Below are 72,089 nucleotides of genomic sequence, written 5' to 3'. Positions count from 1 at the left end.
ATACAGTAAAACCATACATTTATTCAGTCGCACAAATGCACACCGAGAGATGCCGTACTACTCCGCTCCGGCATATGTGCGTGATGTATGCAGCTTTTTGAATCGTCCTGCATTAGCGGTAATTCTACAGATTGTGGGGAGGAGCGTGGTTACAAGAATGGTTTGACATTTCAGGGAAAACACACTCACTTCATTTCTTGCTATGATTAGATGGCACGATTGATGCCTCTTTTCTAACATAAACATGAAGCTGCTGCTGGGAGACGGTTAGCTTCGCATAGAGGTGGAAAGCTGACGAAAACGGCTAAACTGGCTTTTTCCAAAAGTGTCTAAAGCTTACTAATTAACATTGTATTTGTTTTATCTGTGCAAAAACCAAAGTGCTAAATTACATAGTGTGGTTTCATGCTATGTGTGGGAATATTTCATTAACTGGATGCGGTGACTTGCTGTCATTGTGAGATTGCCAGTTAACCAGCTGGAAAATCACTGCAGCGTGTCGAGAAATAGTCTGGTACATACCTCCCTGTAAAACCACAATTAGTTGTGTTTACATTTCTGTGGATATAGCATATAATTAGTGAGCACTGGGAGTTATTTTAAAGTGGTAAGCTAAGTGTCTGGGCTTAACTAATGCACTACTACATTTTTAATGGATAGATACGAGATAGGTGTCAATCTTTGCATCTAAATAAGCTGTCAAATAACAATATATTTCTAAAAATATCATTTTAAGTGTGTAATATTGTATGTACTAAAGAACATCATGTAGTTAACTTTAAAGTCCCTCTCCCATAGAAACCCTAGGCCCCATTAACACTGTTCCATTGTGCAAAATACATAATAAATAAAAATCTGGTGAAACCTGTGCAACATTGTTGACAGCATCTGCTTTATGTGATGTTTTTTTAGGTAGTTTATGATTCTCTGTTGAAATTTCATGGTTTCATTCATGAAATACTGCATTGTTTACATTCAGATGTCTTGTTAAAAGTCTTTATTCATGCTTTTGCTTGTGCATGTGTCAAGTCATTCATTTAACCCTCAAAAACTCAACACATTTTTTTCTTGAAAGTAATGCCTACCTGTTTTAAAATGGCTTCTGTTACTCTATGATGTTGCGTCTTCTCAAAACTTCTAGCTCTTGTGTAGATTTGTAAAGTCCCTGCCTCTCTCTTCACCTGCCTCTCGTTACTCGCTGCAACTTGAGCACACCAGCTCACCTACAGCTCTGTAAAACTACTATATTACATATACCAGAACTGGAAATCAATTCTGAAGAAGAATATTGATACAGAAAGCCTGCAAGTAGATTAGTAGGACTGGTTCTTTCGGTTTGTTACATATGAAAACCTAAAAGTCTAAATCTATGTTTTTTAGACTGCCATTGGTACACTCTAGTTCAAGGCAGAAATACTCAACCAGAACATGAGCTTATTTCGCTAATGTGTCCTCCGGCAAATGAAAAACACCATATGGATGTGTTAACAACTTGATTTTCGCTGGAGAGAGTTTAATTTCCCTTCATACACTCACTGCAGTTAACCTCCACATGTCCACGCTGTCCCACCGGGTTAATATCATCACAAACACAACACATCCGTCTATATCGCTGCACACTTTCATGCACTGCTACCTCCAAGGGCTCTGCATGTGTCAATGAGCAACGGGAGTGCGTGTGTGTGTTGTACGTCGGTGTGTGCGTGTGCTTCTCGGTGCAAAATGGGTTTTCTATTGCTGATCTGCTCATGCTCAATTACCCAAAGCCTCCTGGGGCTTAGGGAAGGTAAACACACATCAGCTGGGCCTGATTTATTTCGCTGTCCCACAGCAGCCTGGAATTAAGGCATGCATGTTCTCTCGCTAACACGCACGCGCACACACACATACATACACACATATCCCTGCACCGAATTATGCGTAATATATACTGTAGCAATTATTTCCTTGCAGAGATGATTATGATCGTAACTGCTGCTTTGTCAGTTGCAGAATTTTACAGAGACAAAACATCTCAAGTATCCGAGCAAACCTGACGTGAAACCCCCGAGATCAAACATCCGTTATCATCAGGCGGTGACGCTAACGGTGCTTATGCTGCTAAGTTAAGAAAAGTCCTGATGCTGTGACAGATGAGACAGTGCTGGGGCCTTTGTTACCCTGCCAAGGCCCTGCATCCCCCGAAGCCTAAATCATCTGCCATCCTTCCTTCCTTCCTCTCTCTGCCCTCCTTCTCACTTTCCTACTTTAGCCAACAGGTATTTGGTTGTGTGCGCTTCTCACTGCCCTCTAAATCTCATGCATGCTGTATTTATTGATTCTTAAGAATAGACTGTCCATTTAGAGCTTGAGCCTATTGTACCACTATTAGAGTTTATCTAAAGACTGACATGAGACCAGCTCAATGTCGTTGATGAAACATGTCGAGTTGTTCGGAGAAAAACAGAAGAAGCTAAAGACATCCTGGGTACAGACTCTTCTTATCCTATCTCCAAGTATGCTGAAAAGTCATTGACAGTTTCCAACATATTAAGTGGTTTCCCTTTATATATATATATATATATATATATATATATATATATATATATATATATATATATATATATATATATATATATATATATCTACAGCAGATATCCAACCCTGGACATATGGAATTGCCATAAACCTACCTAAAAAAGGATGCAGAGACATATCAGTGCACAATATTTCAGAGGAAGACTGCAGTCAATTATGTAATCTGTGGTTTTTAATGCACACACTCTCTTGTTCTAGTCCTAACTAGTCCTAACCCCGCCTTCAGGACAAACTCAGGGAAGGAATGTCTTTTTCACTGACCTTTTATAACCCATGATATTCATGGCTCACACAAATACAAATATAAAGCAAACACATCACTATGGTTGTAAACTTTGTCAACAAGAAGCAAAATAAAACGGCTGCGTATGCTTACTCTTATGTTTGCTACGAGCCAGAGGAAGATGAATCTCCAGCAGGAGATGATGCAACAAACACAAGCATTTAGTTTCAAAAAGTACAACATTAACAACATTATCCATTATAAATAAAAGTTGTGCATTGAAAGAGTCAGCAAGACACATATAGACTTATCTACACTATCTTTTAATTCAGAAAAATGCCTACATTATGCCCATCTAACAAGAAATCACTTAAATATCCACTGTAGCCAATAAATGTCTGTCAAATCAATAAGAGATTAAGGTCAACTTCAAACATTGTGTTCAGTTCTTCCTCTGCTTCATTTCCACATGGACTGCTGCCTTTCCCGCCTACAGTTTACGCCTTGCTGAACTATACTCAGCCCTGCTGCTGAATGCTGTTACTTGCCTACAGATATTTGGAAGTGAATCAATGCAGATTACGAACTGAAAAGTTTCCTTCCTGTGGGTATGACACAGAAGCTGTTTCTTTTTAGCTACACTAATTGTATAAGGGCAGTGTCAATCCATTGGTCAGTTTACCGTTTTTGTCCAAATTGGAAAAGAGCTATTTGAAAGATTGCCATGACATTCTTTACAAACACTTGTGGTTCCTGGAGGATGAAGTCAACTGACTTTGGTTATTTGAAACGACTGTGAACTTGACATTTTTAGCCTTTAGTAAAATAACTCAAGAAGTTTTGGATTGATTGCTATGGTTTGGTTGAAATATTCTCGGTGCCCAGAGGATAAAGCCTAATGACTTTTCTTCTAGCAACAGGAGGCGAACATTTGACTTTAGGTTTTGAGCAAATATCTGCAAAACACAATCTGCAATCTAACTAAAAAAATCCTCTTGCAAACATCAGCACCAATGGATTGCAAAACAAAATGCTTTAATGTTATGTCATTTAAAGCTCCATTCATAATCAAAGATTGCAATTTTGCCATGTGAATCATTTTTTGTCCAAAATGTTCTCCAGGAAAAATCTCTCCATCATTGTGTGCCATTTATCAGCTCTTTCTACCACTTCACCACCTCCCAGGGGATCCATCTCTGAGCACAAAGGTGATGTTTGCTAGTTTTTGGGATAAAAACTGGAGGTGTGCTTACTGTTAGTAGTCTTTGATGATAAAACTTGTTGCAGTACAAAAATCTTGAGTAAATCAATACAGTAGAAGTTCAAAGCATTGGATGCAGGCCCATCTTGTTCTGTTTGTGAAGCATGTTAACATGGCTCTTTGTCCAACAATCTCATGTAGCACTCATCCTAGCAGTTTTGTGGTGTATTTCATTTTAGTTAAGTCGATCTAGGAGTAGAAATAAGATCCATGTATCCGCAGTCAGTTAGCAGCTGTTCCATATACATGTGGTTCTTTGACTAAGCAGTGGGAATCATCCAGTCTTCCACAAACCAAAACCTCTTACTTTGAGTTACAGCATGAGGGTTGAAGGGCTGCTCCCAAGGCATAATGACTCATGCACATTTAAAAGTTGCAATTTAGCAAAGGGGATAGTCCCAGAATTCTTTAAAGGAAGACGAATGACTGACAAAAAAAGGCAGGATCTCAGCAGAAAAGGAGGAGCTTCAGGTCTGAGCAACCCCACATTCTCCTCCCTTCTTCCTCCTCTCTCCTGCCCATCTGTCCTCCTCCTCTTCTCTGCCACTTTCAAGCTGTCCTGCAAGATTGTTTGTCTTCAGAGCGCCGCTGTCTGCCAGACAGGACTGTAACATCAATGTTAGGAAGCGTTCCTTTCTCTGGTGTAAGGCTGCAATGACAACGTCTGCCATGTTTCACTCTGATCTCTCCATCAGTGTGAATAAGTGTATTGCCACGCTTCCACAGACTGTCACTCACTCCTCTGGGGAGACGCTCGCACACCGCTCCTTATTATCTCTGCAGAGATGGACGCCTTCAAATGGAAATGCTTGCAGATGTAGATACACAGCCGTACACACACAAACATGCACACTTATTGTATATTATATGCATGTGTGTGTGTCGTATAGACACTGAGCAGCCTGCAGAGATAGACATAGACATCAATGCATGCATATGTGAAGCGTACATGTATGCATGCCTAATATGCGCTCTTCCTGCAACACACACAAACATATAGGTGTTTCCATCATTTCAGAGTATATTTTATTGACTTGCATTAATTTCTCGTGAACTTATTCTAACCTGAAGTCTTATCCTAAGCTTACTTACCATAGCGGATGAGAAAGAACTACTTCCTGCCCCGAAATCAACATTGAGCCCCCACATTGAGACTGCATTGACATTTTCAGTTGTTGCTGAATGATTTGAAAACAATAAAGCAAAACTGATTAATTTCCATTAAGTTTAAACTGCATTTACATACATATACAGTATTCATTGCCCCTGCTTATGTGCGTTAGAGGGCTTCTAAAGAGAGATGTGACAGACAAGGTCAGAGTCTGAATTTGTGTGTTTGTGCGACTGAATTTGTGCAACTAGTTTGTAGTGGCTGTGTTTGTGCGTTTCTGTGACCTGTAGTGCAGCCGCACAGCTCTCGCCGACTACCTCTGTTAGATCCGTCTGTCTTTCGTGTCACATCAAAACACCTCATTATCTCCTCCTCTGTCATTGGTATTCAAACTGTTCTTTTTTTACTATTAACCAACTCAATACGCTCTCTCTCCCTCAGTCACACTCTGTTTGTCACCCTGCGTCTGTCGTCAGCTGCTAAGAAAGTGTTGGGGAACAATTTCTCCATTTTTCAGTCGAAACTGTCATTTAAATAACAGATGCCTCGTCAGGCGGAGGACAGGAGAAGAGAGAGGCAAACTCGGACCAATAAATCTTTTTGTAATTTGTCAGGTGAAAAACACCTCCTTTAAATAGTCTTCAGCAGCCAGTGGCAAGAAACATAGTGTTGTGTTGCATCCTAAAGACTGCACACGTCGTCAAGAATAAAAACACTAATTTTATTGTGAAATTAGGGATAAATCATTGTCATGAATAGATGAACTCAAGATGGGACTTCAGTTTAAGCCCAGAAACTCAATCTGAAAACCAGAACTGCATTTTTTTTAGCTTAAGTTGTTCATCATGTTGATGCTTGAATATTTCTCCATCCACATCAACAAACTGCAGTTAGAAATAGAAAAAAATAGAAGCATTTCCAGTCAGCGGTGCTTCACAAGTACCCGGATGAGCCGTTTTCTATCTGTTGCTGGAGGCAATCTCTCAAATCATTTGTTTTGATTTACAGATGGTGATATGTAAAGTCTGGACAGTGCATTTTTCTAACAGAGAGTCCACAGAGGCAACGCAGGCTGCAGTAACCATAGTCGAAGCCCCGGCCTCTTAATTACAGTACAAGTCAAACAGGAAATAAGAATTACTTGAAACAGGAACTTCATATTACTGTGCGAGCCTGGCTGTGTCAGCAGTGATCACTCTCTCCTCATTAGTGTGCTATTTCACCTCATTGAAACATTCACACACACACTGCACCTGTAGGCTATGGGCGCCAGGTGTCCGATGAATGGATCACTTTCTCCATGCCTCATTTCATGTAACGGCTGCATTTAAGAGGAAGTCCATGCAGCGGGGACGTCCTGTTGAAGGATGCATGAGGGTTTCTGTACAAATTCTCATACTGCTGTTGTGTTTGAAACCGCCGACGGTACTGGCAGTAGGTTCTGATTCATTCAAAAGGCAGTATGTAATGGATGGTCTGCAAAAAACACCTTCAGAGAAAATCACCAGCGTGGATCGGACCAGTCTGACGTTTCACAATGCAACTTGGTGGAACGTTCGCAACAAACATGTCAGATGCAGACGCCTCCGAGTGAGTGGTGGAGAAGGAGGGTGCGTTGGAAAATAAAATTATTACGTGCATTTACTCAGCTTTGGTTATAAAATACAAACTGTCTTCACACCTGCACATTCTCTCGGCTTTCAGGGGAAAGATCTTGAGCACTTTTCTGGGTAAGAGTTCAGGGTGAGCTCAAACAGTTTTTTGCAGTTATGAGAAAGATAAGAAATAACAAGCTTGTTACTATCTATGCAGGGGAGGTGTGGGACTGTGCCTCCGCTGGACTTCTAACCAGCAAGTAGAAAAAGTCTTGTATTGTTGTGCTCTATACAGAGGAGATCTCCAACCTTCAAATGATCATTTGCAAATGCTTGAATGAAATACCAGAAAGATATTTTGCTGAATTGTATTGTTTGTATGCAGACTTCTACCACAAGGATAATTAAGTATTTTTAGTACATTTGTTTAATTGCATTTTACATTTAAGCCTTACGCTACCGTATGAGTGGACATAGAGGAGACATTAGATCTGTTTTGTACATGTTTTATTGAACTTTAAGCAATGGAAAATGTTCACAATATGACCAAACCAGCATGTACATTTAAACAGTAATGAAAATACTGTCAAGTCTGTCAGCAAATTTGATTAAAAATCAAACAGTATTAGTAAGAATAACACAAATAGCTGAAGTAGTAGCTTAAACTCTTGTTACATTTGCTGTAAAACTCCAGTGAATTTAGTCCCAACAATATTTTGCATCGTTGCATCTGGTAAATGTTAATCTTTGGAAAAATCAACATCCATATTTTCAACTTTAAACATAATTGGAAGCTACACGTTATCCAATCTGGATCAATTAAAGATGTAAACCATTAGCAATTTATTTCCTACTCAATCAATCAATTAGACTTTATATATATATATATATATATATATATATATATATATATATATATATATATATATATATATATATATATATATATATATATATAAAATCACTTTTTATACAAGCAAAAATGCAACACAGAATGCTTTACAGATAATAGACAAAAAATGCAACAAAACAAGCAAACAAAAAACCCTACCCCATTTCCACCCCAACCCCCAACCCCATAGTGAATTTATCAATAAAGGACTCTAAAACGTGGGGGAAAACGCTGTCCTATTTAATACCTGCAATGAGGAAACACCAAACAAGATAAAATTAAATAAAAAAGGTAAAATAAAAAATAAACAAAATAAAATATTGATTATTAAAATAGAAATAAAATAAATGCATGAAATTGTACGCATATATATATATATATATATATATATATATATATATATATATATATATATATATATATATATATATATATATATATATATATATGGTTGGGCTGCATTTTAGATTTCTACTTATTTGGGATAAGGAATAACTACTAAACATAATAATTGGATAAAATCTAATATGTGAATATATTTTTTATATTCATATTCTATGTAAATTATATTTATATTGTTATTATTATTGCTGTTATTATTGTTATTTTTATTATTGTCATTATTATGAGCAATACGCTCTTTTTGAAAAAAAAAAGGATCCACATATGTGGATGCCAGGTGCTAAGAGGTTTAATAGACTGATATGTAAAGAGGTAAATAAATAGAAACATCAATAAATAAGATTAGTTCTATGAAAAATAATAAATAAAAGCTATCAACTCTTGAGTTTGAAAATATCAACAAGTTAGGGCAGTAAAAAGCCGGATTCCTTCAATGATACTAGCTGTTAAATGCAGTAAAGGGTCAAACATCTGTGTAGAACCGTCAAATATTCAACTGATGCCGTGTCTGTCTGTCTAATCTATCTATCATTTGCTTTTTCCTCCCACTCACACTGTGTTTGATGATGGTTGAAGGGTTACATGTTCTTCCTCCTCCATGCCTTCTCCTCCCTTCGCCCCCATATATGAAAGAGTAGTGTGGTCGAGCACAGGGAAGGTGATAACCCTTTTGTTTAGTCTGAGCTCCCTGGCAGACTCTGTCAAGCCCAACAGGCAGGCAGCCGGAACTGTGACAGGCCCGCTAATCTGACAGCTCCTCCACATCACAAAGCCATCACATCAAAGTGGCGGGAGAGAGGCACCGACGGTGAGAGATTGACGCCACTTCTTTGCTCTGCCATTTTCCGCTGGTATCTTCATAGCGCCTCTGACATGCTGCGCACCAGGAACCTTCAGAGGAAGTATCCACTCGGTAAAAGGGGGGAAACCTGAGTTGTGGGACTCCCCTCTGGCTGAGTGGAGAGTGTGGCTACCCTTCCTGAAGGATGAGCGTGGGATACGTTGAGGGTACATGACAGGCTGTTTAGAGGGATTTGTGTTTATGTGTTGCTGTTTTGAAGGAAGATGGGATGGTGGGGGGGTCACACAGCGGCACGACTTTTCTCTGCGGGGCTTCCAAGACATTAGAAAAGACACTTTGGTAAATGACTGGTTGAATAATGGTAATCAAATCCAGTGTCCTTCTAAGCCATGCTAGATGTTTAACTCATTGTGGACAGATTGTGAACAGGAACAGAGGAATTTTTGAGCAAGTTCTGGACAAATTTCTAATCATTTTGGGCAAATGTGGAGATTTGTTAAAGACTTCTGTATCATTGCCAGATAGCGGCTCGGCATCACTGTAACCATGACAACAAGTGAACACTATGTCAGCTGTCTGCTGATGATCACATGATTGTGATCCTACTACAAATCCACCACTGAGGACTTATCAGGACTTATCCATCAGAAATGATACAAGGAACAATTGGTTAAATTGTGGGGGTGTTTCTGAGTCCCATCAATTCCCGCCGCCTGCTGCATATTTAGATCACGCTATTTGGTATCCATGTGCATAACACACACCTGTGCTCGGTGCAAGATCATTTGGTTTGTGGGTACATCTATATTAAATGGACACATTCTCTGTTGCCATGATTTCTGATCATTAATAAATTCTGCATTCCTACAATAAATATGCTGTATTTCTGACAATGCCATACTGGGAATGAGCAGCCAACTGCAGCTCTTACTGGTGGCAGTGAGGAGCAGCAAGTGCTTTAGAAATTGTTACCTGAGTTTCCATCTATTGTGAATGTCTAGTAGAGATCTAATGGACATGTGGAAAACATTTTTCTCAGGTGTGTCTTTCTGATTTCCTGGATCTGGATTCTGGTTTAAAATAGACTCTATGCAGCTGTGGCACGTTTCTCCTCTACACGTCCACTGCTACTGATATTAAACTGACTCAAAATGCATTTTCTAACAGAATTAAGTAACTTTTGGGGGTTTAGGTGGATTTTTTGAGGCTACAAGTAGTTTTTCACTTTTTGCATATTGAACCATGCAACCACTTCAAAAAATTCAGATAGTTTATCTCAATTAACAGTCATTGTACTCCTCAAATCTTCTACTTCCTTCAGCTTTTGCCGCAGTTATTGTACAACTCCGGGGTGTGTCAAACAGCGGGGTCACACAACAGTTATGTGGGTCACATGTGATCTTCCTCATCCAGATGGTTTGCCAGATGCAAAGCTGCCAGTCGTCTGACAGAACACACACCCTACCTGCATACAAAAACAAACACATTAAAAACTGAGAGCGGCGCACATGAAAAAGTCACATCTGAACTGTCTTTTAATAGAAACTAACTGACTTTGAACAAAACAGTCTGGGATGTTTGAGAGTCCAAACGCCTCACGCTCAGTTTGGCAAAGATTTTCTGCTTAATTTTAAGTAATACACTTAATGTATATGTGAGTTTTGGGACTGCAATGAGGTAATGGTCTTGTAGCGCTCTGAAGTGCCCCGAGTCCATCTAATAATGTAAAACAACACTAATTTGAGAGAGCTGCTTCATCTCTGCATGTTAATCAATAAACTCATTACCTCCGGTGCTTAGTGAAGGATTCCCTGATGCCTGCTCACTGATGTAGACAGAAAAAAAAAGATAGAGGGAAGGGAGATGGAGATGAGGGGGAGAGGGAGAGGTGGAGAGAGAGGTTGATTATAATTACAGATTTTAGCAGCCTGTGCCTAAGCATAACCTGCTCATTACAGTGTGTGTGTGTGTGTGTGTAGGTGTGTGTGTGTCGGCCTCACACTTTTAACACAGCCCTATAGCCACAGCGCTCCCCTTCTGCAGAAAAGCCAAGAACGCCCGACACAAGTGGCCCATTTAGAATATAAACACACAAAAACCTGTTATTTCAATTGACCTTCGTCACATCAAGCTGTCAATGATCTCAGCTCTGTACTCGTCGTCGTTTTCTCCTTCTCTTTCTCCGAGGCAGACTGCATGGTAATGAACATTTGGTTCAGAATAGGTGAGAGTGAGAAGGAGGGAAATGATATGCCAGGGCGTTTAGCCTAGCAGTGTTTCTGGTGTAGGTGAGACAGCCAGCAGCATTTATGGAAATGGACAGAGCTGAGGGAGGCACAGTGGCTGCTGCTATGTTTTCCCCCCAAACTCCCAGCAGCAGGGATGAGGAGAGTACTCTGACAGATTTGGTTTTCCTTTGTTAAAGGTATCGGCAAACTTTCATTTTGCACCTGATTTGCGGCTTTCTTTTGCCATTAAACGCAGGCAATCTCCTATATTTGCTTACTTCTAAAATACGATGCGGGCAAAGCTGCAGAGTTTCAATCTTCTGTCACGTTCGTGGATCTGAGCTCTGGAATGTGTGTGTGTGTGTGTGTGTGTGTGTGTGTGTGTGTTGCAGCTTCTCAGTGGTTGTTGATCATTATGTTTGTCATCGTTGTGCTGTGGTGTATCTAGCAGGCATCCCTGGCCTGCTTCTGGCTTGTGATTATGAGATGAGAGGTGTTTATGATTGACTGAGCCATCCACTGTCACTGTACACATCTATTAGCATAACTCTCCGAGCCGTCACTGTTTATCCACATATTGTAGACGCACGTTATGTGAAAGATAGAAACCAATAATTACGAATAAAAAAAACTCTTCTTCTTGCATTCTATCAGAACTCATGTCACTTATAGCACGGCTGACGTGAGCTCCGGTGTCCAGCTTCATTTTGTGACGGCAGGCGTAACACTGAGTCATTTGGACGTGTGCCTTCACTCTGAATGTCTTCCTGGGGACAGGTAGTGTCACTGAAGTGTTGCTGGCAGAGGCAGTCTTCTGAGAGATTAGGTGATTAGAAAATGTAACGTCACAATCAGTTTTTTTGCAGCAAGAAGCGATGTTTTGTAAAGCTTGCGTGAGGAAAGAGCCGCTGATTTTAAACACTTTGCTTTTTGTTTACCACTGTCAGTGAGTGAATAAAAGGCAAGGTAAATGGAGGTAATGGAATTTATATCTGCACATCAGCCCACTTTGAGGTTTAAATGGTGCTCGGTAGTTTCATTCCAAATCCATTAATATTCTGTTTAATACAGCTAAATGCTGCTAACTGTTTTTAACACTAGGAGACAGTCTCTGGGCTGTCTCTGTTTGTGCTGCCAGCACATCCACAACATCAAGTCGATGGATAGGGAGGCCATAAATGACTGTGACAGCCAGTTTACAGTCAGTTTAGATGCTTCCACTTTTCCATAAAAGCTGCATTACGTCTGCAAACGGCACCATCCAAATCCACTCAACCTAACAGTCCTGCTCAGTTTAGCCAAGTCCAGGAACATAAATTAAGATTTACTATTTCAAAAAAAGATTTGATGCATTGATACAGATTTAACTACGTAAAACTACTCAAATTAGATTCAGCGTCACCTGGATCAGCTAATGATTCAATCATTAAACGTTCTTAAAGTGGCCATTTGTCATACTACTTGTGATAAATGTGGCTATTATTCCTGATATTACTAATGTAATTTCTTATAAAGATGTATTGATCAATGTTTTCATGTGAACAATGGTTCAGAGGACTATGTGTAACTTTTCTAGCCTCTTTCAGGTCATTGTGTTGGTTTTCTTTCCTGAAAATGTACTTTTTTGACTCACCATCATGGCTTTCATTAGCCAGCAACAAGGAACAAACGGTGGTGCAAAAAGACACACCACAAAATTAATCTTAGCTGAGGGTGTAAGGAACTATTTGCAAACATGCTGGCCTTTATAAACCCCTCATATGTCTGTCTTTTGAGTGATTTTTCACCTTGTTAAGTTAGGGTCTGCCCTAATATGAATCGTGCAGAATTGTCTAATATAGTTGAATTACTGGCCATACCTGGCTCAATTTTATGCGTTTTAATTTTACTCACTCTTTTCCTTTCAGTGTAATTCTGTCTTTTCCAATCACCTCCATCCATATTTGATCCTTTGCAGTTAAGTTCAGAGTATTACAGTTTTCTCCACTCATTCTGATATCCATTCCAGTGTTATCTGCTCCATTTATGCCTTTTTGTGGAATTTAATTTGATTCCACTTGGTCCAGCTTCTATCTCCAGTAAACTCAGTGTCCTGTAACTCTGCTACTGGGAACCTTGTCATTGGCACAATCCGACTGGGTGATAATCTGTATTTAGCCGACTTCCTCACTTCTATTGGTGAAGACATTATCACCTAGAGAGATCTGATAAACAAACACACAGAGACGATACGGTAAACAAGGTTTCGCAATGAGATGCTTCACTGTAATGACAGTACACAGAAAAACTTTTGTTGAAGTAGCGAGAAAAAACGCCCCGTCCTTGCCCATGTTTTCTTTCCAGTCTGGGCCCAGTTCAGTGGTTTCTGGGCAGAGGAAGCTGGCACTGTGGGGACATCTGGACACAAGAGGGGAGCGTCCATACAGGCGAACTACAGGGACAGCCGTGCCAGAGAAGCAGGCCCCCAGATCTGACGCCAGTGTTATGTTAATTTGATTTGTTAATTCAGTGGCCCTGTTTGAGGGAAATCTGCCACCAACACCTGCCACCGTTTCCAAAAGCAAGGACGCAGATCCACTGTGACACTGGCTTCATTAAATAAACAAACCAGGTCCCCCATAACAGCATTTGGTGGAAGGCACCATCAATTCTTATACATTTAGATCACAGCGATTAGAGATGACACTGAGGAGCTACTTCCCACTGTTTCACAGACGCACAGGGTGAAGCTTTGCATTCAGGCGAATGCATCTCTGTGTGTTGCGTCTTTCGCCCTTTGTGTGTGCCGTGTTGTTTGCGAACGAGAGCGTGAAAAGGGCGTGCGAGTGCGCCAAGTGTATTTTGATTCTGTCTCCCGGCTTCTCCGCCAGAAATGATGGCGACTGATGTATTTTTCAGACAGAGTTCCACAATCAAAGAGGCTCTTGTGGCCTTTCTGATGCGTCATGTAAATTTCATAAAGTGTGGAGCCGAGGAGAGTCAGAGAGAGCAACTGCAGCTCTGGAAAGCCTAATGTCTGTTTGCCTTTAACTCTGACGGCCTGTCTTTGCTCCTGTCTATCTTACTTCCCCTCCACTTACTCTCTCCTCCGTGGATCAAGGCCGGTCAAGGAGCATCTCACCACAGGGCCCGATGTCAGACAGAATGTGTGGACGTGTGTGGATGTCAGAGCTCAACCGGCTCTCAGGAAATCTTGGGGTGGGGGGTGATGGCGAGCGAGGCGAGGGGAGATATCAAGGCCCAGAGCTGGCTACAAGCACACAACCTAATGTCGGATTTGCATAACGGAAGAATGTCACAGTGCGTGTGAAATGTGTGTTTTAGTGTGTGTCTGCGTCGACGTGTTTGCATGTTTCATCTCAGTAACAGTCTTGGACAGGGAATCCAGGCCCTCACATATTTTCCTCAGCTGCAGTTCTGGCAGGTCTTCAGCCTACTGTGTGCTTTTCTAATGATTCAATTGGCTCAATGAGCATATGCTCTCCACTGCATCATAAACTTCAATTAGATGTGTTGTAATGTGATTTGAGTGTGTCAGAGAGGAGAGAGAAAGGCGAGAAGAGATTCTGTTCAGTCGTTTCACCCGCATGATTCTGTGTATTTAAAAACAAAACATCCAAAATCTGTATATCATTATCTATGTGTGTGTTCATTACTGTGCTATTGAGAAATGCTGATCAGGTGTGTTGGGTTGCACCTGACTTTTCATTACTTACTTTGCATTCACACAACCTGGTTGGTTGACATTTTTGCAGCACACCGACAACAATCTGTCATCTTTGCTGTAGTTTAACCCTCTGACCTGACAGCAGTTTCTGGGTGTTTATTTGCTCATATCACATTTTTACTCAATATGGGCTCATTTTTCACTGTAACATGAAGTCCTGCACCTCTGTGGAAACAACACAACCATGACTAGAAATAGAAAGAACTCCGAAATGCCTTCTGTGCAGTACAACAAGATTATAATGCCAAGAATAATTAAATAAGTAGAATTTCTTTGATTATTTATTTAACAAAAATTAAAAACCTGGAATCATGCCTACTGGATTAACCAATAGTGGAAAAATAATGGCTCTACATACTACAGATATTTGACTTCTTATATGTTTAATTTGTTTCTATACTTGTCTCCTATCTGCTCTGTCTAAACACAGCCTGCAGTTCAAAACTAGTTTGGTCCAAAAATCCCTGAATTTTTGTCACGTTAGCATCAGTCGCCGATAAATCATTTATGGTTTCAATGCTGCACTATTGAGTGCAGAAGTTTTTCTTTTTCACAGAATCTGGTTAGGGCAAAATGTTTCTTTATGTTGAATTTTTAAATGAGATGTTTTGAATAAAGTAATGCTGATGAAAAATCAGAATTTTAAGCTTAGATTTGGATCATTTTGATGGAACAGCATGTCATACATGACTGATAAGTTGTGTAATTTGGGCATTTTGTAAAAGACAGCATGCCTTTCAAACCTGTTGGTGGATTTTGGGGGGGAAAATACAAGCATTACAGCTTTAAATTAGATGGAATGACCTCTTAGAATATTAGTAAATACTGTAAAGTCAGGTAGCAATTTTTTACCTTGCTTTTGCTTGTGCACAAAACCACGATACCCTAAAAAGGTCATAATCAGCCACTTGTTTCTCCAGTTAGAGAAGCTTAACTGCACAAACTAGTAGTTCAAGAGCCATTGGAAAGTTTAACTCCTATGATTCTGTCATGTTTTTACAGTTTTTGGTTGTGATAAATGCTATGATTTTGGCAATTTTTAAAGGACATGTTGCAGCTGCTCCGAGGCACAGAGAGCAAAACGGGGTGAATTGCATCAAAGTCTTTATTTGGCCAACAATGATCAAAATTAGCCTCTCCTTCTGGCCCGTGCCTCCGCTGCAGAGAATCTGCTGCGTCTCCGGTCTAGCTCCACTACAAACTCTGTGAGGCGTTCAGGGGCACTCAGTAAATTACAACACCACAATATTAACATTCACAATAATAACAATGGCACCAAAGACAATACAAAAAAATGTTGTGGGGTGTCTGTGAACCATTTATAATTAATTAACTCTTACTTAAACTGTACATTTGTCTAATTGGAAACTACTAAACCTCAAAATTGTCAAATTCTCTCACACTCTCCCCCACTTAAGAGATGTCGTCCCGACACTTAAATGTACCTGCTCAAGTTTCTATTATAATGAACCAAATAGTATGGAATGGACAGTATTTTAGGTCACTACCCGTTATGAGTAACTCAGACTACCGTGCACTGCAGCTGTGTATACCCCCTGACGCTTGCTCAGATGTTATTACAAGTCCAATACATGTGTAAACATAACCAAACCATTTGACCATTACTTTACATAAGGGTATTGCATCTTTTTCCCATTTCATTCACCAAGAAAAACAATTACCCAAGTACCACAGTCTTAAACCATAAATCGGCCATCAATCCATGAGTACATTTTTTTTTTTTTTTTTTTTTTTTTTTTTTTTTTTTTTTTTTTTTTTTTAACTCATATACCTGGAGGATAAAGTGTGAAGAGTTTCAACAGTCTTATAACATGAATACTTCAGTCTTAACATGTCAACAGTCTTTTTGTTTACCAAGGTCGCCAGTAACCATGAACACTTAAACCTTTAGTTGCAACGGCTCGCTCAGTAAAACTTGGTTGACCCAAAGTATTATAAGTCAGAGTTTGTGGTTTCTTTCTGTCTCGCTTTGGATAAGTACTCATCTGCTGTGTTTCTTCCAAAGATTCAGAATCTGAACCACTGTCCACATCTCTCGCATCCTCAGTCTCCTCAGCGTCCTCTTCTGGCAGTTGAGCTGGGATGGGGTCCTCCTGATCATCATCAGCGATTTGAAAAGTCTCATTTTGTAGAAGCTCATCCCTGTCCAGCAGTGGAATGAACTCTGTCGCAGTGGGGTCCAGTGCAGGTGTCTCGTGAGGCTCAGGAACAGTCCATGTAAAAACAGCATCTGATAAATCTTCATCTGACTCCTCCTCACTTTCCACCTGCTGCGCTTGTCTCATCCGGGTTTTGTCATTTTTGTTTAAAAGTCTTTTCTTTGTTTTTGTTTTATCTCCAGTCTTGTTTGTGTCTGCTGAGACTGGGAGAAAATCACAAGGCAATAACATGTTCCTGTGCATAACTCTTGTCCTGCCTTGGCCGTTTTCTGGCACCAACTCGAACACGGGACTGTCCTCACCCTTCTGGTTTTTGATGACATAAATGTTGTCTTCCCAGTAGGAGCGGATTTTGCCAGGACCTCCCTTCTCAGTCACATTTCTCACCAGGACACGACTGCCGATTTTCAATGGTGGCCCATACACTTTCTTGTCGTACTGTGTTTTACCTCGCTGTGACGATTTGCCTGCATTTCGGGTGGCGATGTTGTAGGCTTCTGTCATCCTTTGCCTCCATTTGTCAACATAGTCCTGATAAGGGCCTGGGCTGTCCTGCTGTTCAATACCAAACAGAAGATCCACAGGAAGCCGTGGTAGCCTACCAAACAGCAAGAAGAATGGAGAGTAGCCCGTAGACTCATTAACAGTACAGTTATATGCATGTATGACTTTGGGAAGGTGGCTTTTCCAGTCTGTTTTCTGTTCTTCTGTTAGTGTCCTTAGCATAGAGAGAAGAGTCCTGTTAAACCGTTCTGTTTGCCCGTTTCCTTGCGGGTGATAAGGAGTTGTGTGTGACCCTTTAATACCTGACAGGTCTTTCAAATGATGCAACAGTTTGTTTTCAAACTCTCTCCCCAAGTCGTGATGCAGTTTCTCCGGGAAGCCAAACCTAAGGCAGAAGTCATTAAACAGTCTTTCTGCTACAGTCTTCGCTGCTTTGTTAGTTGTAGCATATGCTTGAGCAAAGCGAGTATAGTGGTCCATGACTACAAGAATATACTCGCAACCGCCTTTGCATTGTTCAAGATGCAGAAAGTCAATCGACACAATCTGAAATGGATGAGTAGTTTCAATGCTCTGCATGGGGGCACGTGCTTGTCTGTTTGGTTTTCTTTTTTTCAAACACTCACAAACATTCATGACAAAGTGCTCAATGTCCCTTTGCATTTTCGGCCAATAGAAACGGTCTCGAGTTAAGTTTATTGTCCTTTCTGAGCCCAAATGACCCATCTGCTTGTGTAGTTCATTTAAGACAAGGGGGTGGTACACAGCAGGAAGAACCAGTTGCTCTTTGTGTTGCGTTTTTCTGAACAAAGTCCCATCCTCCCTGATACACAGTTTACTCCACTCCCTGGCAAGTGCCTTGAACTCTGAGCTCTCGTTTTGAATCTCATGTGCAGCAGGTTTTCTGTTTTGTTTCACATAACTGTACATTTTACCTATTACAGGGTCTTGTTGCTGAGCTGCACAGATCTCCTCTCTGGGTAAAGGCTGAATAGTGTCCAAAAGTCTCTCTGCTCCTGCCTGTTGCTGAAGAGCATCAAATGAAACCACACTAAACATTGGCGTCTGCTCCGTTTGCTGCACCAGGATGCTCTGCTGTGTAGCTGTTACAGCATCCTGACTGACTGAATGTGTACAGTGTCTCATATAGTCCTCAAAGTCCATGGGCATCCTGGATAACCCATCTGCGTCTGCATTTGTTTTCCCTGGCCTGTACTTTATAGAAAAGTTAAAATCTGCTAACTCTGCCACCCAACGTTGACCTGATGCATTTAGCTTTGCAGTAGTTAAGACATAAGTGAGTGGATTATTATCTGTATAAACCACAAAAGATGGTGCATGAAACAAATAATCCCTGAACCGCTCACAAATAGACCACTTAAGTGCTAAGAACTCCAATTTTCCTGCATGCATATGGTAGTTTTTCTCAGGTGGTGTTAAGGTTCTAGACCCATAAGCTATCACTCTTAGCTTACCATTGCTACGCTGATAAAGTACAGCTCCTAATCCTGCCTGAGAAGCGTCAGTATGTAACACAAAAGGTTGGTTCAGATCTGGATAACCTAGGACAGGCGGATTAGACAGTTTATCAACCAGGTACGACAAAACTTGTTGATGAGTCTCAGTCCATTTGACAGGGGCAGACGAGGGTAGCTGTCCTCGGTTCTGCTTGTTTTTCCCTTTTTTAGTCTTTTTCAATGTCTTTGCATCCTGTGAGTCTTGAACAGATGGACCAGCAAGAAGTTCATACAAGGGCTTGGCTATACGTGAAAAATCTTGTATGTAAGACCTGTAGTATGATAGGAAGCCCAGTATTTGCCTCACTTCACCCACTGTGCTAGGCTGTTTCTCTTTCAGTGCCAGTACAGGAGCGACCTCTGCTGGATCCATACTGTGACCCTCTTTTGATACAATCCTGCCTAAAAATCTCACATTAGGCTTGAACAGTTCACACTTTTTAGCAGTCAATTTTACACCATGTTTTTGATACCTTTGCAACACGGCCCTGACATGTTCAATATGGTCCTGAAATGACTTACTGTGGACCAAATTGTCATCAAGGTAAGGTAAGCAAATGTCATCACGTAAACCCCACAGACACTCCTCCATGCTTCTTTGAAACTCAGCTGGGGCGGAACTTAGTCCGAATGGGATCCTGACCCACTGGTATAAACCCCAGGGTGTAATGAATGCTGTGAGAGGCTGGCTTTCTTCGTCTAAAAAACCCCTGATGATAAGCCTTCCCCTGGTCCAGTACTGTAAACCAAGAGCTACCAGTAAGGCTATCAAGCATGTCTTGTATCCTAGGAATAGGATGTCTATCAGGCACAGATTTACGGTTTAGTTCACGATAGTCCACACAAAGTCTGAGTTCACCTGACTTCTTCCTAACACACACTATAGGAGAAGAATAAGGCGATTTTGATTTTGTAACCCACCCTCTGTTGATTAAGTCCTGCAAATATGCTTTGACTTCCTGGTGTAAAGGTTTGGGTACACTGATGTAAGTCTTTTGAACTGGTGTCTGGTCTTGAAGAGTAATGTGCATTTGGAGGGAGGGAATACAGCCTACATCACTATCATCTTTAGAGAAAGCTTTACACTCCTCCTTTAACATTTCTCTTACTGCTCTTTGTTGTTCTCTAGTTAAATGATCTAAGGCAACAGGGGGATCCCATGCCTCGTTAGAGTCACTTTTTGGAGGTGATGAGACTTTAACGTCTGCATCCGTTGTTACTTTCTCAGTTTGTTCAGTTTTAACTGGTTGGAGGGCGGCTGGATATATTGCTTTAACCCCCTCAATATGTCCCAAAATAACACGTGGACCTAAAGTGATACTATGGCCCGTGGTATTTGTGACTGACACAGGAACTGTGGTAGAGTTGCCCCTTTTTGCTTTAAACAGTACCTCTTGGATATGAAGTCCTTCGGGTAACCCTTGGGTTTCACTTGGGCAAAACAGCATTGCAGTGTCCTCCTCTGCAGAAACACGGGTGCGGCAGCGAAGAGTGGCAACTTCACCTGGACCCAGAGCAACTTTACCTCGTCCTGTTTTAACATGAGTCTCAAGGTCTACCGTTTGGTTGGTGTGCATCAACTGGATAAAAGTCTTAGCAGAAACAGCATCAATGTCAAAAGCATTACTCACAATGCTAGCAGCACAGTCACCGTTTTCAGTACCCCCCTTGTTTCATTTGCTCATTAAGGATTTCCTCTATCACGTTAAATCCTATGATAGGGTCTTGAGCCACATTTGGGTCACTAGAGACTAGGACAGGCACTGGGAGGCTGGAGAAAGAAGCATCTGCACCTACGAGACTAAACTCTACTGGGACCCACCCCATAAAAGGTATCTCTGTGTGATTGGCAGCTAACCCATTTAAAGGTTCTGGTCCTAAGAGTTCTTCTATACCCCTAAGAGTTGTGTGCGGTAAGTGCTCAGCTCTCCATTTGTCATTTATTACAGTAGCCTGTGCACCTGTATCCCACAGTGCTGTAACTGGTACTTTATCAAAAGTGCACCTAACCATTTTGCGTCTACCAATAAGTTTGATAAGTTTTTTCCCTTGCTTGTTTACCATCATGTCAACATTTCCTATGTGTGAGGACCACTTTTGTTCTTTTGTCTCACCCAAATATTGTTCAACCACCCTCACTGCTTTACATGTGTGTTTGTGTTCCTGCCAGTGATGTGTCTGACATGTTTTGGAACAGTAGCTGGCGGATGAGCATCCTGCACATGTGTAGAGCGGGGCGTCGCGTTGCTCCTCCTGTCGACAGTTGCAGCAGTGGCGGGACTCCTGATGAGGCGGTTGGGTCACTGCTGGTCCCGTGGCAGTGGCCCTCCGTCGTTTCCCTGCAGCAGACGTGAAGCACGGCATCCTCTGGAGATGTGACCCGACTGGCCACACTTGAAGCAGTGGGTGCAGCTGTCTCCCTCACCGTTGTTCTGGCAGGTCCTGCAGCCTCTCCTCCTCCGGGCGCGGGCGTCCTCTGGAAGCTTCTTTGGTGGCTGGGACTTGCTTGCATTCAGAGAAGCGAGAACCATCTGCTTCACTTCGGCCACCTCAGCTTTAAGTTCTGATACAAGGGCATGTACTTCTGGGGGAGCCCGAGCAGTCTTTGTGTTCTCTTTGGCTGGGGCTGAAGCTGTGGTGGTTTGTGGGTTGCTGCGAGGCTCATCTGGTGTCTGCAGTTCATTTATCTTTGTAGTTTTATTGTTGTTCCGCTTTAACTTGTTCAGCCTTTCTGTCTCAAGATTGGCCGCTTCATTTAGTCTCTCTATTAAAGCTTCATCAGTCACATCCGGTGTGTCGAGAAGTGGTTTCAGCTGAAACTTGATGTTGTCATTCAAAAGTCCTGTACCAACTGACCTCAAAAATTTCCTCTTGATCAGGTCTGCTCCGTAGTGCTCCGTTTCTTTTCCCTTTGAAGCATACAGCAGCCTATCTTTAAGCTCAATAGCCCTGAAGAGAAAATCTTGTGGGGGACTCTTTGTGATCCTGAGAAATGTTGATCAGCTTTTGATACAAGTCTGATGTATCATCTTCTCTGTAATGTCCTTTCAATATTGTCCTTAGCTGGGTTAGAGTCAAATCAGTTTTTAGTTCAAGCATGTCTCTGAGTTTGAGTCCAGGACTGATGGCTCTAATCACTGCCTCAATCACTTCTGACTCACTGTGGCCTTTGCGGAGTCCGCTTTCCGTTTGGTGGAGCAGGTTAGTGTAAGACAGTTTATCACGCTGCCCGCCTTCACCTATTTGCCCACTGATGCGAAACTCTCTACGAATACTCACTTCAGGGACGCTCCCAAGCTGAGAGCTTTGGGTCGGGACCGCTGCGCCCGCCATTTTGAGCTTCTCCTCTAGCGCTCTGATCTCCTGCTGCAGCTCCTCACATTTTTCTGAAGAGCGGGAAAAGTCGCGCCCCTCACTAGCATCGCCTTTTGGTCCTGTCACCGTTGAACCCAAAGCTGATAAAAGATCCCTCACATACTGGACAGTGTCTTCAGGCTTATAACTTTCCTCCACTTCATCCAGTTTGTGCTCAATCACTTTCATTAGCTCACGACGGTTAGCTTTCTTCAGTGATTCTTCTGTCTCTTCATCAGTATTACATTTCAACAGAAAACTGACCTCCACAAGCCGATCCTTGTTCTGGCGGCACAGGGCAGTAGTAACTTGGTCCCTCAGTTCTTCCAAATCCATTTTTGTACTCACAAGTTGTTTTATTTGATAGTCCGGTTCCAGGTTTGTTGTAGGAGAAGGGGTATCCTCCGGCGCGAGAGCTACCGTTAGCCGCTAACGTTGCTAACAGGCTAACTGAAAAACTTTTTCTCTCGCTCATTAAAAGTCACTTTTTACCCGATCTCCTGGCTGGCTCGCCAAGATGTTGCAGCTGCTCCGAGGCACAGAGAGCAAAACGGGGTGAATTGCATCAAAGTCTTTATTTGGCCAACAATGATCAAAATTAGCCTCTCCTTCTGGCCCGTGCCTCCGCTGCAGAGAATCTGCTGCGTCTCCGGTCTAGCTCCACTACAAACTCTGTGAGGCGTTCAGGGGCACTCAGTAAATTACAACACCACAATATTAACATTCACAATAATAACAATGGCACCAAAGACAATACAAAAAAATGTTGTGGGGTGTCTGTGAACCATTTATAATTAATTAACTCTTACTTAAACTGTACATTTGTCTAATTGGAAACTACTAAACCTCAAAATTGTCAAATTCTCTCACAGACAGCATGCCTTTCTAACCCACTAGTGGTGTTTGGGGAAAACAATTATGGATTGCAGCTTTAAATTAGACAAACTGAGCTATCAGAATATTAGTACATGCTGTAAATTCAGGTAATGTTTTGTGACCTTGCGTATACTTGTGCACAGAATCTCAATTCCACAAAAATGCCACAATTAGCTTTTTGTTTTTTCCATTCAGAGGAGCTGTTTTTTTTAGGATCTACAACTGTTGCATGTGTATGGACAGGAGAAATTTCACAATTTTTGTTTTTTTAGAAATATTTAGTATTTTTTTCAGTGAAAATCAGTACCAAAGCATTTAAAAAACCGGTATATCTGAGACAGCGAGGCGCCTCAGCTGTGTCTGCCGCTGTTTAAGCAGTTAAACTGAAAGTCAACAGTTCATCGCTGCACCACCTCATGCTCTCAGCTGCCACGTCTCTCCGCCTGCCTGGGATGTTTACTGCTAAATATTGATAGACATCTGGAGTGGCATTCATCCACCATCATCAAACTTCAGCATCCCAGTGAAGCAGGCCCAGCTCTCTCCTCAGTGTGTCACACATGTGCAGACACACACACATGTACATGAATGGGGTGAGGTGTTTGGCATCGATGCATCGCAGAGCCTTGGCCACAAAACCTGGAATTAAGGAAGATTGGCTGCTCTCAAAGGCACAAGGTTTTGGCAAATAGCGTATTGTGATTGGATGAATATGCCACTATTAATATTAATGTAAAGTCTAAATCACAAAATCTTTGTAAGCACAGGTGGTGATAACATCGTGTTGCTCGCTGCCTAACTAAACCGGCCCTGAGCTTCACAAATATTGTTTTGTGAACAAGCAAGCAATTGGTTTTTGGATATGTTTCTTCTGTCTCTTTGCTCGTTCCTGCGAAACCAAACAGTGTTCTGGGCCATTGAAGTGGCGTTGTTTGTGTTTGTCGTCGAGAGCAATGGTAGAGGGAAAGACCTGATGTTGGAGGAAAAGGCAAAATCAGGATAAACTGTCGAAATACATCAGCGGGATTGACACAGTTTCAGCGGTTCTGTTTTCACCACAAGCCTCTTCACGTTAGAGAGATACTTGTACGAGGTCAGATTGGAAACATGTGTTGTGTGAGCACCATGGAGAGAATGATCCTCCATCTTATTAGTGGAGAACTCAGAGTACACTACACTGGGGTTTACTAGACACACAAAAGAAGGAGATACAGGAGGAAAAAAAACAAGGCTCTTTTGTCTTTTCTTAATTATTCATGCCCGGGAGGGATGCTCTCTCTCTCCTTTGTTTCTGTCAGCTGACACATGTACAGGTATGATGGTGCAGGCAGTGTGTGTACGTGTTTATTTGTGCTAGTCTCTGTTTGTGTTTTTGTAATTGTGCAAGTTAAACGCAACGCAGCGTATTCTCATCAGACTGTCCGTCAGCGTCTGTGTACGCGGGTGACACCAAGCCAGTCCGGCCACGTTGCAAGCAGCAGCTTTTCTCTGCAGTCCAAATCAAAGTGAGGCAGGAAGCGCAATGATGAGCCCAGCAGTTTGAGCTGATGGGCTCTTTAAATCCACCACAGACAACAGCAGCTCGCTGACGACCCTGCCCCACGCTCTAATCGCTTCAAATGAAGTCATGAAGGAAACAGAGCACAGCCAGCCTGAGCTCTCCTGTTCCACAAGGTGCAGCAGGACTTGTTTATTCAGAATGTCTGGCAATTAAAAATAATTGGGAAGCAGGTTTGCTCGCGAATCTTCCAAGAGTGCCAGTTATGATCTAATGAAGCTTCATTAGGCATGCTGAAAGCTGAGAGCGCCGTATGACAACGGCAATTAGCCAGGATCATAGGCAAAAAATAATCATTAAAAAATACCTCGGCCAAGATTAGCTTTTCACTTAATGACCAATTCATTAGCTAATTGATTTCTTATTAGTTACAGGCAGAGACGACTGTTTGGGGTGCTGGTGCTGGTAATTAACAGCATTTTACGCCATTAGTCAATTGCTTAATTTTCCAGGAAAACAACTTTGGAGGGGAGCATAGCTAGAGGCTTAGGGCCATTTGCTTTTTGCTCCTCTGCTGTGTTATCTCTTTAATATCGAGAGGAGAATCGTCTTTCAGCTTAGGGCTTGTTAACATGCTCTAATACCTACTGATTACCCAGTCATGTCATGTGACCATGTGTTTGGTGCCTGAGTCCATCTGAGATGAGATGAGATAGATGGATGAGGAGAAGGAGGGATGAGAGAGGTGATGTAATTAGAAGAAAAAAAAACATCAGGAATTGCACTACAAATTTTGTTCTGTTTTATATTTAATATGACACCTTTTTTTCAGTGGCACATCTGTGCTGATTGCACCTATAGATTAGCTGCACCAAATGAATTAAGAAGGAATTAGATTAATTATTGCTCTCAGCTGCTGATGTCTTCTGAGGGTCTTGTTCTTTCCATCAGCCCGGGGTTAAAGCAGATCTGGATGGATGGATGAGCAGTGACAGGTGCTCCCTGCCTACAGCAGCTCACTGAGCTTTCAACTGGCAGCTTATAATGACTGTCTGGAGAGGATGTACACCGCTGACCGCTTAACTAACATGGAATTACATGTAAAACAATCTAAAATGAAGCTAGATAGCAGGATTTTTAGAGTTCAGTCAGTTACTACTGGTGGCCTGTCCTCAATTGCCTTATTACTGATTAATCAAAGGACATACTTAGATGGCTGCCTGTCCTGCAACAGAAACTGCAGGTTTTATTCCTGTCTGTCTGCACCGTCCTCGTCCACCTGCATTTAATTTTGACCGCTTACCTTCCTCCAGCGCTAAAAATTCCCACATCCTAACTATGCAGCGGCAGCATGTCCAGCAGATGCCCAAAACGTCAAAGCTGAGGCACGCCATGATAAGTCAAAAATACCGCATGCCAGTCTTCGCTGCGCTTCAGTGTCTAAATGTCATCTAAAGACGTCAAACAATGTTTGAGATCTACAAAAAGCGGACTGGAGTTTAACTGTAGTCGCTGGAGTTCTGGCCTCTGTCTCTTTGGAGGGGAGATGAGAGATTCAAAGAGATGAGATGACAGACATGTCTGATAGAAGAGAGGCGGTGATTTGGCCCATCAAAGTCTGCCTTCAGCCAACAGACAGCCTGCGGCGCATGCTGGATCAGTCTAACGCTGAACACGCTCGTGCCCCGCTCCTAAACGGGCCACTTGGTGCTATGCAGCTAGTTTTACTGATGGAGTCTTGATGGTTAACCGGGGATTTAGGTATTTATGTGTGTGAATGTTTGTAAGTCAGAAGGGAAGCTAAGGGTGCGAGTGCAAACCATTTCAGGGACCCAGTGATGCTTTTTTTCTACATCCCAGCTACAGAGGGCACTCCTGTTTGATCACACACTAACCTCCAAACACATTAAAACAAGCGTCTTCTTCTTCATCTGCCACTGTTCTCATCCTAATCTCTAGCATCTGTTCTCCATTTATTCTTTCTCCCGCCGCTCTACCTCTCTGTTTTCCTGGGTAGACCTCTTGTTTTCCTCACCTTTTTTATCTCTCAATCTCCCCTCAAATCCACTCTACCCTTCTGTCTCTCCTCTGTCTGTGTCGGGTCTTTGCTTCTGTTAATTAATTCTAATGAAGTCATCTATCAAGGACTCTTCTTTCCTCAACACCACCACATAAATCACTCTCTGTAAAACATTCTATCCTTCTTTCTCCTTTGCTCCCTGCACTATGAGCAGAAAAGTCTCTCTCTCTCTCTCTCTCTCTCCAGACCAGGCTTTAATTGTGTGATTGAGAAAGTGTAGCATCACTCCATTAATGCCGGTCTGCCTCAAATGGCCGCTCTCCGGCTGACACCAGAGGGACCCCTTATAGCCCGCTGTGGTGAGACACACACACACACACACACACACAAAGCAAAGTGACTTAAAACACACACTTATTGTAAATGGGCCTCATTGGTCTCTGAAGACGTTGTTAACATGTCTGTGGGATGGTTTCCCTGCCAAGAGGGAACTTGATCCATCTCCACATTTACAAAATTAATTTTTATTACAAGCTGTGACTGACTAACACTGCCCAAATCAGGATTTATTTACTCCCACAACATGCTAGTAATTTCAAATGGACAGCACTGAAAGAGCTGACTGAAACCGGGATCAAACCGACTGCTGTGTTTGTATTTCTTCTTCTTCTTTTTGTTCTTCTTTTCTGGTGGATGGACACTAAAAATTACACAATTACATAAGTAGCTTTTCTCTTTTTATGGTCTCAGGTCACCACACTGTGTCCCCTTCAAACATGATGATGCAAATCTGATGTAACAAAATGTACACAGAAAGCCCAGACACCCCTAAATAATGTATAAATGATACGTCTTGTTAGCCTTGACTCACAGGTTCAGTTGTCTTCTTGTGCACCAAATGATCAATGTCCTCCTATTATCCTCATGCACTCTCTCCAGTTCCATTCCCAATTCTCCCCGCCTCTCCCCGGGTCTTTCATGTTGCCCTCTGGGAGCCAAACAAAACATGGTTTTCTACTGCAAATAAGGAGCTAAAACACCATGTGATCAGTCATGAATTATTTGAATGCTATTGATTTGTATAAATTGTTGCATTTCCCCAGAGTCTTTGACCATAAGAACAACACATTCCGACCAGGGACTTGAGGAAAACACTCTCGTTTTCTTGGCTAGAAAGAAAAGGAATCGGTTTTGAAGAGATTCTAGTAATTAATGAGTAGCTTTAAGAGCAAACTAGCTTGTGAGCCAGAGAGAATTGTGTGTGTTTGGTTTATCAAGAATTGTCAGTGGATTACTGTGTTTCCTGCAAATCTGCACTGCATTTAAGGGTATAATGTCAATTTCATGCCTTTTTTCCCCAGAAAACTGGAGGCCCTGGTGCCCTGTGGGTAGATAGCAGTCAGAGAATACTCAGGGAAAGATAACAATCCAAAAAGGAGAACCAACATATTCCCAAAACATCCCAGTTGAGTGTGAGCTAATGTTCAGCATATTGTGGTATTTTCATGTTGATTTTTTTTTCTCTCTTTTTTTGCCCCGAAAGCCTCATTTAGATGGCAGACAAGGCTTTTGAACACAGAACAGCCTGTAGTCTCTGTGGACCGCTGCAGCACTGCAAAAGGACCTAAATGAAGGCTCCAGACAACGAAGCAAAACCATGAGATCACTGCACCTGCAGACAAGCCAGAGGACTCTGATAAACACACACACAATCACCGTCATTAACACAACTGCAACTTCAGATCTTCTTTGTCCTCACAGAAAAGGTTTAAATTTTTCCCCTCGTACCAGGGGAAGAATCCAATTTTCCGTTTTTCTGCACAGAACCACATCTGTACAGCATCTCTGCATTGCTGAATCAAATTCAAGTAAACCACTTTATTGCATTTTTTTCCTGCTCTTCCACTGTCCCTATAGAGGCAGATGATGATATTTGGAGATAAGCTCTAAAACAGGCTTTATGTTCATGGAAATTATATTAGAAGATAGAGGTGCTGTAGTTGCTTTTTAAGTTGAATTTTCCAAAGTCAGTCTTAGCTCTTGGGGCCAAGTATAACAATTGGACAATCACATCTGTCAAATGCTGAGAAGAGGAGAGGATGGGTGCATGTAGAAACACTCTTATTGTTTTTCTGTCTCACTTTTGCTCAGGTTTCTTCAGTTATTAGCAAAAGAATCAGTTGCTGATGCCTTTTTTTTAATTGCTAAATTTAGAAGGGTTTTTGTAAATGACTCCTCTCATAAGTGGAAAAAAAAACCTTGGCAAACTTCCAGGAGGTGAGCTCTGCATTTATGCTGATCTGTCCCTTCACACATGAGGGATTAGTCTGGCGGAGGGAACAGGTTGAAGCAGTGCTGTGGCATTTTGCTGGAGTGAAGACTTGTGTCCAAAGCAGGCAAACGGCTGCTCTGACCCTCTCTGTATTCCCTTCTTCTCTTTCAAAAATGCTCCACAGGGATTCAGACCTTCACACATGCTCTACACAAATCTAAAGCACTTGTAATTTTTAAAAAAAAAAAATGCTGCCCAGATCTGTCGTACAATCAACGGGGGCAACCAAATCCTATTTCAACTGCTGCTTTGCATTGCTACAGTATGTCCCCCCACTTTATCTCCCCGTCTTTCACACTGTCTCTCCCTCCCTCCCTCCCTCCCCTTCCTCTCTCTCTCTCCTCCCCTTCCTCCCTCCTCTCTCTCCCTCTCTCTCTACTATCCACCAGCCAGCACAGACTCATTTAAGTCTGCTGATGTCTTGATAATGTTCCAAAGCCTTCACAAGCAGGTAGAGGAGGAATTCCTCAGCTCCCTAATTAGCAAGAAATGGGCGATTGGGGCATGACTGGCTGTATGGACAGTAAAAGACACAACTCGTCACGTTCTGCAACTGAGCGAGAACTGGATTTGATTTCTTACCACTAAGAAACATGCCTCACCTGCTGCCTCTTGGAAGTTTTAGCGCTCAGGTTATTTTTTAGCACATTAAATGAGGTGCAAAGGTGGACTATCAATATGTTCCAGGGTAGTTTTTGAAATAACGTGTGCATTTAATTCAAATAACTACATAGAAATATCAAGAAATCACTTGTACAAAGGTTAGACGTGTACATAAAGCCACGTTATGATTATAAGAGAATACAATAGTCACAGCTGATTACTAGTGTATGAATTAGAAAGGTAATTAAATTAGAAATGGAAAATTAGCCTGATGATAGTGTCACAATTAAATTTAAAATCTAAAGTAAATAAACCATGAAGCCTAAATTATCCAAAAAATTTTATTAAATTGCAGCATAATAACAACAACAACAATAATAATTCAATTGTAGGATACTTTCTGTTTTTGCATTATACTTTAATTATATTTGTCCTGTGGCTGGACACACTGGCTAAAATCACTACAACGATAACAACCGGTAATAAATAAGTTCCTGAATAATTAAAAAATAACTGGCTTTTGCTGGTGCAGCAGGAATGCGGGGTGCTGGGATCGTGGGGGATGAACGGCGAAGGGAAAAATATGATTGAGGCCCCTTTAAGAGTTTTTGGCCACTAAACTGTAGCGACACCAGCGTCGGTGCGTAAAGAGCATCCCTCCTGGATTCCTTCTGATATTCCTCCAGGCTGCCGCTGATTGGACAACAACGTCTGAGACATTAAATATATGTGCAGTAAATGTTTAGAGGACGTGGAGCTGAGAAAAATCAGTGTTTGCTAGCAGCTGCGGTTTAATTAACCGAGAATAAACTGAAATAAAACGTAGTAAAGCTTTAACATTAACCAGGTACACGGTGCTGCTCTGCTTTTAATTGGACGCTGTGTTCGTCATTCATATTAAACACGCGTTGCCTATAGGCCTTCTGGCAATATGTTTTCCATTATTATTCTAGAAGAATGGTTTATTTCACGGAAAAATAGTAGATAAGCTTTAGTGCTGGAAATACAGTGATGTGAACAAAAATATTTTAATAAATATGCTTGCATATGTGGTGGTAAATATTCCATCTATTCCCACTGATTGACTGAAAATGTCACATAGCGTTTTGTTTTTTTTTAATTTTCTGAATGTGCAAACTGTCAAATCCAACAGGAATTTATTTTAAATTACACGTTAAAATGCACACTGAACAAATAAAATTCAAAATTCTCCTTTTTTTTTAGATTTTAAAGGTAGATGGCACACTTAGAGGTTGTGCGTCAAAGTTTGGATATTCGCGTAATTTATTTTAAAAAGCCCCCGTTGGTGGATTATTTCGTTCCCAACACGTGCGTCCCTTTTTGTGTGTGTGCCTGTGTGTGTGTGTGTGTGTGTGTGTGTGTGTGTGTGTGTGTGTGTGTGTGTGTGTGTGTGTGTGTGTGTGTGTGTGTGTGTGTGTGTGTGTGTGTGTGTGTGTGTGTGTGAACGCCACTTCATTGCGGGATGATATTGAGGCACACGACTGGGAGAGCAGATTTGCGTCTTAAAGAGGATTTAGGTCTATTAACAACAAAAGGCGCAGTTCATGGCACAAGGGAGAGACCTCGACTTGTGCGTCAGCCGCAGCGATGTGAAGCGGGCTGCGCTGATAAATGGAGAGACATCAAACCGAGTCATTAGAGAGCTGAGATATGAGACCTTCACAGTGGCGGGCCCGCTCAGGGCGCAACACCCAGGGGATCCCACTCCTCTGCCGGCCTTTTGTGTTTGTGTGCTGGACTGATGAACGACTTAGATAACGTTAAGCCATTATGGGCTCACTTATTCCCATGAAAAACCCTGTAAATAGAGGGAACATTTTTTTCACTGCTGATATCTTATTGATTTCTATCCCAGATTTTGTGACCAGAAACCACAAAAGGATTACAAGTGAATGCACAAAAGGGGATTTACAGCAGATAAATATTAACAACATTATCCCTCATAATGATGTTTTTCTTGCTGTTGAGTATTTTTGATTTCCAGTTTAGATTCATGTAAAATATACTTTTGTGCTGAAAAATCACCTTAAAATCCCAAGAAATTACAATTTACCTGCACTGAAATGAACCAAAATTAAATAAAAAAAATCTCATATTAATCTGTTATGATGTTCCTGATGGTTAGGGTTAGTCACCTTATTTATGATGGCGCAGTTCTCTATATTTTTAATTGATTACGAAGCTTCAGATGTTGATTCTATCCATGCGTCTTGCCCTCAGAATTGTGTGTTAATCTCATTTTCTAGATCAGCTGACGGTCTGTAGGTTCTCATGGGCACAGATAAGCTTTCAAACACATTTGTCAACTCAACAAACAATAAAAGAAAAAAATCAAGGGGAAATTCCACAAACCCAGCATTTGTATCTCCCTAAATCGCGTTAATTAAATTTTCCCCGAATTAATTGGACCTAACAGCCATATACAGCCTCTTCGCAGGAGTGAGCCACCGTAGGCATTTTAATGACCCCGTAATTCAATTAACCGCCTCCATCAGTTCCATCATTGATTTGTGGAAGAAGGAGAAGAAGAAGAAGGAGAACGAGAGAGAGAGAGGGAAAAAAAGCTGCTGAAAGTTGAATTCTGCAAAGTCGAGGCGGCCTGTAATTGCTCAAGACACAGAGATCGGAGGGAAAGAGGGGGTGGGGGGGCCGGGCTGAGTTGGCCGTGTATAAATAGTGTGCTCTCAAATACACAGTCACAACAGCAGGAGTGATCTCACCTCCTCTCCACCCCTTCTATCTATCGCTGCTGCCTGCCTGCCTCCCAAAAAGAAAAAAAAAAAGAAAAGAAAATCCAGAGCGTATCCGCGAGCAGAGCTGGTGTATAGAGACACGGTAAGGTATATACTGACAATTCACGGTGGATTTCCCCTGACCAGGACCACTACTGAGCCACAGAGCAGACCATGGAAGAACTTACGGCATTCGTGTCGAAATCTTTCGATCAGAAAAGCAAGGAGAGCAGCAAAGAGAGTATCACGTACAGGGAAGTTTTGGAGAGCGGCTTGACGAGGGCGAGGGAGCTGGGCAGCCCGGAGACAAACCTGCAGGACATAACGGAGAGCAACCACTGCCCGGTGCATCTGTTCAAGGACCACGTCGAGCTGGAAAAGGAGAAACTGAAGGACTTTAACGTTTCGAGGGCGACAGAGGGTAAGAGGCTTTTATTTTTGCTTCATTTTTTTTTTGCATTTGGAAGAAATGTTCCGTGTTGGTTGTCGGGAAGTTCAGCTGTCTCACACCGGGAGCGACAGATTTTTTTTTTCTTTACACATAGCCGCAAATCCGTGGGCAAAAACAGAGTTGACGGTTTAAACGCGATTAGTTGGTGTAGTTTCCCTGAAAGTTATCACATTATTCTGTTATTACGGTGATTATTTTACAGAGCAGGAGGCGGGCCTTTGCCTGACCGTCCTTTTAACTGTTTAATGATTGTTTTCAGACATCCAGTCTTTGGCCAAACGAGAAATAAAATCACAGGGTCCTTTTAAATATTTTTTATAATCCAACTGTATTATTTATGTGCTGTTTAATATTGACTTTAACCTTATTTTGATGGAAATGTAACATCTTAAGCTACACTAAAATACTTGGCCACTACTAATCCAAGCGGAGTGTGCGTAAAACTGCCGTACTCCACTTTATTTTGTTTCTGTTTAATAGTATTGTATATACTCGAGTGCATTTTATATTTTAGCTGGCATCATTTAAAAGTTAATGTTATTGTGAGTTTTTAAAAAAAAAATCTAAAACCTGCATTTGGATTGCCATGCTCCTTCAGGGGAATCACACTAAATCTGTTTTTCAGATGTAAAATCGTGCGTAATTTAAAAAATCTGCCACAGAACACGCTCATAAAATGGATCTGCCTTTTAGAAAATCTGTCATTTATTAATTTTTGATGGACAGCAGGACAGGCCTCTTTTTTCTTCCAGCAGTCAGTCAGTGTGCAGTGGCCAGACCTGTAAACATTTAATAGGTCGTTTTGACTTCTTTTTGTATTTATGCTGCAACAAGAGCAAAAAAGGGGGTCAGCTGTAATATTCTGCCTTCCATTAAACCCAGCCGACAAAGCTGGTGGCTGCTTTTGTCTGTAGGGGGTTAATTTGATCAGCATTCATTTAAAATCAAATGGCTTCCAGTTTTGAGTGAAAAAAAACAGTTTCACGTCAGCAAACTACAAACAGTAAAATGCGACTGAACAGGCCGGTAATTGCCGCAGTTGTCAACTGTGTTTCTAATAATAACACACTGATAACAGCTAATAGCAGCCTACAGTATAGAGTAATAAAAATAGAACAGCCTATATAGTGACAGCTTTGCTGGGTAGTAGTGAGAATTACAGACATTTTAGGGTTTAATGATAAGAAATGGCAAAGCTGAGCCTTTTTATTTATAGCCTGGGATAACCTCAGTCTGTTTTACGCAGGGAGTAATTAGGCCCAAATCTTCTCCGTTTAGTCGAAGCTTAATTCTCTGCTCTTTAAATCGCTTATAGCCTTATTAGGCTTACATGCCATGCTCTGACTGATCTACTTTTATAACGGCACTGACATTAGCGCTGACTTATGGAGGCTGGAAATGCAGCCACAGGCCTCTCTCTCTAGAAGGACTAGGCTGCGTGATGTGTGTGTGTGTGCCTGTGTGTGTGTGTGTGTGTGTTGCTGTCAAATTGCCAGGCCTAAGGCCCCTGTCAGGGCCCTGTGTGAGGCTATATGTGCGACCTGTGATGTGTGTTTTGTGCGTGTGTGAATGAGAAGGAATAAAGCAGAGCTATATGTTTGTTTACGCAAAGCTTTCCGTTTCTAAACGCCTCTTCCTCTTTATTTCCTCCCCACCATGGGCCGTTTAACAGGGATATACGAGTGTAAGGAGAAAAAGGAGGACGTGAAGTCCGAGGACGAGGACGCACAGGGTAAACTGAAGCAGCGGAGGAGTCGCACTAACTTCACCTTGGAGCAGCTCAACGAGCTGGAGCGGCTCTTCGACGAGACGCACTATCCGGACGCGTTCATGAGAGAAGAGCTGAGCCAGCGGCTGGGACTGTCCGAGGCCAGAGTGCAGGTGAGGATCTCCTTTTTATTCCTAAAACTCTTGTATGTGATGCACATCAGTGTGCTGCTGCTTTTAGAGCAACAAACGTTTTTTTTCCTGATAATATTTGTGCAGGGATCGGAGCCTCCACCGCGCCTTTGTCTGTTGGTGACAATATTCCTGTTGCTGTGGAGCGATGTTAGCGTCCTTTAAAGACTCAGGCAGAGGTTAATGTAATTCTTATTTGAGAGGGTGATGTGTTCAGTGGCATCACTGCGCTCTGTGGGAATTGTGTTAATGATCTAATCAGTCCTTGATTCATGCTGCAAACAAACACCGCCATAATTAAGAGTAAATAAAAAAATGTGCCTCATTAAGAAGGAAATCGGACCTGATGGATTAATCTCCAAATAATTTGCTTATAAAACAATTAACACATCAGAAAGCTGCCCACATTATACAATGATGCAGTTATTTATTTTTATTTTTTCCCCCTCTTTTTTAAATAAAGGAAATCCTATCTGCAGGATTTGCCCTAATTTCGATCTTCTTAATATCACGTCACGTTTTAATAATAGCAACAAAGCACGTAAAGCGAGCTTTGTCTTTAATTTATTGTTTGATATAAAATAATTTTGTGTGTTCTGCAACGTGCAAAAATATTAAAGGATGTGAGGAGTGTTGTAGAAGCAGGATGAAATTAAAAACAGCCCCACGTCTGAATATCCCAGTAATATACAAAATACTGGGATTTCAAAGTCCTTCCATTTAATAGTGTTTCCACTTCTATGTGGTTTTGACGTGATATTTCTAAAAATATCTGCAAAAATTGCTGCACAATTACCGTGCATTTTAGGGTTTGTTACGTGAATCCATCTTCAGATTAAATATTTAAAAAGCCAATCTGGGGAATTTTTTTTGCATGTTTCCTCTGTGATGCAATTAAAAACAAGGAAAATAATAAATCTACGTTCATGTTCAGGCTGTGTGTTGTTATCAGTCACACATGTCGAACTGCTGTGGATGTTAGAACCTACTGTAGGCCTGCAAATCGTACTGTTACGATCCGAGCAGGCATGTATTTGGGGGGTAGGCAGAAAAAAAATCCCCAGCAATGATTAAAATGAATGAAGAGCCTGAATGGCTGCTTCAGGGGACGCGCTCTTATGTCAACTCGTATCCCTCCTCATTTTCTTTGTAATATCTGCCACTGGCTTGATGTAGTGTCCCCATAAAAACAGATTAGAAATAATTCAATTGTGGGCCAACTCTGCTGCTGTTCAGCTATGTCTAACAGGATGAATAAGCCCCATCATGGAGCTTTATAAGCCCACCGACTACCATTTTGAGCTCCAACGCTGTCGGACTGGGTTGACAGCAGCAGCCTATAATATGGAGGGGAAACGCTGCAATTATGGCAAATAAAGTGTGTTCAGAAAAATAATTTAGGGTGTAAATATGGATGATAAAGACCTGGCAGTTTGGTGGTGCGTGTTTCTCTGGTTAAATTGCGCAGAATCCGTGCGCTTCTTTCAGCATTTTTCCCTTTTTAAAGGCACTTTTACGCACACGGACATGTGTTGTGCGTTTTTTTTTCTTCCTCCTCTCCAGATTTAGTGAGAGGGAATTGCAGCAGAGGCTGTTGCAGGCTGTGAACCTGCGCTCCGAGCAGCTGTCAATGAATCTAATTGAAAGTTATGAGAGCTTGGTGAGGAGCAGGCAGTAATTCGGTTAGGACTAATATCTTTGGGTTTCTGGCGCGCTGCTAAATTAAATGTCATTATTCACTGTCTCTAATAAAAAATCAAAAAGGAAATGAGATTAGGGTATTTGTGAAGCGCATCATTGAGTGGCCCTTAATGAAGAAATAACTGTCTGAACCAGTGTAGTTCACTTTGCTTAACATACTGGCGCGTAATTGGAATTGATCTCGGGCCGTCTAATATTAGCCTTGATTTATCTGAGGGATCACTGAGTCTATGCAAAATCACCTGGGATTCTCATAAACACCTTTTTCTACATCATTTACCATTGTGGAACTGATAGATCACAGCATATATGATAATAACCTCAATTTATAGTCAATAATAATAATAATAATAATAATAATAATGAGGACATCCTATGGAATGATCTTACTTTAAATTTATTATATTTCATCTGGCATTGATTTAACGTCTAAATGCTGTGATATATTAATAAAAATGCATTTCTAGAATCATTTTTTTGCTTACATTTTTATTTCCTCGTCATTTTTTCCGTCTTCCTGCTCGTCTCAGTCCCTAATCGACACTTTATCGATGCCCTGTTGTTGCTGCTGAACGTCGCTTTACGCAGCTTCCAAACGGCACCTCCAGCCCTCCTCCTCCTCCTCCTCCTCATCATCATCCTCATCAGTCTGCGCCCTTTGTGGTCCACGACCAGCCGCTAATTTCGCATCTGTAAATGATAATCATTGCGGGGTCGAAGGGGAGGGGAGATAATGTTATTCAACGAGGCAAATTAAGTTGATGGTGATTAACAATAGGCCGCAGCCTGCAGCCTGCTGCTGCAAACACAGGCTGCTGCTTAACCAGTTATTATTATTATTTTACCATCTTAACGAAATACAGCATTCTGACAACACATACTCTGTTGTGTAATTATAGTGGCCTTTTTAGTATAAAACTTGCAGCAGCTTTGTTGTATTTTATTATTCAAACCCTTCATTTTCTTAATATCTTCCATAATAATTTGCTGTAATGTTGCATACAAAAGTTTTTGAGATTTATTTTTCCAGACTGAATTTATCTCCAGCAGTTTATATCCAAATTACTACTCTGACATTTGTGCACTCTAAATAAGCTAAATAGAATTTATTTCCTCAGATGTAAGCTGCCTCTTATTTTTCTTTTACAAATAACCGCCCTCTCCCATAATTACAACATTATTCTAACAATTTATATTTGACAATAACTAGGGCAGAAATGTGCATTTTCTCCTGTTAGTAATTTTTGAGCACATAGAATTAATTGTTTTGTTTTTTTCAATTGCAGGTTTGGTTTCAGAACAGAAGAGCAAAATGTCGAAAACAAGAAAACCAGATGCACAAAGGTAAATGTCTTCGGAATAATCTCTTTCTCCTTGTTTTGGGGTTATTTTTTAGTTATTTTTTTAATCATTTTTTATTTATTTATTTTTTTTTACACAATTTGACCAATTTTGAGTTCATGTGGAAAAACTCTTGACCTACCTCATCTCACATAACAACAACTGTCTGGCTGTCTGACAGACATCTTTCCCTTCTCTCCAGGTGTTATTCTGGGCAGCGGCAGCCACCTGGACGCATGCAGAGTAGCACCCTATGTCAACATGGGTGCCCTCCGGATGCCCTTCCAACAGGTAGGCCGCGCTTTTCATATTGGCTGACAAAGCTCGACAAACGTAGAAAAAGCTCCAGTCGGAGAGCACAAAAGTGAAGCCGAATTAAATGTGGAAGAGTAAAAACAAATCCAGCGATGATTATTCAGCATGTTGAGACACTTTGTGTTTGTTGGACCTGAGAGCACCTTTCACCTCCTGCCTGTTGAAGAGTGCTGGACGGTGCAGGTGTAGAGGAGAGCTGGACGGACATTTGATCTGCTGCTATCTGCTTCAGCGTCCCGGCTGCTGTGTTGTCTGTTTGACCCGTGTGAAAAGCAGCGGCCTAATTAAGCCAACAGTACGGCAGGCGTGAGCACATAAAAGAGATGATGAAAGCGGCGAATGGAGTGGGCTCTGATGGATATTGGCGTTGAGCTGCACTGGCAGGGGTGGAGGCTTGAGGCCTGCATACAGAGAGGTGGAAGCATGCACAGACTCACATATTACAATGCAACATTTGCACAGAAAGCAAGCAGATGGAGACGGTTTGGTTGGTTGAGGTCATGACTTGTACCTGCAAGGTGCTCTTGTGTTTCTGCCCTGTCAACCTGAAAATACAGTAAAATCATCAAAAGTATCTTTTAAAGATGGCGAACATTTTTGTATTTGTGCACAAAGATATAAACAGGACACATAAACGCTGAACTTTCACCTGTTTTGTCAGAATCGGATCAATTTCTGTCATGACTCCACAAAATCAAGTTTTTTTTATTGGTTTTCCATCAAGGCTTCTGCATTTTAATGAAATGTCATCGTGCCACATGTTTCTACATTATTAGTCACAGCTGCTTTTTGGTAAATGAGATATGTGGAAAAGTTTGTTGTCAGCACAAGGTTTTGTTTGGATGCTGTTGCTTTGCTCAGAAAACTATAAATCTGCGGTTCAAATTAATTTTCCGTTTCATTTAACAACTTCAAAATAAGTCACTTTTGGTATTTTTATGCCAGTATGAAAGGGAGCAAAGTGAAAAAAATATTTAGTCAAGTTAAAACTTTGACTTTCTATCGTTCTATTTTGGTTGGAGAAGAAAGCATGAAATACTTGAGTTTTCCCACTTCTTCCTGTGGTGTTTGAAACACATGAGAAATGGCAACAGGCTCAGCTCTCTCCCTCTGAAGTAAGAGGATGCTTAATTTTCACCTACTTCTTATAAAATAATTGCCAAGAATGTGAAAACTGATATCCTATGCTCCTTATGGTTTCTTTTTCCCCTTGACTCAGGAATATGTCTGGATAAATATTTATAACTCCAAATATGTGAATATCTTTTTAGTGCAAAATTGTTTATTTATGTAATTGAATACATAATCAGGATAACAAGACTGCATATTTCCAAGGGTATAACGGAGTCCTCAGTCTGAATTAAACAAATCTGTTCTGGGTCCTAGAAAGACTTTGATTCTAGACGATTAAATTGGATGTGGTGTCTGAGAGCAATGTATGATTCATTAACTTTTAGAATAGCTGACATGAAAAAAGGGCCAAAGCGCAGAGTGCAGCCCTTAACTATTTTCTTAGAAAACACACTGTAAGCAACAGCTTTGAGGGAGTAAAATTTGAGGGGGAATTTAATAGTGTCAGACTGTGAAACCTAAATCCTCAACACACACACACACACACACACACACACACACACACACACCGAGGCGCTCATGCTGACTAACTTTATATTTTGCTGCTCTGCAGGTCCAAGCACAGCTCCAGTTAGACGGGGTCACCCACTCCCACCCCCACCTGCACCCTCACCTGGCTGCTCATGCTCCCTACCTGATGTTCCCGCCCCCTCCCTTCGGACTACCAATCGCATCTCTCGCCGACTCGGCCTCCGCAGCAGCGGCGGTGGCGGCAGCTGCCAAAAGCAACAGCAAGAACTCGAGCATCGCCGACCTGCGACTCAAGGCAAGAAAACACACCGAGGCTCTGGGACTCTGACCCCACCGGGCTGCCCCTCCGCTCGCCTGATGCCCATAATCGCCTCTCACACAAGACTGAGCCTGTGAAAGGGCCGTGACACTCACAGCTAAAACTAAAATAAACAAAAAACACTGAGTGAGAAAGAAAGAGAGGAACACATACAGAGAGGGGGGAGACAGAGAGTGTGTGTGAGAGAGAAAGGGGGAGAACAGTGGAGGAAGAAAATAAAAAGAAGGAGGGAGCGAGAAAATTGTCACAAAACCAGCTGCCAAAACAAACCACTTGTAGAGAACGGTAATTAAATACCAATGAAATCACCTTTTACTTTTCGCCCAACAGGCAGGACTTCTGCGGGGCCAGTGGCTCAGTCCACTCCAGGCACAGATCACATCCCAAGGACCATACAAACACATGTGGATGTCTGTCTGAGGGCCGGCCGGGGCCCGTCAGACCAGAAGACGTTAGAACAAAGCAAACTGGCAGGCAGCAGCAGGGCCAAAAGCAGAGCCTCGCTGCCGCTGGCTGCCGCTGGCTGCCGCTGGCTGCCGCTGGCTGCCGCTGGCTGCCGCTGGCTGCCGCTGGCTGCCGCTGGCTGCCGCTGGCTGCCGCTGGCTGCCGCTGGCTGCCGCTGGCTGCCGCTGGCTGCCGCTGGCTGCCGCTGGCTGCCGCTGGCTGCCGCTGGCTGCCGCTGGCTGCCGCCATGTTGACAAGGGTTGAGCTTTGGGGGAAACAGACCCACACACCACCTCACGAGGCATTGGAACGGCTCTCATCTTTTACCCCCCCTCTCCTGCCCCTCTGCCCTGCCGCCCCACACTAGAACAAAAAACAAAAAAGAAGAAAAACATTTTTAAAAAAGGCCATATTTGTCTCCAACCACTGTGTTCCCTGCTGCTGCCAAGTGCATGAGCTCTAATGGAGGAGCGTTGTGGGACTGGTCTCCATCCACACCTGACACAAACGCTCGTCACCTGGTTTTAACACTGCCGTTCAACACCCCCCTCCACAGTCAAAGGTCTGATACTCCTTCCTCTTATGGACTCGTGCTGTAACAAAAGCAACAATTCCTTTCTTTTTTCTTTGCTGCAGAGGAAAGACGTTATTCTGGCATGTGTCGGCATCACTCCTCACAGCGTGCTCTCTCTCTCTCTCTGTCTTTATTTCTTTCTGTTTATTGTGTTGTATCTTGGGTAAAGAAGTGAAGATAGCCTTTGCACTTCAGGTCGTGTACGTGGGTGTTTACAAATGGCACTACAAGCAGATACTACTTTACTAATTAAAACAGGGGAGCGGGATTTGATATCGTCATGTGATCAGCAAACAGGACACTATCTTGGATAAAGGGTATATGGGATTTTTTATTTCTTTTCTTCTTTTGTAATTCTGAAAATATGAAGAAAGCATCAGTCAAACTGAAATGCAATGGTGTGCAGTTTAAGTGCAATACTGTAAATAGCAAAAAAAAAAGTAAAAACAGCTAGCAGTTAATCCTCAACGATAAAGAGACCCAATGACGTCTTTCTTTTTGTTGGATTTTTTTCATGCACTGTTGGAGTGTTGAATTTCTTCGCCAAACACACCAGGTTTTCTTACGGCAGTGTATATTTTGTTGAGGAAAGTCACTTAGAACCAGGTGCCATATCTCACATAACCTCCTATGTATCCAAACTGTTTTGTATACATCAGGCACAGCCGTCACTTGTTGAGGAAGACATGAGCACATTTTTCGGATGCTGCAGAAATTAGGGTAAATATAAAGTTAGTAACTACTAACAGCAGAAAAATTCCTTTAATGTTTGGATTTTGGAAAAATATTCAAATCAACAAATGAGCGCTGTTACCCCGAGCCAGGCAGGTGTTTCTGATTAGCTTCATTTTGCATGTTTTATGTGACATTTCATCTTTGATTTCCAAATAATCCAGACTGTATTTTTTAAAAAATTGTACCAAACATTTGGATGAAATTGAAAGATTATTTTGAGAACCTTTTTAAAAACACTGCTGTCAGAGCTGCGCTAAATATGCCGATGGGTTTCCGGTCTACGTACCTCTAACAGTCTCCAAACAGCATTTTCCTCCATTTAGAAATGTTTATCTATGTCTCCATTTTAAATTAAACATATGGGTGTTTTATTTATTATTTTGTCTGAAAGTTTATGAAAGATGAAATAGTTGAACTACAAGTGTACATTTTTACATGGCTTTGCATTTATTTTTGTATGTTTTTTTTTAAGTGTTCAATTTGAATTAGGAGGTGTGGCTGTAGTGCATTGTTTGCCTAAAAAAAAAAAATGTAGCGTGTCCGAGTTTACAGACATTTCAGGGATGGTTGAATTAAACAATACTCCATGGAATTTGTTGTACCCATTAAAATGATTACCATTTCATATGCAAGCATGCCTAAACATGAATCATCGTACGGTTTGTTTTTCCCCTTTTGATTCACAAAATATGAATGTACATCTTGTACAAGTAAACTATCAATAAAGTTATAAATATTTGTACTTGAGTTTTAAAATACTTTAACTTCCAAGCTTCGCTTGGCTGACGTGGAAACGTACTTTGCAATTTAGTCTACGCAGGAACACAAACAAGACGATAATCCCCGTAAATGACTTGGAAAGACAGCGCTGACCACATTTTCAGCATAATAACAGCAGTCCGGGACTAATCCTCCTCCCTAACGTCCCGGGTATTTTTCGTGATGCAGATTCTTGCTCCGCTCCGTTGTCTCGCTGTCGTGTTGTGGCTGATGCTCAGCAACTGTCTCAGCCTATGGATCAATATCAGTATGAGTCTGGAGTTGACGTTCACGCAGGCTCCATGTTAGCTGGCTCGGCTCATCACATCCAATCTGTGCCACACACCAGTGGAGAAAATTGAGCTGCTATAAAATCCAGATGCAACCCGTTCCTGGAGGCTCCCACATGGGTCCATCTCTCCCAGTGTTTGTCAGAATGACACAGACAGGATTGGTATGGAAAGTGGGGCTGTAATGTCGTCAAATAGAAGCAAGATGGCTGTAACTGGAGTGGGGAAGTCTGCATGTGTGGAGGGAAAATAGAAGGCGAGTGAGCGATTTAAGGGATACTGTATGCATGTCATGTAATCCTGTCCGACCTGGATGCTCAAAGAGGAGCTGTTGTCCTTGTTTCCATGATTAACTTTAAGCAGATGACATGAGAAGGTCAAGAAATGTTCATGAGCTTCTGCGTTTAACGTCCCTCCACATACACTCGGCTGGACGCTCCCACCACACATACTAAATTTTGCACATCTAAAAGAGTCTGTTTTTTAAGTGTATTAGCTTCCTCTGGGAGCCTAATTCCAGATGTGTGTATACAAAGTAATTACGCCGTGTGCTATAGTGGCTTATTGTCCGAGCCCCCGTACAGGAATTAGCCCAAATGGCGTCCTGTTGAGTGCGGTACCCCCTAGAAGGTCGCTGCACGTTTAATTTGTACCTCTTTGCTCATACATCAAGATTGAGTGATATAGTCGCAGACTGATGGCTCCGTATTTACCCGCTGACCTCCTCCGGCTGAGGCCAGGGCTGGAAATAACAGCATCCTTTTATGTGTACTAATAATTAGCAAGGCACACACGGCCATCCATCAACCACCAATGAGCCGTGGCTGCTTTGTCAACATGTTCAAGGACATAACGCTGTTTGTGTTGGCCGCCAGTCACAAATACACAATAACATATTAATAGAGGAGAGGAGAGGAGTGTGTAGGGGGAGATTTAGCCTCACATCTGGTTTTATTATTGGTGAACTTTTGTTTTTACTCGTCTGTGAATGTGTTGCTGTTGGTGGAGAATCTGGCTTGTAGTTTTTAATTGAATGCACAAATGATTCTACTATAAATGCGAACATTTTTAAAGGAATGTTTTGGATTTTTTTTTGCTTTCTCTGTCCGTCCGGTTCAGGGAAGCCTGATTTGCCCAACATGCGAGTCCCAGAAGCCTCGGTGCTACGCTGCGCTAGCCTAGCAGAGGTCAAGTGCTCAGGGGTCACGTGAAAATAGTTTTTATCACATTTCATTCTCATAATCCTCTTTGAAATGTCACACACAACTATGATCAGATGGAATGTGGGCTGTCGTAGCCTCAGCAGAAAGCTCTGCAGGGCACTGGTAATGGTGTGAAATGACAGAGCTCATGGGCCTGAGAAGACGGAGTATATTTAGCTCAAAGACAAGAAGTTGCAGCTTTTGTCATGCTATATGATGATAACTGGAGGGGGCTACTTTGCAGCAACATAACAGTCTGTTTGGTTGAGCTGGAGAGTTTTTCTTCACCAACTTTTGTGGTTCTTAAATCCCGAGTAAATCCTGTTCCGGCAGTTTCAGCTGTAACTTGAAGTGAAGCCACCCAGAGAAACCTCAGCTGAAAACAATCGAGCTGAAGTGCTGAAGTCACTCCGGTCGGCCGCGGATCAAAGGCCGCCTTTCATCCCAGTTTGTTTGGGTTAGACTTGGGTTTGCTTTGTTGGATAATGCTCATAAATGTATCTGGAGTCATCAACAGTGCAAAACTATATTAAAACTAACATTTTAAGTCTGGATCAACACGCTCTCTCACTCTTTTTTTTTTTTTGTTGCAGTGAAAGTGGAAAGTGTCGAGAATTTAAACTTAGAAAATTGAGGACAGGCATTAAGTTCACATTCCGTCCAGCTGTTTATGTTCCACTCATTAGCCGTTTATTTCCACTTTAAGCATTCAGTTTGTGTTTGTTGTAATCCAAATAAAGTTATCTAATAAAAACACGATATTTTCTGTCCTACTGCAGTGTCAATTACAAGCCATTACTAATCTATCTGCTCCATCTACAAACACTTTGCGTCAAAATACAAAAATAAGAATAATCTCATCTTAACATTGCATAAATCACATTCCTTTGCTGTCTTTTATCAGCATCCATCACACTCATTTATTACATACTCTCCCTGCAGTAAGTGTAGCATTTAGAAGACAGATGTAGTAAGAGATAAGGAATCTTAAATACATGGTGGCTCTGTTTGCTTTGTTTGGTTTGGGCTTTAATCCTCTGGTTAGTTCTGGTTTGACTGGCTTTCTGTGATGCGGGGTGTCGTTGCAGCTCCATCCAGTGGGCTCAAAGTATTTCTGACCGCAGTTTTTCCATGTTCTCCTCTAGTTTCAGCCTCGCCACTGCCAGACGGATCCATTTACGAGTTCTGAACGCTCTCAGATTAATGGCAAAGTCAAATGGCGGCCAAGTCAAAGTTTATTCCCAGTTTAATGATACTAAAAATGATCAAACGGGCTGACATGAATAATGTCGTGGATTTATTTGGGGAGTTTTAAGACACAACATTGCGGAATTTTTTATGATTAGAGAAACATTTACCTTTTTGTGTATGAATTGGGCTTTTCACAGAAGATATTTAGATTTGTCACAGTAGGAAAGGCACTGGTGTAAATAATCAAATGAATGATCCATTTAGCAACGTCAGTTTAAGGTCTCGTACTCAAACTAACATGGCACGCTGGGACACCTGGAGAGAAAAAAGTATTAGTTAAGATTTATTTTTCCCACTATGACAAATCAAAATGTCTCAGTGATTTCAAATGTGAACAGTATTTGAATGTTTTTAATTTTAAAAACAATCTATATGTTGCTTTTTACAGCTAGTGTTAAAATGATATGGATCATGTTTTGTTCTTACAGTGAAGTTTTGGTAAAATTATGACTTCATAGCAAAAAAAAATTAGGACTAACCCTAAAGTGTTAACAAAAAATGGATGAACCCTCAGTGAAATCACCCTTACATTTCCTAAAGAGCAGTTTTAAGTCTCCATCTTTGCAGTGATTGACTATCAGATGATCCAAGAATGAGCCAAGAGACGAAGCGTCATATTTGGGTGCAAACTTGTACCATTAAATAACCTTGATATAATTAAAACAGGTGACTTATATACAAATTCACCCCCAGAAATGTCGAAATTAGCTACAGAGACCAAAACTCTTTTCTATACCAGGCTGTAAACATGTTTATTTCTGCTGCAAATTTTGGCATTTTATCATGGGGCTCTATGGGGATCCACTCAGTTTTCAGTTCACTTCAGTTCAACATGCTTGTCTATAATATCCTTTTCTAAATATCAGGTTTTTCTCTCTGGAGATAAATAGTTGCATTTCTGCCAAAAACAAAATCAGAAGCTCTTCTCTATGTTGTAAAGAGGTGTGCACATTTACAGCGTTCTGCTGTATGTTGTTCTAATGATATCCAGGGAAATAGAAATCTTTCTGTGCAGAATATCAGATCAACTCAGTGCAAATGGAGATAACTTCATTGTATGATGTGAGCAAGCTTTAAGTGTGATGGCTTTAGAGTTTAGAGTCTCGACTCTTGTTGCTCATGTTCATAAGCACTCTTTAAACTGCCCAGAGTCAACAAGAACATATGAATCCTATTGTCAAGTGGCTTTTGTTTTGAAATATCATGTGTTTCGAAGGGAAAAAAATATCCCAGACAAATGATGCATCATTGCTTTTCTTTGCCTCTCCTTTAAAAAAAAGAAGAAGAAGAAGAAACATGGTGAATATGGTACAAATAAACATTCCGCAGCAGTTTAAAACCATAATTCATGTTGAAATATCCTCCATTGAAGTCCTGAGTAACAAACACATCAGTGGAGCTGTTTTCAAAAATATGTTCCTTAAAATGTCAAATCTCTTTGCTGGAGTCTCCTTCAAAGCTGTTTTTAATTACACATCTTCAAACCAGTATTTAGACAACAAATTCACCCTGAGAAAATGATCATTGCATATTAATGTGATCAATAATCCCGACCAAACGGCTGTTTTATTTCCAGCCGGGCTGGCTGTTTATCTGAGCTGCGCTTCGCTGCAGAAACAGCTCGCTCCATCCCGCCACACGGAGGCTTTAGTCGATAGCGTCTGGCTCGCACACACAAACAGTTTAGCTTGTGTTCATATTTACAAAAAATTAATCTAAATGGGAAAGCAAATATGATTAAGCTGAGAAATTGAAACAGATGTCAACAGTAAACGTTTGCGAACCATCCCAACAGACCATCAGAGGAAACTCCAGGACTATTAGCTTTAGTTAGCTCAGATTGCCAGGAGGTCTCAGATTCACATTCCTCATCTCGCTACACGTTAGTCCAGTTGCAGGAAAGACCAGGCACTTCACTGTCAGGTTTTATGGCGTTTGTCACACCGAGTGGCTGAACACTTTGTTACTGGGACAAATTGAGCTGTTGGGTAAAAATATCCGGACAGATTTCACTAAACTGCACCAAACTTTTCCCAAGACTGTCTGACAGTACAGAATAACTTTCCTTGTCTTTGCTTTGTGGCTTCTGATCACAATCAGTCACCCAAAGTGATTTATGCTAATCTGGACTAAGGTGGAGCAAAGGTCACTGAAATGATTCCTCCTTTTCAACACTGAGATCTCTCAGAAGCTTTTTTTTGTTTTGATGTGGCATCGCAAAAACATCTGCTTGACAGACAATTAGCTGTGATGCTGTTCCAACGCCAGGCAAAGAGGCTTTGCACCTTGTTAAAAGATTCCACTACTGACAGGAAGGCCATCCTGGGCTGCAAGCATGTGCCTAGTTTGTGTGAAGTAGCAAAATTAATGAATAACACCACTCGCACTTTGATTCTAATCTGTTTGTCTGAACCAACTTAGTCGCATTTGCACTTGCAGTAATCATCATCATATTTAGGCGTGTTGAGAAAAAAGGACATGTACGAAAAACTATTTTTGGGGCTCGCCGCTGATGATGCTGCTTAAAAATGTGATTTTGTGTAATTTTTTCAGGCTCTTCTGATGTTCTTAAAGATTGCTATGAGCGTCAGTTTACATGATTTAAGTCTTATTTCAGCTCATCCATCCTTATTACCCAGAAATCATTTCACAGATACATTTTGGGAAAGTGATGCTTTAGATTTGATTTTTAGCGACATGAAGAGGAAATTAGCAACAGCAACATGTTCCCTGATAATGTATGGATGTAATTTGCTTTCTGCCAAAACATCTAATCTTGTAATACAATATCCATCATAGCAATTGTAAACTTTGTGATGCTTATGTTGGATTTAAAAAACACATGTTTTAGTTACTGATATAATGCTGTATTTGCTTTGATAATAATCTATTTTATTGTAAATACAAATATTTTTTGCACCTTTTTTTTAAATATTAGTACCACCTCATTGCTATTTCTTTGACCTTGCATGTTAACTGCATGTTCTTTTGTGCATTGTTTCCTTATTTATCTTGTAACCTGTGAGCTACTGGATACCTTTAATCTATCTCTCTATATTTCACTACAACCACAATCCTTCCATGTTCTTAAAGTGTTTTTGCTGTCTAAGCCTAAGCAGATGCATGATTTAGGATGTAAACCCTCGTCTCAGGTGTCGAAGTCTTTTATTTTTGTTGTTCACCACCTTCTTATAAGTTGTTGTGCTTCACTGACTTGCAAAAAATACTCTGTGAACATAATCCAAGCTTTAGAAGCGTCACTGGGAAAGCAAACAATTACTATAGGTTTTCTCATCTCATCTCATCCAACAAAGCATCTGACCTCAATAAGAGACATTTAAAAGACAAACCCGTGTCTCTGGGTGTCCTCTGCAGCGTGGTGGGAAGGAGATTCTTACAAGGAAGGAGCCTCACAGCAATCAGACCGAGGCTGAATGTTAATGAAAAAGCAAACAGCCCACCGCTGCAATTTGTGCTGGAAACCATGTTTGAGCAATCGCTGCAGCTCTGTACTCTCCGCTCCTTTTCCCCGGCAAACAAGGAGCACTTCAGGGAAAATAATTATCTGTCATTCCCAGTCTGAGGGTCAAATGCATTTAGATGCAAATGAAAACAACTTCCGGTTCTGGAGTCTCACTAATGAAATGGAAAAATGCAAATACAGTGCAGAAAACAGTTTTTCTTTGCTGTGATCACAACTATCTGATCACTGGGAGCTTGTTTGGGAAACTAGCGGGCAACTTCCTGCCAACTTCTGGCTTCTCAAGACTAAAACAGAGGATTGAATGAATACAAGACGATTGATGGTCATTTTGAATCGACACTGATGTAAAACTGTGGACAGAACTGGTCTGAAGTCAAAATTAAACAGTAACGACACAGTTCAAACTAAAATTTAAATTCATTTCCGCCGTGATCAAAGAGAAATTTGCCGCTAATCATTTAACATGAAGCCTCTGCTGCAAATTCCACAAAGCGATTTAGGTGTGGATGAGCAGATTAAGCTTTGAGTCTACGGTCAATAGCCATACTTTCCAAGGCCAAAAGGTCAAATCTGACTGAATGAATTTAGATTTTTGTCCTCAGGGAACATTTTGGTTGCAGGAAAAGTGATTTACATAAAATATGATCAGCAGCTCTCCGTGTGCAGTCAGGAAAAAACAACTGAAGCTTTCAGAGCTGCACATGAGCCTGATTTAAATCCGTATTAATATTTAACACTGTGACTAGGAGCTGAAAAAGACTTTTAGAAGTAAAATAACTGTCTGTCCAGCTACTGTGCCGATGCTGAATATAGAAAGCTATGCCAAAAATCTGGTAGTTCAACCTTTAAAGTTGATAAATATGTCTGTAAATAAGACAATCTGACAGAATCAACCACATCATCTTTAAAAATGTCCTTCCTGATGTTTAATTGACGTTCAGCTGCAACTAAACTTAAAATATGATCCAAAATGGTGAGAATATTTTGCTTGGAGCTTGAGCTCCTACCATTCAGCACCAATGACTGTAAATACACAAAGAGTTTAAGATAGTGTACTTCAGTATAAATGTTAATGGGACAATATGTTTTACATTGTCAGTGCCACTTTATTTGACACATTTAACATTTTTTGACAAATGTCAAAAAAACCCTGTTCTTAAGTATCCATAACATTAAAATCCTTCTCAATGATTCAGTTTCTCATTGAGTTTCGATTAAACCCCTAAAAAAAGTAATTTCTATAAACCAGAGAGACATATTTACACATTTTCCCCAAGATAATAAGTTATTCCTTAAAAATGGCTTAGATGTTACTTTACAATGTTACTTTCTTTTAAATTTGCAGACCTACATTGTCCCTGCTTCTTTTTCCACTCAACTTGCAGCTCGAGCACACCAGCACAGCTACAGCTCAGACTCTGTACACCTACTTTATGCTACACAGTGGAAAGTTGTAATATTCTGTTATATATGTTTTTGTTTCTGTAAAACCCCAGATGTCTAAATCTGTGTTTTTGAGATCGTCGTGGTTCTGACTGTTTATTTCTCTCAGGATATGTCTTTTAGCATATAAATAAAACACCATATTGACATGTTAACAAGGTTAAAAAAAAAGTGAATGTTCACCAGAGGGGGTCTTTAAATGAATTAATCATCTCATCAAAGTAATATTCTTCTGTGAAATCGGGGCTCTTGGCATTAATGTGGGTGTACTTTGACATGTTCCGCCCACCTAAACATTGCTGCCCTCCCAGCAGGATAACGCAGCTCATAACTGCTCAGGAGCAGCTCGAGGAACATGAACAAGAGCCTAAAATCTTAATGCAATCAATCATCCAGATAAGCTGGAACAACACAGATCCACAAATCCCACAGAACCCAAAGGAACCACTGCCAGCATCCAGATCCAACAGAACACCGCCGTGGCCAACCAGGTGGCTGATTGGTCTATGTTTTTTAAAAATTAAACAGTAAATCTCATTAAGAAATAATGTATTTTAAAAAATGAAAGCCTCCTTAAATATTTTAGAGTACCTCCCTTCCATCGAAAACAAACAAACAGATCGTACATTAATAAAGTTATATTAGTCTGTGCTGTTTTATAAATTTGGCTGTTAGAACCCTCCTCTACTTTTGTCACTTCAGCAGGAATTCATCATGATCAGCAACAAAATGAGGGCGAGTAATGCAGCTGGTACAATAAGCCAACACAATGTGTAGCAAATTAATCAGGCTTGGCCCAAGGCTCGCTTTAGAAAAATGATCTCATTTGACCAGACGGGTCGGAGCTCGTCTCTAATCATATCAGAGTACAACACCGGGACTCCTCCTCAGCTTTGTTGTGGTCATTAGGAAAATAAAAACAGCAACTCCACTGTCAGATTATGAACAAGTATAAGCACAGCTAAACTCTGAGCTTCAGCTTTTGTTCGGTGATCAATTCATATATTTAATCATGATGAATTATGCATATTTTCCTGCTAAATAGAAAACAGATGGATGGCAGAATCTGCTTGGACAGAGCTCAGATAATGATTTTATGCAAATCGAGATGTACTGAAATGTATATTTGCAAACCTGACAGGATTAGACTGTGACCTAAATGGCAAAAAGGTTGATCTATGAAATGATGCGTTCACAAACAGCACATGGCGGCATGATCTCGCATAATTAAAAGTTAAATGCTAATGCACGGATTTAAAATTGAAAATCAATAAATATACATTTGAATTCATCAGTGCCGCGTATACATCACACCGACATGCACATCATACGCTTGTGCTTGTGATCTCTCAGATGAATGGGAGCCTTTAACTGAGTGCTGCAGCCTTAGCTTCAGTCTGCTGCTCAGCTCGGTGCATGTGGCAGATAAATACGAATATAAATCACACAAAATGCATTCAAGAAAACTAAACAATTCCCATGACGGCCCACCGGGGTTATCTCCAGTCATGTAAAACAACAATATGTCATACACACACATCTGACCTCTCACCTTGCAAGGATTTTTACTGGCAAAGAGCAGTGCCTTTAGGGGGGCCTCCAGACTCGCAGCACATACTCTCTGCACAATGGGTAACTTATAGCTCTCCCTCAAGGTGGAGAATAGGAAAATATTTTATACAATAAAGGCAAATGGGTCTATAAATTGCCTGAGGGAAAGCTAGCTTTCCTGATTGCTACTCATCTCACTGTTTCCCAAATGTTTTATACTCTTCTGACTGGTAATCAATAGCTACACATGCATCCTCTCAGCCAGCGCTGGTCTTTTATAGCACGCCTAAGGAGCAGTTGTCAGTCAATGGCAACCTTATAAATAGACTGAGGGCTACATGTGGACAGATGGATGCTTTCCCTGTCAATTGTGCAATGCCACAGTCCAAACAGTCAGCTTTTGTTTTTCCACACGAGGCTGTTGTATTGAGTTGTGCTATGTAGGACACTAAAAAAAATCACTTCCTCAAAAGTTGTCCTCATAAAGGGTTTCCAAGTTGCAGCTAATGGTGATAATTTTAAAGCATTTACTAAAGCATTGATATGATCGTTTTTTGATCATGTTGTAATAAACAAACAAAAAAAATCCCTTTGGCTGTTAATAAGTTGAAGTGGAGTTTAATCTGCATGTTTTTCACAAGTTAAAAGGTCAATTGGTCTAAAGAAGCGGGTTTTCCCTGGTGATACAAGTGTGCTGGAGGAGAAACAAAATCTTTAATTTGTGCAGCAATGGAGTAAAAGACTTTATCAACAGTTATAAGTTTTCTGTAATCTGAAACAGACAAATCAAATGAATCAGTCTTAATAGAATAGAATAGAATAGAATATCCTTTATTAGTCCCTCAAGGAGAAATTTGCAGCATCACAGCAGCCAATTGACAGTAAGAAAAGAAAGAAATTTTTTTTAAATGTATCCTGAATACCTTTATAGAACAAAAACTCAATTGGAATGGACATTTAGATCCATTGAAAGGGGAGATTTTGTAATAAAAAGGCTCAAGTCAGACTTACTGAAAGTAAACTGAAGATGGACGCCTGCTATTGGTCATACAGGTAAAGCATCATTCTCCTCCCACATCGCTATCTGCATTTTTAAAATCTCCTTTGCTGCAGGAAACAGCAACCACCTCCAAGCAGCAACGTACATGGAGTCTATCCCAGCTGACTGAGGGTGAAGACAGGGAACACCTGGACAGGTAACAGTCTATCACACGGCTACATATAGAGACAAACGATCACACTCACATTCACACCTACAGGCAGTTTAGAATCACCAGTTAACCTCAGCATGTTTTTGGACTGTGGGAGGAAGCTGGAGAACCTGGAGGAAACTCACACATGCACAGGGAGAACATGGAAGCTCCATGCAGAAAGATCCCAGGAAGACCGGGACACAAACCGGGGATCATCTAGCTGCAAGGCGACAGTGCTAACCACCAAGCCACTGTGCAGCCATGACTAAAATCAGACTTTAGAAATTGTAAACTTATTATTTAATCACATACACAAAGTTGTTCTTATTTTTGCTCATTATTAATCTATAAATAATCTGCAAAATATCTGTTAAATAAAAATAAAGCCATTAACTTAACCTTTCTATGGTCAGTGATGCTTATGTCCAGCAGCAAGGGGCGCTAATAAATGAAGCCTAAGGTCGCACTTGTTTGAAAAGCTGTATCTTATGTTTATAGATTTGTATGAACACCATTGATTTCTCACACAGATGATTTTCCGCCAGTGAAAGAGACATCAGTAAATCCAGCAAGGCTGCTGTTTGCTTTGAAGAGAACAGAGAACCTAATTACCCTTATTTACAGGACGCTTCTGAGTAAAGCATCAGATTATCTCGCTGTGACAGACTCACTTGCCTAATAAATATGATCATTAGGATTTTCACTTCTCCAAGCTACGCCTTGTGGATATTACTGCTTTGCTGGCAATCAGATAGATGCAAAAAAGAGAAATGCATCTTTGAAGTAAAGGGCAGAGAACCCCATCGTGAGTTATTATGGATGTGTTGGAGGAATTTATAGAGTGTTATTGACGCCTGAAAACCCACAGGGATGTCGCACACACGCAGATTAACACAGTAAGGAAAAAGCAAATGTACGGTATAATCACCCTCAGAAAACTGTTTTTTTTAAAAAATGTTTTCCTGTCTGAGTCTGGTAACGGTTTTCAGCAAATAAACGTCGCAGGTAGATAAAGTGGGACACGGTGATGAAACAGAGTCGGCCCCGTTAAGGTTCCATACGTCCCCACAGGCACGTTTATGCTATATTGATGAGCAAATTAACAGGCTGTGATTCGACTAGAGAGGGATTCTATGAATTCAATTGTGATTTAAATAGCACAGCCCACACCGGATGACTTTCAATGGGAAGCGGGAAATTGGCTGGTGCTAAATTGAGTTGTGCTTGTTATGATGAATGCTCAGCAGCATATCAATTTGAACTTAATTCATCCTCACACCCAGCGCTTACACTGAAGCACATAACCCCAGCCGTATGTACAAACACTTATCTAATGTGTATATTCAGTCAATTGTGTCGATAATTCCGCGATGACTCCTCTGACTGAACCTGTGCAGTTTGGATGCTAAACTTTATGAACTCTTCCTCCTCTCTGCTGTTATTCTGAGACCCAATTAGACGTACATATCCCACACAATGCTGCGGTTGGAGGCCAGAGAGCGTCTGTTTGTCCAAAGGGAAGAGGCGTGGGAGAAAGGCATACCCGCCAACACGCTGCACTGGGCATGGTGCATATCAATAGAAGCAGTAACTAATAACACTGGCTGCAGGTATGTCTCCCAACATCAGAGGAAGACGAGTGCAAAGGTTGTTTCATCTTTTATAGATCCCGTTTGAAAGCAGCAATTGCCTCAAAGAAAGACTGAGTGAAGAACCAAAGAGTGAGAATCGAAAGCCAGAGTGTGTGTGTGTGTGTGTGTATGTGTGTGTGTGTGTGTGTGCAGCTCGTTGGTGTGTTGATGTGTCGTATAAAGCTTGTGTTTTTGTGTGTATAATGTGCCCCGGCAGTGTAACTGGTCTGTTTGCAACAATCTCGCCTTGTCTTTGAAATTGTTTATGTAGGCCCAGATCCCTACGGTCGGATAAGCACGGGGCTGTAGGGTTCCCTGTGGAGGTCAGACTTTCTAAAGCCCCCCCTCCCTCATTTGCGATTGCCCTGTGTGATAGCACCCAGCAGGCCTGAGAACGCAGGCCTAATGTTCTGGATGGATGGTGCCATGAAAGAAGACAATTATCAGGCAGTGAGCGAGGTCTCCCAGGGTTATGGTTTTAGTCAGATTATTTATTTTATGTAGTTTTTGAAGCAGGAGCTTTAAAGTTTAACAGCCCTAGGGTTACTTTTTTTCCTTTTTGCAGAGCCCTGACTGTGTGTATTTGTGTGCGAGGGTGTATTGCAGGGAATAGGGTTTTTGATGATGTAATTGGCTATTATTGGATGTTTTCAGGCAATAACGCTGTGCTTTTGTGTTTTGTTTTAAGGTGTAGTATGTGTGATATTGAATCGACTCCACGCAAGCCCTTTCTACACCCTTCAGCGTGTTGGCCGTAGCAGCTGCTCTATACGTACACCACAGGAACGGAGGTAGATGGGATTAGAGAGATTACAAGTGTTCCAATAGAAAGTAATGCTTCTTTATTACAGTACATTTAGAAGTGACAAAAAAGTCTGTATCAGAAGCATTTAAATGTGTGTTTATAAGACTGTATGTAGGTGAGAGAGATAGAAATGATCAGACTAAGAGCAGAAGGGTTCATCTACTGGATATGGATTTGCCCCGGTTTCCTCCTTAAAGCACAAATTTTCAGTTTTACTTTTCTGTTTTTGTATAGATTAAACAAATACTTAATGAAGTGTTAATTATGGATCTTTAGAGGTGCTGACAGGTGTATCTGGCTAACTGTTTCATCTTCTCCAGTTCTGTACTCAATTAATCCACAGATATGAAATTGATATTGATTCTTTCATCTTGTATTTAGCAAAATTTCAAAACATTCCTTTAAAATTTTGGCATAATTTCAGTTTTATAGGATGTTTACTAGTCAGCTGTGGTTAAGAATCTGGGTCCACGCAGCTAGAATTTTTCATTCCAAAAACATTCTGAGTAAGGTTTGCAAAGTTCAGTGAGAAGATTTAGTTCCCAAAATGTTCTGTTTAAACGTAACATACCTAAAAATATTCCAAAAATATTTAGTTGTTAAACTGTTAGACAATAATGTTCTCAAAACTGAATTCTGCAATGAGAACGTTCTTCCTTTGTTATCATGTAACAGTGTGGGAACGTTGTATAGATTCTGTAATGTGTTCCTTCAGTAACTTCCCCAAAACGTCCTCAGAACATTGGAGGCAGAACGTTCCACCTTTGTTTGTATATCACATTACAGGAACGTCTTCTAAACAATGTCCTGTCATCTGAAACCTCGATAACATCTCAAAAACATTTTCTGAATGTTGCATTGAGAACTTCCTTCTTTTGTTATCATTGAGGAACGTTCTATAAGTTGTTCCCTCAACAACAAGGCAAAATATTCCACCTTTGACATGTTACGTTACAGGAACGTTATTAAACGTTCTGTATGAAACACATTGTGTCATCTGAGGCCTTTGAGAACACCATACCTTTGTTTTCATTGTCTAAACGTGTCATAGAAGAATGTTCTGTAATGTGTTCCTCAGCAACATCCCCAATATGCCATCAGAACTTTGCAGGCAGATTGTTTCACCTTTGTTAATATGTCACATTATAGGAATGTTCTGGACATGTTTTGAAGGTTGGTTTGAGAACATTCCTCCTTTGTTATCATGGAACATCATTTGTGTTCCTGACGACATCCTCCAAATGTTCTCTGCTGGGGTTAAAGGGCTTAATTCACTTTAAACGTCATGGGAACATTATTTGAAATGTTAAATATCCTTAATAAATATTAGATTCAAACTTTTAAAACGTCATTAGAACTTGTAAGTAATGCTAGCCAGTGTTGTGGGAACATGTCCTGCTAGCTGGGTATGAACAAATACGTCATGATCCCTCTTAGAACATCAGATTATAGTGCGGTTATGTAAAGCCTCGAGGCAGAGTAAGTGTCTCGCTGAGTCAAATTTCTGATCATGGTCAATCCAGTCTAAGGCTGACTGTTAAAGTACTACTGATAAAATTAATAGTTGTAGGAGATTTGATTACTACTAAGCTTCATCAGGCCACCACATCAGCTGAATGCTTTACTTGGAAATCAATAAAAAACAAAAGTATGTCTTACCTGAACCCCAATGAGCTCTACTAAACTATCCACTTGTGCCTGCAGTAAAACTTTCACTTGCCAAGGGGTTAGGTGAAATATTCACTGAGCTTTAGGTTCATCTGAGGTAACAAAAAGACAGACAAAAACTAAAGCAAATTCTTTAGGGAAGAGTAAAATCATACATTGTCCACCTCAGTGTCCCCAAAAGAGTGCCTTCCTATTGGTGCTGTGCCACTCTTCCATCTTCTTCCTTCCTTCTGCCCTCTGACATCCTGGTATTACATCTGAATCTTCTATTTTATATTTGCAGTCAGTATCAACCTGCAACCATGCTGCTGATTGATTACTGAGCAGAAACCAAACAATCCTGAATGCCTATCTATGTGATTTAGATCATGCATGTATAGTGGAGGTGTGTGCAGGATTCTCTGGTTTTTCCACAGACTTTAGGATTTGAATTGAACTGACCGAACAGCAGAGATTAAACATCATATTAAAGGCCGTGCTTTATAGGAATGCACATCCTCCTGTAGAATATCCTGTTCTGTTTTGCCAGATAATGTAAAAAGCTTTTGTAACAAAATGTTGTCCCTGCAGGGTATCTGTTCCTTGTGTGTTTTTCTTATAGAGAGAATGAGCTTTGAATGTGTGTTTGTATACGCCTCGTGGCATGCTTCAGGCCATGAGCTAAACTGCTGGGCACCATAGAGCAGCACAAGCGCTATCTGAGGGTATATAGTACACTAGTTGCAGTGCCGTACGGATCATAATTACACAAGCCCAATTCAGTGTTTATCAATGAGCCTGAAGTCTGTGAGGATAAATGCTTAGCCACATTATCTCATTGGAGATTCATAGTTGTATTTGTGCAGAACCTTCAGTTACAGCGGCTCCGTATGCGTGGCCAATAATACTACTTCCTGTGCAATCAGCCTCACTACTTTCCCAGCAAGCGGCCCCATGTCTCCTGCAATTACATCCTCCCTCTGTAATCTGTACTTCCACCCAAATGAGACCAGCCTGAGTAATTTGCGTGAAGATTCGCCAAATTAAGAAATATAATGGGCGAAAATCCGGTCTGTTCTCCTGGTTATTGAATACAGCAGCGCCGAAAGCACTGCTCTCTTTGTACCCCATTGTTTCTAGTGGCTAATCACATTCACATCCCAATCCTGCGAGGCCGAGCCTCTCCCGAACGGAAAACAAAGGTGATCATGACAATCTGTAATATTAATCTGATTGGGTTAACAGTGTCTCTGGGGCTGCTCCTGCTTGACTCCTCGACCACCTGTGGCTGTATTTTAATCCGATTGCACTAATTGCATATTCAGAATCAAGGCCTCGCCACCGTCTCCCCCCATGACTTTTACACATAACTTCTAATAGAACACCCTGTATTTCACATGAACACACACAAATTTGTAAATAATTACTATCACATGGGGGGAAAATAATAGGCGGCCCCAATTCAAATTCACTAGCTGGAGGCAGTGTGGTAATCACGGAGGAGAGCGGGACAGCGAGGATAAGGGATAAGGGGTGAGGAGAGAGAGGGGAAGGTAATCACATTGTATAACAACCACAGAGTCTGACAGTTTGAAAAGAAAAAGAGTTCAGAGTGAATAATGAGCAACTTTGTACATAGTACTTATGACTATATGTGCTACATCATTTGTCAGTAACAACTGTGTGTTCTTTGCTTCAAAACACCTGTTACACATTGTTAAAACAAACTCGGCACAAGCTAATGGATTCATTGTTCGCTTATGGATGGCTCCTTTCAAATAGCCAGGTATATTTCGCCGGCCACGGGGGCTATATTTGTTACTTAAAAGCAAACAACATACGCATTCTGGGAAGTTGGTGATGGATTGGATGTGTTATCTGCCTATTAGCACAACAGCCCATTATCAGTGTGCCCAGGTTACTGCGCTAGCTGTAAAGCAATAAAGACAGGCTGATTCGAGCCACCGCTGAGTAGGAGTTCAGTGGCTGCCTGCGTCCTATCACTTTCAAATGAGCACCACAAATCACTTCAGCGGGATGCCTGCACCAGTAATGTGGCCATCAGCATATGAAAATATGTATGGGAGACCATCCAATTTGCTGCCAGCAGATAGAAGGAAGGAACCCGCAGTGTGCTGAGTGATTGTTAGATGGCTAGTCGCCGTGCATGCATACAGTGTGTGTATGTATGACTCCCAATGTGCATGTCTTGTTAATAACCGGCAGAACATGTTATTGCATGTAACCCGTGTAAACAACATTTTTTAAAATCATCAGAAATTGGACAGCGGTCGTTGCATTAATAAGCAAATCCGGAAAGAATCACAGTATAACAAGACAACCAGGGGGAAAAGTTGGGCTTGTTCGGTGCCTGTCTTCATGTACAATTTGTTTTTGTGTATATGTGTGTGTGTGTGTGTGTGGAAACATGCCTGTCTGCTTGTGATGGTGTGTGTGTGTGTGTGTGTGTGTGTGTGTGTGTGTGTGTGTGTGTGTGTGTGTGTGTGTGTGCGTGTGGAAACATGCCTGTCTGCTTGTGATGATGTGTGTGTGTGTGTGTGTGTGTGTGTGTGCGCGGCTCGTATTTTGTACAAACCAGTCCGATTGTCACGAGGGTGTTTTGTGTGCACTTTGTTCTCCACACTGATCCTGTCCCCGGCAGAAAATAATTACAGTCTGTTTGCGAGCGGAGGGAGGACAACACAGAAAGCCAGCCTCATTTTACTGCTTCAGAGGACGTCACATCACCCAGGAAGAACAAGAGGAGGAGAGGGGGTGACAGAGGGAGAGACAATAGCAGACGAGACCATTAGATGAGAATGCTAATTACTCCACCTTATATTGGACATCTGTCAAAGCACCCACTTCACGTGATAAATCTAAACCTTGTGTGCTTAACACACACTTCACACATGGGCACTTGGAGGTAAATCACATCTCTTTCTTACTCCAAACAGCTGGAATAATAAGGTTGGTTTGGTTTTTTTGGGGGTAGACTAAACAGCAGGAAAAAAAGTAATAATCACAAGCAAAGCATTCACCGATTTTCAAGATAAATCAGACAACACAGTGGTGGAGACAATGCTGCCTCTTTTATAAGGATTTATTGCACGCGTGCTCACAAATGCGCCCACAGACGGCGTCGACCCCCCTCTCGAAGAACTCAACCCGAGGATTTACATATTGTACACTCAGACATGCATACACACTCATTAGGAGAGGGGCTCGTGCATGCTATATGCTCCGTGATGGTAGATGATACCCACCCTCTTGACAAGAGATCTAAGAGAGATCCCTGTGTAAGAGAAAACAGCGTTGAAGGCTCCTAATATCTTTGATAGCGTCGTTATGGTAATGATCAGGCGCGATGTAAAATTCATGAAGTGTACCTAGCATTTGAGGATTGCCAATACTTGTTCTGCTGGCAAGGAGGAGGATACAGAAAACATGTTAGAGAAGTCGCGCATGCAGATGTTGTTGTGCTCGCGCCCTAATTGTTTTTCGACAGTTAAGTGCAGCTAAATGACTTTCATGTGTTGGCATGTATGCACAAGGAGGGAATTGCTTCTTACCTTTTTCTTTCAGCTGTTTGGCAGAGTGCTTGTTGGAACAAAACATCGCCTTCCTAATTATTGCAACCATTAGACCTATTAATTTGCCCAGTCAAACAATCCAGACAGACGTTGTATAAAAATACCACCAATAGAAATATTGTGATTTCCCAGTGAACATCTAAGCTCAGCCAAACACAAGAAAAACATGCAAAAACAATCAGAAGGGGTCTGCAGCGGAAACCTGGACCATTCTGTCACTTCAAAAAGTCTCTGCATCAACCTGTCCATCAGTGACAGTTATGAGTTAGGACTCTACCTCTCTGATAGTGACTGTGTACGCTGTGTGTGTGTGTGTGTGTGTGTGTGTGTGTGTGTGTGTGTGTGTGTGTGTGTGTGTGTGTGTGTGTGTGTGTGTGTGTGTGTGTGTGCGCACGCGCCTAAGATCTCTGAGGAGTGTCTTTCAAACAAATTTCCATTGAGCACTCATCAGTAGGAGGTCCAGGTCCATTGGAGTCGGCGTATTCACTCTGAAATCACACAGCTAACCAGGACTGTCAGCCAATCAGGATGTTTTTGATTTTTCTTGAAATCCACACTCAGTTCAGATTAACCTGGACTCCGACACAGACATCAGAATGGAGTGTGATTAGATGGCTGTGGATGTTCACATCTGGGGAACAATTAGCCCGGATGCACAGCCAAGCTGGAGTGAACAGAAGTGACAGTCCTGTCAGGTTTGACAAGTGACTTGAGCTGTTCCAAATTTAGAGCCATTGAAGTTACACGAGGGTGAAATCAGGTCAGAGACATGTAAAGTGAAGAGGGGTCACTTTGCCTTGGGAACCACTGTCACCTCGCAGGAACACATGAAAGAACTGTAACAAATGTAAATGTGAATTTTGCTGTGGTTCGGAAATTCAAGAAAACTCCTGCTGGCTGCTGGGTTTGGTCAGAACAGGATTACAGTTACAGTCTAGAAACTATTCTATTCTGTTGAGCCAATGCACAGGATGATGTTGTCCACACATGCCCAGTGCAATATGCATTACCTCGTCCAAGTCAACATTTCCTGTATGTCTGGGCACAGACGGATCCAGTCCAAGCTTCATGTTAGCTTCTCTCTTTGGTCTTATTCGGAGGCACTGGAAAGATTCCCAGATCCTGGAGGTCATAAATGTCCTGGGTATCACAATTTCAAAGGATCTTTTGGTTGAATTCCATTGACTCTTCTTGAACCTGCAACTTTTTTAATTCCCTGATTAACATAATACATATTTTACCTGGAATCCACCAGTCTAAACAAAGCTGCAGAGGTTTCCACGAGTTATAACAGAGCAATTATGTGACCATCAGCGTGTCACCATGTACACCGCTACCTACCAGGTGTTACATTGTTTCCGTTGTATGATTTTTTCTGCCTCTTATCAAAGCTGAAGGATGAAAACAAAAGGAAATAGTTTCCTTTCACAAACTGGACACTGGTGGATTGCCAGTGACGAAATGACAAGGAATGTCTGTCAGTTGGATATTTGATGTGGGCTCGAATTGAATGAGCGCACGTGAGCAGAAAAAGCAAACAGTCTTTGAAGTACATTATTTCATGACACGCTGTCTTCATTGGTGGATGTGAGGTAGTGAATTAGTCGAGGAATGTAAGCGATTTTCTTCAAGAGCGTCCAACAGATTTAAGAATTAACATCTGGGACTCCTAAACTCTGCTCCAGTTCACTTCATTTCATTTTTAACTCATTAGGAGAACTTCCTCTGACTCCGGGAACACACATAAAGAGCAGACAGATAAAGCCCTGGAGCATGGAATATGTAAAGATTCTAATCTATAGCCTTTCATTCAGTTATTGTCAAGTCAAACTGGGAGAAGCTGAAACCTCATAGAAAGAAGAAGCTGAAATCTGATAGAAAGAAGAAGCATTCGTACAGGTGCTCCACTCAGCTGGGGCGGAACCAATCTGCGGCTGCAGGTTTACTACCTGCAGCATAAAAAGAGACACACGCAGCACTGAGGAGGAACGGAGAATGAATGAGCTCCTCAAACAAAGTGGCTGTGAGCGTGAGGATCTGCGGCAAACTGTGCAGGACTGCTTCATCTACAAAAATCCGGGTAGCAGCCGGTAAGAGCAGAATCATGAAAGATCTGGGAGACTGTTTAACCTGCCGATGTGAGCCGCTGCAGAACGTGCTAGCATTAGCATTAGCCACGGAGATCAACGTCAGCCACCAGCGGCTGGTTGATAACTTTCTTATGTCTGTATGCCAAAATTGCTGTGTGTTTGTAATTGCTTAATTGAAAATAAGATTGCAGGCTAATTGGTGCTAATTAGAGGTTTTCCAGCTAAGGTTAAAAACCAGTTAATTCATTCTGTTTGTAATGGTGGGTTTGTACTATGCACTTTATTCTATTTGTTTATTTATTGGATCTGGAACGGAATGCACTTTAAAAATCACTTTATGCACTTTAAATAATTTTAAAAATATGAATTAAAAAGTATAAAAATAGTTTAAAAAGTCTGATAGAAATGTTGAGTAAAATTTGTTAAAATGTGATTAAAGTCAACTCTTTGAAATGTAGCTAAATTCATATGCGGCATAGGATTTGTTGAAAATTGGTCATGCCATGGTTTGTTGCTTGAGTTATTTGATGTTGAGGTTAACAAACATAAATTGAGCGGCATTTACTAATGAGGTGATGCTGTATATGGGGAATGGCTGTTACTATCTGCCAAATGCAATATTGTGAACATTGTTCTTTTGTGTTTTGTTTAAAGGTTTTTCACCTAAACCTATCAACTAACCCTATCAACTAAATCTATCACCTAAGTTGCCATCGTTGTATTCCATGACCTTGCAACCATTGCAAAATAAAAGAGAAAGAAAAGAAAGCAACTGTTTGACTCATGAGTGGAGTCCCGCTCATAACCTGGGTAGATGAAACGTCCTTTTTCAAGTGGGGAAACTGCACACAAACCCTCAAAAATCATCAATGATATTCACGCGTCATTGAAAGTGGCAGAACACATGACAGTGAAAATCCGCTGCAGTAGCGCAGTACTGAAGATCCAGGAAGCGAGAGCTGAGGTCCAATCTGGAATCCTGAAAAGGACAACCTAAAGCATATTAAAGTGCCTTTTATTACGTCATTGGAGGAAAAATCTGAACTGGATATAAGCATGGCTGGTCAAGAACTCAAATCAGCTGAGCAGCTCAAGGTGGAGAGGACCACAGCGGAAAGACTGTTTTCTCGTGTTGTTAACAGCATTATGAGGACCTACAGAGACATGTCTGAAGAGGAGCTCAGAGACAGTTTCAATAAACTCACAATAGAGGCAGAGAAAGTCATGGAATCCAATGATGATGTGGAGGCTGGGCTTATCGCAGAGCTAGAGGCGGCACCTGACACAAGTGGAGGAGCTGTGTTGACCGAGCAGCAGAGAGCCGACATAGAAAAGACTGTGAAAGAATGTGAGATGAAACTCAAGGAGGTCAAAGCGCTCATCCAGGAGACTGTGGACTAACTTCGGGAATGCTGAACTACCCACTGCGATACAGGCAGCTGAGGCTGCGTGTAATCTCCCTGCTGCGACACGACCTGATGGGAATGAGGAGGCATATGATTTTAGACTCACTCACCTGCAGGAGCTAGCGAAGACTGCAAAGGAGGTGTATAGCCGGTGGAAACGTTGGGTTCCCCCAGATGAGCAGCAGGCTTTCCAGAGTTGCTTAAGGGAGCTGGAACTCTCTGTCCCAAAATTAGTCTCCAGAAAGGCCGATTTCATCCATGCAAGGGTTAAAGATGAGGCTGAACGACGGACACAGAGCAGCAGTGCTTTCAGTTATCCAGTGCCAACCATCCGGTTAAGACCTGTGGCCCTTCCCAGGTTTGCAGGAAACAGGCGCGATTTCCCTAAGTGGAGAAGGGACTGGGAAGCACTGCAGAACCAAGGTGAACCCACAGGTTCGAAAGAAGTGAAAAAGTTCCAATTACTGGACAGTATTGAGGATAAGATCACAAGAGACCTTCGGCTCACATCCTACAGCACAGCTGATGGCATCTTTCGTGTCCTGGAGAACCGCTTTGGCAACCAAACATCAATTGCTATTGAAGTTGTGGAAGACCTACAGAAGATGCCAGCTGTGAAAGGTCATCAGCCACGGAAAATAGTGGAATTAATTCCAGCTGTGGAAAAGGCACTTCAGGATCTGAGTGACCTAGGAGAAACAGGTGCCATTAAAAACCCACTGGTGACAAAATCCATTGAAAGCAAACTTCCAGAACACCTCAAGAAGGAATGGCTGGTTTATGCTGCTGACAGGAGGAATGCTGTGACACCAGAGAAGCGGTTCGATAGTCTCTTAACGTTATTCAAAGAACAGGAAAGCATATATGAGCAGCTCGAGCAGCTGAGGGAGGAAGAACCAGGTAAAAAAGAAACTAGGATTGAACCAAGACATACCAGAACCAGATCTACAAAAGCAGACAATGACCATCTAGTTTGTGTAGTCTGTGGTGATGGAAAGCACAAAAAAAGGCTCTACTTTTGCAAACAGTTTCGAGCACTAAAGCTAACGGATAAAAAAGCTGCAATAAGGAGGCTGGGAGCATGCAAAAAATGTCTCGAGGTTCATGATGACAGTTCATTCTGCAAGCCTACTTACCTGTGTAAAAACCCCGACTGCAAGAATGAACATGTTCCAGAGCATCACTACTACCTGTGTCCTAATGCTGAGACAAAGAAAAGGGGTACATGTCATAAAAAGAGCAGCTTCGGTTCAGATGAAGACAAAGGCCGGAGGAAGTACACAGAGGATCAAGAGGAGTTCTTAAGAAAACTCTCACCAGAGCTGGTAGAACAGTGCCGAGAAGTGTTCTCTAATACTGCATCTAGAGCTTTCAACACTGTAAAAGATCGACCAAGCTTACTCATGGATAGTGGAATGCAGGAGCTTCCAGGAATCATGATGCTTCTAGAGGTCACTGTAAATGCTGAACAGAAAATTGGGACATTAATTGACTTGGCTTCTGATACCAATTACATAACCCATAAGGCTGCAAGCGGGTTGAACCTCAGAAGTGAAGAAATCACCCTTATCTTTCATGGAGTTGGAGGGATGAAGGTTCACGTAGAGACGAAGCGGTACCTTCTAAAGATTCGAGTTAAAACCGCCAAAGGCACTCTGAAGTCTCATCAGTTGGTTTGTTATGGACTGGACAACATTGCAGATGTTCACAGGCATGTGACACCAAAGCAGCTGCAGAGGTTCTTTCCAGATGTCTCTCTTGAGGAACTAGTGAGGCCTAAAGAAATACAGCTACTCATCAGCCACAGAGAAGGCCAGCTAGCACCTCAGAGAATAAAAGCTGTTGGAGATCTCGTGTTGTGGGACGGACCACTTGGCAAGACAGTTGGAGGTTCTCATCCTGAGCTCTTTGAGGGACTTATCTTGTCAGCCCGTCTTTCCAGTACGCACTTTGCAAGATCCATGAGGACAGCTGTTGCAAAGTATGAGGAAGTCATTACCACTGTCAAGGTCAGCTTTCACCCAGCAAACAAGCTGCTGTAAAGTTCCATGAGTCAAGTACATCGGCCACCAAGCGGGATGACTTCTTGGAATGGTGGAGGTGGGATAGTATTGGAGCAGCATGTGAACCCAAATGTGGAGGCTGTCGCTGTGGAAACTGCCAGCCAGGTGACAACGAAATGTCTCTTGCTGAGGAGAGAGAGCTTGAGATAATAAGACAGGGCCTCACATATGTCATAGAGGACAGCCACAGTAAAGAACCACATTAGCACACAAAGTATCCCTGGCTAGAGGATCCAGGATCCCTGACAAATAACAGAACAGCAGTGGAAGCTACATTTCACAGGACAGAGAGGCAGCTATCCAAGGAACCTGAATGGAAGGGAGCCTACGCCGCACAAATGCACGACATGGTGAATAGAAAAGCTGCGGTTAAACTGTCCAGAGAGAGGATTATCAATTGGAATGGACCAGTTTGGTACGTGAGCCACCTAATTGCTCCTAACCCTCACTCTGTTACTACCCCAGTGAGACTTGTATGGAACAGCAGTCAAAAGTTCTACTACACTACAGGTCTTCACTGTCTTCCTTTCCACTTACCTACTGAATGATTCCAACAAACGGGCCCAAAAAGCAACTTAGAGAAAAACGTCATAGTTTCGTATGTCGTCTAAAACGTCAGAGTTTAGTATGTCGTCCAAAATATGACAAAAATGCCGTAGTTTAGTATGTTGGCCAACAAATGGAAAAGGGATGTGCCTGGATAGCTCAACTGGTTCAGAAGGTAATTCATAAACAAGACTGAGTCAGAAACGCAGGTTCGATTCCAGTTCATGCCCTTTTACTGCAGGTCTTTGCTGTCTTCCTTTAGACTTACCTATTGAATGATGCCAACAAAAGGGCCTAAAAAGCAACTTGGAAAAAAACGTCATAGTTTAGTATGTCGTCCAAAATGTGACAAAAATGTCATAGTTTAGTATGTCGTCCAAAATGTCATAAAAATGTAATAGTTTAGTATGTTTTCTTTGAAAGAAAAATCATCATGAATTTTGCCACAAAAAAAACGCCTTACTATACTATGTCAAAAAAAAAAAGTGATTTTTCAACATGTTGTAAAAATGTGCCATATGAGGAAATAATGTAAAGGAGGCCATGAAAATCACTATGGTAAAGTTTCCTTTGAAAAAAATATCATCATGAATTTTGGCGCAAAAAAAACGCCATAGTATACTATGTCGAAAAATGCGATTTTTCAACACGTTGTAAAAACGTGCCATATGATGAAATAATGTAAAGGAGGCTGTGAAAAACACTCCAGAAAGGTTTTCTTTGAAAAAAAAAATCATCATGAATTTTGGCACAAAAAACGCCTTATGTCGAAAAAAAATGCAATTTTTCAACATGTTGTAAAAACGTGCCATATGATTAAATAATGTAAAGGAGGCCGTGAAAAACACTATGGTAAGGTTTTCTTTGAAAAACAAATCATCATGAATTTTGGCACAAAAAAAAAATGCCTTACTATACTATGTCGAAAAAAAATGCAATTTTTCAACATGTTGTAAAAGCGTGCCATATGATGAAATAATGTAAAGCAGGCTGTGAAAAACACTCCAGAAAGGTTTTCTTTAAAAAAAAAAAAAAAAAAAATCATCATGAATTTTGGCGCAAAAAAACGCCATAGTATACTGTGTCGGAAAAAAAATGCTATTTTTCAGCATGTTGTAGAAACGTGCATTATGAGGAAATAATGTAAAGTAGGCTGTGAAAAACACTATGGTAAGGTTTTCTTTGAAAGAAAAATCATCGTGAATTTTGCCACAAAAAAAAACGCCTTACTATACTATGTCGAAAAAAAAAGTCATTTTTCAACATGTTGTAAAAATGTGCCATATGAGGAAATAATGTAAAGGAGGCCATGAAAAACACTATGGTAAAGTTTCCTTTGAAAAAAATATCATCATGAATTTTGGCGCAAAAAAAACGCCATAGTATACTATGTCGAAAAATGCGATTTTTCAACACGTTGTAAAAACGTGCCATATGATGAAATAATGTAAAGGAGGCTGTGAAAAACACTCCAGAAAGGTTTTCTTTGAAAAAAAAAATCATCATGAATTTTGGCGCAAAAAACGCCTTATGTCGAAAAAAAATGCAATTTTTCAACATGTTGTAAAAGCGTGCCATATGATGAAATAATGTAAAGGAGGCCGTGAAAAACACTCCAGAAAGGTTTTCTTTAAAAAAAAAAAAACATCATGAATTTTTGCACAAAAAAAAATGCCATAGTATACCATGTCGAAAAAAAATGCAATTTTTCAACATGTAAAAACGTGCCATATGAGGAAATAATGTAAAGGAGGCCATGAAAAACACTATGGTAAGGTTTTCTTTGAAAAACAAATCATCATGAATTTTGGCACAAAAAAAAAATGCCTTACTATACTATGTCGAAAAAAAATGCAATTTTTCAACATGTTGTAAAAATGTGCCATATGAGGAAATAATGTAAAGGAGGCCGTGAAAAACACTATGGTAAAGTTTCCTTTGAAAAAAATATCATCATGAATTTTGGCGCAAAAAAAACGCCATAGTATACTATGTCGAAAAATGCGATTTTTCAACACGTTGTAAAAACGTGCCATATGATGAAATAATGTAAAGGAGGCCGTGAAAAACACTATGGTAAGGTCTTCTTTGAAAAAAATGTCATGAATTTTGGCACAAAAAAATGCCTTACTATACTATGTCGAAAAAAAAATGCAATTTTTCAACATGTTGTAAAAACATGCCATATGATGAAATAATGTAAAGGACGCCGTGAAAAACACTATGGTAAGGTTTTCTTTGAAAAAAAAACATCATGAATTTTGCCACAAAAAAACGCCTTTACTATACTATGTCGAAAAAAAATTCCATTTTCAACATGTTGTAAAAACATGCCATATGATGAAATAATGTAAAGGAGGCTGTGAAAAACACTCCAGAAAGGTTTTCTTTGAAAAAAAAATCATCATGAATTTTGGCGCAAAAAAACGCCTTAGTATGTCGAAAAAATAATGTGATTTTTCACCATGTTGTAAAAACGTGCCATATGATGAAATAATGTAAAGGAGGCCGTGAAAAACACTCCAGGAAGGTTTTCTTTTAAAAAAAAAAAAAAAAAACATCATGAATTTTGGCGCAAAAAAAACGCCATAGTATACTATGTCGAAAAAAAATGCGATTTTTCAACATGTTGTAAAAACGTGCCATATGATGAAATAATGTAAAGTAGGCTGTGAAAAACACTCCAGAAAGGTTTTCTTCGAAAAAAAAATCATCATGAATTTTGGCGCAAAAAAACGCCTTACTATGTCGAAAAAATAATGTGATTTTTCAACATGTTGTAAAAACGTCCCATATGAGGAAATAATGTAAAGTAGGCCGTGAAAAACACTCCAGAAAGGTTTTCTTTGAAAAAAAAACCATCATGAATTTTGGCGCAAAAAACGCCTTACTATACTATGTCGAAAAAAAAATTCCATTTTCAACATGTTGTAGAAACGTGCCATATGATGAAATAATGTAAAGGAGGCCGTGAAAAACACTATGGTAAGGTTTTCTTTGGAAAAAAAATCATCATGAATTTTGGCGCAAAAAAAACGCCTTACTATACTATGTCGAAAAAAAATTAAATTTTTGAACATGTTGTAAAAACATGCCATATGATGAAATAATGTAAAGGAGGCTGTGAAAAACACTTCAGAAAGGTTTTCTTTGAAAAAAAAAATCATCATGAATTTTGCCACAAAAAAAACGCCTTTACTATACTATGTCGAAAAAAAAATTCCATTTTCAACATGTTGTAGAAACGTGCCATATGATGAAATAATGTAAAGGAGGCCGTGAAAAACACTATGGTAAGGTCTTCTTTGAAAAAAATATCATGAATTTTGGCACAAAAAAATGCCTTACTATACTATGTCGAAAAAAAATGCAATTTTTCAACATGTTGTAAAAACGTGCCATATGATGAAATAATGTAAAGGAGGCCGTGAAAAACACTCCAGGAAGGTTTTCTTTAAAAAAAAAAAAAAAAAAAAATCATCATGAATTTTGGCACAAAAAAAAAAAGCCATAGTATACTATGTGGGAAAAAAAATGCAGTTTTTCAACATGTAAAAACGTGCCATATGATAAAATAATGTAAAGGACGCCGTGAAAAACACTATGGTAAGGTTTTCTTTGAAAAAAAAATCATCATGAATTTTGGCGCAAAAAAAACGCCATAGTATACTATGTCGAAAAAAAATGCGATTTTTCAACATGTTGTAAAAACGTGCCATATGATGAAATAATGTAAAGTAGGCTGTGAAAAACACTCCAGAAAGGTTTTCTTTGAAAAAAAAATCATCATGAATTTTGGCGCAAAAAAACGCCTTACTATGTCGAAAAAATAATGTGATTTTTCAACATGTTGTAAAAACGTCCCATATGAGGAAATAATGTAAAGTAGGCCGTGAAAAACACTCCAGAAAGGTTTTCTTTAAAAAAAAAAATCATCATGAATTTTGGCGCAAAAAACGCCTTACTATACTATGTCGAAAAAAAAATTCCATTTTCAACATGTTGTAGAAACGTGCCATATGATGAAATAATGTAAAGGAGGCCGTGAAAAACACTATGGTAAGGTTTTCTTTGGAAAAAAAATCATCATGAATTTTGGCGCAAAAAAAACGCCTTACTATACTATGTCGAAAAAAAAATGCAATTTTTCAACATGGTGTAAAAACGTGCTATATGATGAAATAATGTAAAGGAGGCCGTGAAAAACACTCCAGAAAGGTTTTCTTTGAAAAAAAAATCATCATGAATTTTGGCGCAAAAAAAACGCCTTACTATACTATGTCGAAAAAAAATTTCCATTTTCAACATGTTGTAAAAACGTGCCATATGATGAAATAATGTAAAGGAGGCCGTGAAAAACACTCCAGGAAGGTTTTCTTTAAAAAAAAAAGAAATCATCATGAATTTTGGCACAAAAAAAAATGCCATAGTATACTATGTTGAAAAAAAATGCAATTTTTCAACATGTTGTAAAAACATGCCATATGATGAAATAATGTAAAAGAGGCTGCGAAAAACACTCCAGAAAGGTTTTCTTTGAAAAAAAAATCATCATGAATTTTGGCGCAAAAAACGCCTTACTATACTATGTCGAAAAAAAAATTCCATTTTCAACATGTTGTAGAAACGTGCCATATGATGGAATAATGTAAAGGAGGCCGTGAAAAACACTATGGTAAGGTTTTCTTTGGAAAAAAAATCATCATGAATTTTGGCGCAAAAAAAAACGCCTTACTATACTATGTCGAAAAAAAATTAAATTTTTCAACATGTTGTAAAAACATGCCATATGATGAAATAATGTAAAGGAGGCTGTGAAAAACACTTCAGAAAGGTTTTCTTTGAAAAAAAAATCATCATGAATTTTGCCACAAAAAAAACGCCTTTACTATACTATGTCGAAAAAAAAATTCCATTTTCAACATGTTGTAAAAACGTGCCATATGATGAAATAATGTCAAGGAGGCCGTGAAAAACACTCCAGGAAGGCTTTCTTTAAAAAAAAAAGAAATCATCATGAATTTTGGCGCAAAAAAAACGCCTTACTATACTATGTCGAAAAAAAAATGCAATTTTTCAACATGGTGTAAAAACGTGCTATATGATGAAATAATGTAAAGGAGGCCGTGAAAAACACTCCAGAAAGGTTTTCTTTGAAAAAAAAATCATCATGAATTTTGGCGCAAAAAAACGCCTTACTATGTCGAAAAAATAATGTGATTTTTCAACATGTTGTAAAAACGTCCCATATGAGGAAATAATGTAAAGTAGGCCGTGAAAAACACTCCAGAAAGGTTTT

At 40.8% G+C, this 72,089-nt stretch overlaps 2 protein-coding genes across 2 annotated transcripts; both read left to right on the top strand.

Annotated features, from left to right (window-relative positions):
- The first annotated feature begins 32,368 nt into the window (after positions 1 to 32,368).
- Positions 32,369 to 42,578, top strand: shox (short stature homeobox). The gene is given in 7 exon segments (XM_035956607.2): positions 32,369 to 32,876; positions 34,579 to 34,787; positions 37,793 to 37,850; positions 38,050 to 38,138; positions 39,847 to 39,918; positions 39,921 to 40,059; positions 40,414 to 42,578. Coding segments are annotated over 7 exon segments (1,182 nt in total). The 5' UTR covers positions 32,369 to 32,629; the 3' UTR covers positions 40,782 to 42,578.
- Positions 42,579 to 62,612: 20,034 nt separating this feature from the next.
- On the top strand, positions 62,613 to 71,717 carry LOC129349968 (uncharacterized). Its single transcript, XM_055014973.1, has 2 exons — positions 62,613 to 62,775; positions 63,430 to 71,717. Exon 2 carries the CDS (start codon positions 64,787 to 64,789, stop codon positions 66,221 to 66,223), a length of 1,437 nt encoding a protein of 478 aa, XP_054870948.1. The 5' UTR covers positions 62,613 to 62,775; positions 63,430 to 64,786; the 3' UTR covers positions 66,224 to 71,717.
- The last annotated feature ends 372 nt before the right edge of the window (positions 71,718 to 72,089 follow it).

Source organism: Amphiprion ocellaris, chromosome 11 (assembly GCF_022539595.1).
Source record: "Amphiprion ocellaris isolate individual 3 ecotype Okinawa chromosome 11, ASM2253959v1, whole genome shotgun sequence".
Taxonomy (NCBI): Eukaryota; Metazoa; Chordata; class Actinopteri; family Pomacentridae; genus Amphiprion; species Amphiprion ocellaris.
Note: the sequence above shows the minus strand (reverse complement) of the source record. Positions and strands in the feature narration are given on the sequence as shown.

Bases quoted from the DNA above. Each gene is read 5' to 3' on its own strand.
- LOC129349968 (XM_055014973.1), top strand. From the start codon at position 64,787: ATGCCAGCTGTGAAAGGTCATCAGCCACGGAAAATAGTGGAATTAATT.